This window comes from Macrotis lagotis, chromosome 5 (genome assembly GCF_037893015.1).
Source record: "Macrotis lagotis isolate mMagLag1 chromosome 5, bilby.v1.9.chrom.fasta, whole genome shotgun sequence".
NCBI lineage: Eukaryota > Metazoa > Chordata > Mammalia > Peramelemorphia > Peramelidae > Macrotis > Macrotis lagotis.
Genome location: NC_133662.1, coordinates 22508196 through 22574480, shown reverse-complemented (window position 1 = coordinate 22574480; position 66285 = coordinate 22508196). Strand labels below are relative to the sequence as shown.

The 66285-nt window shown below is 41.4% G+C and overlaps 2 protein-coding genes across 4 annotated transcripts; both read right to left on the bottom strand.

The window, feature by feature from the left end:
* Window positions 1-5557: 5557 nt before the first annotated feature.
* SLC29A1 (solute carrier family 29 member 1 (Augustine blood group)) lies at window positions 5558-42657 on the bottom strand. Of its 3 annotated transcripts, XM_074237061.1 has the most exons (16): window positions 35336-35353; window positions 31554-31629; window positions 28380-28497; window positions 26975-27055; window positions 24825-24906; window positions 22267-22463; window positions 21083-21222; window positions 19675-19809; window positions 19451-19548; window positions 18279-18357; window positions 15945-16013; window positions 11633-11733; window positions 11179-11287; window positions 10618-10703; window positions 9721-9923; window positions 5558-8492 (listed from the first exon to the last, which is right to left on the bottom strand). In XM_074237061.1, exons 4-16 carry the CDS (start codon window positions 27001-27003, stop codon window positions 8381-8383), a joined length of 1440 nt encoding a protein of 479 aa, XP_074093162.1. In that variant the 5' UTR covers window positions 27004-27055; window positions 28380-28497; window positions 31554-31629; window positions 35336-35353; the 3' UTR covers window positions 5558-8380. The 3 variants fall into 3 exon arrangements, with proteins under 3 accessions (XP_074093162.1, XP_074093163.1, XP_074093164.1); XM_074237062.1 differs by lacking the exons at window positions 31554-31629; window positions 35336-35353 and adding an exon at window positions 38958-39024; XM_074237063.1 differs by lacking the exons at window positions 15945-16013; window positions 31554-31629; window positions 35336-35353 and adding an exon at window positions 42574-42657.
* On the bottom strand, window positions 39201-42662 carry MYMX (myomixer, myoblast fusion factor). The gene is made up of 2 exons (XM_074237064.1): window positions 42574-42662; window positions 39201-41926 (listed from the first exon to the last, which is right to left on the bottom strand). The coding sequence occupies exon 2, from the start codon at window positions 41898-41900 to the stop codon at window positions 41673-41675; it is 228 nt and encodes a 75-aa protein (XP_074093165.1). The 5' UTR covers window positions 41901-41926; window positions 42574-42662; the 3' UTR covers window positions 39201-41672.
* Window positions 42663-66285: the final 23623 nt, after the last annotated feature.

The following is a 66285-nucleotide window of genomic DNA, read 5'->3' as shown; positions in this document are numbered from 1 at the left end:
ACTTAGATTACGAAGGAAAAGTTAATGAAAAATTCCCCTACACACACCTTTGAGTTCACAGATCCCCCAAAATCTATGGATTCAGAGGATTTCCATTCACTTTCCTTGGAAAAGTCAATCACTCTAGGCCTCAGTTTCTTCATCTGAAAAATAAGGGCATTAGGGGGTGGGGTGCCTAAATGGCTTAAGATCCCTTCCCAAACTCTAAATCTAGGAGTACCTCCAAGTTCTTTGGTCGGGTCTCTGGTTTTTCCTTTCCCTCTTCCATTCCAAGGTTTTCAGAGATAAGAAGAGATAATTCTATTTTTCCTCTTTCTGAGTCATCCCAGAGGAGCTCTGGAAGCTTCTCAGAGCTCTCTCAATGCCAGCCAGAACCAGGCAGAATCAGAGGGATAGTTGTTTAAGGTGGGGACAGGATGTAATTCCAGAACAGAGTAAGAGTATTGGACTCTATTCATTGTTTGGGGGTCATCTGTGCCTCTTATCTACTCCTCTCCATAATTTGGGCAGAGCACTATGAAGGGGAAAAACAAAGGCCAGGCCACCTGTCAGAAGATATTTGCTGTTCAGTTGAGTCTGACTCTTCATGATTTCAGTAGTTTTCTTGGCAAAGATACTAGAATGGTTTGCCATTCCCTTCTCCAGCTCATTTCCTCCTCATGAGGGCATTGAAGCAGAGTTGTGACTTATTCAGGGTCACACAGCTAGGTAATATCTAAGGCCAGATGTGAAGTCCTGAGCCCAGGCCCAGGGCTCTCTGCTGCCTCAAATAACTGCCATTACATGTATTCCTTACTAATTTGTTATCCAGCTTAACTTCTAGAACAGCACAGAGTAGATGTTTAATAAATTTTTATTGGTTGACATAACTGAAAATGCCATTTGAATCCTGATTTCACCTCTGCAGCATCTCTTGGCTCCTCCTGGGCCTTTCTCTCCTGTCTGACACTGCCACCAGCCTGATGCCGGTCCCTCATCATTTCACTCCTGAAACACTGCACTAGTCAGCAGGTAGGTCTAACTGCTAGATCTCCCCCCACACTTCCTATCCATCTTCCATTCAGGGATTTTCCTAAAGTCATCCCTTTATTCAGCAAACTTCAGTGGCTCCTTATCTACCCTAAGAAAACAAAATCTTTTGCATTTGAAGCCTTCTGTTCCCTACACCCCACTCCATCCACCTTCCATCCAGTGTCACTGGCTTCTTTACTACCAGACAAGTCAGCCAACTCTCAGCTCTGGCACTCTGACTGTTGCCCATGTCTGGAATGCTGCCCCTCCTCATGTCTACTTTCTGCCTTCCCCGAAGTCCCATCTAAAGTCCTATCTTTCCACAAAGACTTACTTTGTCCCTCTTAATTCTAGAGCCTTCCCTTTATTAAATAGCTCTTATCCTGTATTTAACTTCTTTAGGAATATTTGGATACTTGTTGTCTTCCCCCATCAGGGGGGCAAGATCTGCTTTTGTATACCCCAAGCTTAACACTTAGTAGGTGTTTAATTATAATGTAATGTTTTGCAGTCTACACATGCATAACCTGTATCAAATGACTTGCCTTCTCTATGAAGGGGGAAATGAGGAAAGGTGTGAGAGCATTAGAAACTCAATCATAAAACACGAAGGTTAAAAATGATTTTTACATATAATTGGGCAAAAATAAAATATTAAAAAATTAAATGCTTATTAACTGTGACTAACCCAGAAAAGATGTTGATTCCTTTTGAAAAGATGGCAACTCTGAGTTCACCCAGTGAACAAGAGTAAAATAGATCACTTTTCAGGCAAGCACTTCCTAATGTGCTAACACTCCCTAATGAATAAACAGATTAAGATGAAAACATTCCTGGTGCTCAAAGTATAATCTCTCCATTTACTGAAGTCTAATGGATCCACAGCCAAGAGCTCCCTCCCTTTTGCCCATATTTAGAAAACACAGGTCAGTGAATGAATAGTCCTCCAGGCTCCCACTATGCATGAGACAAAGCTCATCTCCACCTTTCACCCAACTAGTTCCTGGTATGCATCATGTTTAGTCCTAAGGATATTACTTATTTACGGGTCTAGATGGACCAATCACATTTGAGCTGGTGTTATTTTGTTACAGAATCCTGGCTCTAGGATTTCCTATCTGGCCAACCTTAGGCAAGTCACCATCTCCCTGGGCTTTGATTTCTTTCATCTCTACTATGACCAGTAGAGCCCCTTCTGGCTCTATCCTTGTGGTCCTATGATGCCCTAGATAGGAGTTCTTTACTTGGAGTCTGGGTACTTACTTTCTTTAATTTTTGCATGGCAATGGAGTTGTGACTTGCCCAAGGTCACACAGCTAAGTAAATATTAAGTGTCTGAGTTCATATTTGAACTCAGGTCATCTTGACTCCAGGTCTGGTGTTCTATCCACTGTACCACCTACCTGCCCCTGAATACTTACTTTCTCCAGGAAGAAAGCTTTTGATAAAATATTTCAATATAATTGATTTCCTTTATAATCTGTGTAATTTTTTTTATTAATTTGAAAGCAATACTGAGAAGGGTTCCTTCCACTGGCTTCAGACTTCCAAAAGGGTCCAGGATATAAAAAAGATTAAAAGCCCCTATTCTATTAAGACTGGAAGCTCTTTTGGGAGGGGGAGCTAGGTGGCGCAGTGGATAGAACACTGACCCTGGATTTCAGGAGTACCTGAGTTCGAATCCGACCTCAGACACTTAATAATAATTACCTAGCTGTGTGGCCTTGAGCATGCCCCTATTTGGCTTGTAAAAAAACCCAACCAAACAAACAAAAAGCTCTTTGAAGGAAGACTTTCAATTTTCATGAGTTACAGACTATATGTATCATCCTTGTTGAGTTGTTTTTCAAGTGTGTCCAACTCTTTGTGACCCTATTTAAGGTTTTCTTGGCAAAGCCCCCAGAGGAGCTTGCAATTTTCTTCTCCAGCTCATTTTACAGATGAGGAAACTGAGGCAACTAGGGTGAAGTGACTTGTTTAGGGCCACACCGAGTGTCTAAGGCTAGATTTGAACTCAAAAAGACTTCAGTCCAAATGGTCTATTTGCTAATCTTAACATATAATGCATGCATCTCCCATGTTGAAATAATTCCCATTTGACCTCTGCATTTTAGAGTTCCCCTGTTTTCTTTCAAAAGTTGGATCAGAAGTCAAACTTCTATATGAAGCTTTTGCTGATTTCCTTAGCAGTTAGAATTCCTACTGAACATACAATGTATTGTCTGCCCATAGAATAAGCTCCTTGAGTATAACTATTTCATATTTGTCAATCCTCAGTATATAATGAAGTGCCAAGATCATAATTGGAAACTTAATAACCTCTTGCTTATGTGATTTCTATCATTTAAAAAGTTAAGCATCTATTTGAAGCACCAAACTTTCATGCCACTAAAATAAATTCATTTTATTCAAAAAAAAAAATGAATCTTCCTGTCTTTAGCCTGGCATAGTATCAGCAAATAGCTGGAACTTAATGTTGAGTTTGTGAATCAATTCAGTTTTCAATAAAAATTGAGTCTCATCACATCCTTTAAAACTCAAGATGATGAGTTAAGTGTCTGAGGTTGGATTTGAACTCAGATCTTCCCATCTACTGCAATATCTGGTTGCCTCATATCACAGATATGATCTAATGTATGATACATAACATAAAAACACAGGTCTCCAGTCAGAAAGGTTCTAGGTGACCCTGGATAAATTATTTAACCACTGTTTGTCTCTGTTTCCTTAAAAATGGGGGTGACAGCACCTACCTCCCAAAGGTTATTGTCAAAGGATAGTCAAATGTGATCATTGTAAATTCTGTGTCAGGCCCATATTAAATGTTACATAAATATTAACTATTATTATTATTAGGTATTATTAACTCTTAAGATATTGGCATGGTGCCCTATGGGGTTATAAGCCACAACTGCAACTTGGTAGCCAAGAAATAACACTGAGAAGAATGTATAGCATTTCAGTTTTTATGAAATGAACCTTCCAATATGTTTTACATGATTGCATGTGTTTAACTAATATAAGACAGCTTGCTGTCTTGAAGAGGGGGAAGAAAATTTGGAACTCAAAATCTTTAAAAAAAAATGAATGTTGATGGCAGCTAGGTGGTGCAGTAGATAGAGCACTGGTCCTGGAGTCAGGAGGACCTGAGTTCAAATGCAGCCTCAGACACTTAATAATTGCCTAGCTGAGTGACTCAAACCCCATTGCCTTAAATAAATAAAATTTTAAAAAAAGAATGTTTAAAATTGTCTTTACATGTAATTGGAAAAAATGAAAAACATTTCATTCCTTCTAGAAAAAAAGAAATGAAAAATAAAAACTTTTCCAGATGAGGAAACAGAGGCTTGGAAGCCTTGACTTGAGAATTTATTGTTAGCCTAAAAGGTTAAACTATTCCAACCCAAATCCAGAGATCCCACTGCTGTGCATATAACCCAAGGAAGTTAAAGAAAGAAAAGTCCTACAGACCATTGCATTCATGGCAGCATGTTTTGAAGCAGCAAGAGCTAGGATGTCTCTCAGTTGAGCAAGGTTTAGTTTATAGATGGAATGGAATATTTATTAAATTTCTGTTAACATTATTAAGAATTCTGAGAAGCATTGAAAGTCTTGTGTGAACAGATGCAGGAAGAAGTTAGTAGAACCAGGAAAACATATTAACATTTACCAAAATGTAAATGTAAAAACACCCATCAATTGTAACTATGAAGATTAAGTCTGGCCCCAGAGATAAAAAACACAGTTGGGGGACAATGGAGATGAAAAATTGTATATACCATCAAACTGTTCATGTTTTGGGTTAGTTTTGCTGAAATATCTTTTATTCTTAAATCTCTTTTAAATTCTATGTTATAAGAAAGGATGGTCCTCAGGTAGAGAGGGAGGCAAGTATGGAGTCAGAAATGAATAATGAATGATGTAAAAGACAAAGATATTCAAAATTCAAGAAACGATTATCAAGAATTCTGAGAAACACAGGCACACAACTGAAGAGTGATGTAAGCATAACCCAAAAAACCCAACATACAGAATAACCACAATGAAAAAAGAGAACAGACAAAAACCTCAAACTGAATTGTAACTAAAACTAAGCATGGCTCCCAGAGAAGCATTGAGAAAACACATCTTCCCCTCACTGTCAAGGTAAGATAGTGTATGTGTAGAATATTGCATCTACCGTCAGATGTGTTTCAAGAATTGGCTATTTTTGATTAATTGCTCTTAATTTTTTCCTTTTAAAAATTTTCTGTTATAAGGGACAGCTTGATCAGCTAAATTTTCTTCTTTGTCATAAGAGATGGCGTGACCAGATGGGGGAATGAGGAATGTAATATTAAAGGCAAAAGACAGAAGAAAAAAATCAAAATTAAAAGAAAAAAAATTTGGCATTTTAGAACTGGAATAACAGTTCCTATCTTCTGTCTATCAAGACCAGATTTTTCTCAGTGCCACATTAACAGGGGTCCGGTGACCATGTCAAGAACCCACTAGGTTAGGATCCCAAGGGAATGAATACTTAAGCAGCAGAGAAGTTAGGATCTAGTGGCTATGTGGCTTTTTTTCTGGAAAGGACGGCAGTCAGATTTCTTCTCTGCTCCTTGAGTATCCAAATACCACTCCTCAAATCCCAGCTTCTTCCAAGAACTGGTAAAAAGAACTAGGTGATGGCTGGCTTCTTGAACCTTCTCCAGCTGGCTAGTCAGCTCCAGGGATCCAGGACCTCATAGCCCTCTGTCCTCTACTCATTTTACTTCTGATCCAAAGAGGATGTAAAATTTGTATGTAATTTCTCAGTAGGATGTCTGACTGGCGGGCCCATTCTGCACTCAGAAATGCAGACAAAGAAGAGAAAAGTGGGGTGTGAGCAGTCAAGTCCTATGCAAATGCGACGGAAGCCTTCAATTAGATAAATAAACCATCTGGCAGCTGTACTCAGCAGCACCGGGCAATAGGCACCATCTCTTTGAGTCACTCACTGAACTTTGAAATGAGGGCCAACAAAAATATTTCCTTGTCTTAGGTATTTTTCTCCCACTGAGTCTGTGGACCCTGTGTGTTTGTGTCTGCACAGTGTGTCTGCCCGGGAGCTTGCCCAAGGGCAGTGCTGCCTCCATCTCTCTGCCACTCACTCTGGGTGACACAGCAACTTTGAACAGGGTATGGAAACACTTCCCTCAACTTTGCCAAGACTTTTCTAATAAGTTGGGGGAAATTTCTTTCTGGGGAAGGGAAGGCCCAAGAGACCTGGGCTCCCAAAATTTGTCCACTGCCACTCCCCCATCACCCCAATCCCGGCTGGCTCCTCTCAGACCCTACCCTTCCAGGCACAAGCCTGCTGGGGTGTGAGGAAAGGGTCCAAGGCCGGCTGAGGGCGCCGAGCTGGCCAGCCCCCTCATTCTGGGGAGACACAGGCCCCCTTGTTCTCCGGGAAGTCCAGCAAGAGTGAGAGTCAGAAAGGGATGCCAGACTGCTGGAGGCTCGGGCCCAGCCCCTGACTCCTCTGGTGCAAGCATCTTAGGAGTGGAGCCAGGAGCTGGTGGGGGAGGTCTGGCTGGAGCTCCCTGGGGCACTGGGTGGGGGAATACAGTGGGGAAGGGTGGGGGGAAGGCAGAGGGTTTTTTAATAGAAATATATCAGTTGACAACATTTCTGACAGAAAAAAATATTCTAGACCTGAGGTTAATGGGAGTAAGAAATCATTAAAAAGGACAAAAATAGGTTCTATGTATTTTTTTTTTAAGAGGCAGACTAGCTTGGGAGGAGAGACCACTAGACTGAAAAGACCTGAATTCAAATCCCACTTCAGAATCTAACTGGTTGTGGGACCTTGGGCAAATCATTTCCATGTACCTCAAGTTTCTTCATCTGTAAAAGGAGAGGACTGGACTCAATGGTATTTAAGATTCCTTCTAGTTCTAGAGCTGTGATGTGAAATGGAGACTCATCATTTCAGAGAGAATCCTCTTTTTGAGCTCTACTGTGTGTAAAACTGCTACTTTTTTTTTTGGAGTTTAGGTTCAGGATAAAATATTTTCTTTTAAAAAGCATTGTTTAAAAAAAAGGGGCGGCTAGGTGGCACAGTGGATAGAGCACCAGCCCTGGATTCAGGAGTAGCTGAGTTCAAATCCGGCCTCAGACACTTAAAAAAAAAAAAGCATTGTTTGATGTTCAGTTATTTCAGATTCTTCATGATTCCATTTGTGATTTTTCTCAGCAAAGACACTAGAATAATTTGCCATTTCTTTCTCCAGCTCATTTTACAGATGAGGAAACTGAGGGAAACAGGCTAAGAGACTTGCTGAAGGTCACATAGCCAGTCAGTGTCTGAGGCCAAATTTGAATCTGATTCCAGGCCTGGCATCCTGCACCCTATGGTACTACTTAGCTGTCCTTAGAGATACTATGACCTTGATATCCCTCCAAGTATTCCTTAAGAGGAGAGCTTGATAACCTCAGTCCATCACTCCCCAGCTGTACCATTCTGGGAGAACTTCAGTTACAAGTCTAGGATGGGAGACTGACTCCTAGGCCACTGGGACTGAAAGAGTCATCTACTCCAACCCTGTCACTTAAAAGAAAAGAAGTCAGACTGTGGTGGGGGAATGGGGCCCTGAATTGTCTAGCCCTACAATTTATTCAGAGGCAGGACTGGAACCCAAGTCCCCGAGCTGTAAATCTAGAGCCAATATAACACTCTACCTTGCATTTTCTCTGTTCTCCCCTTGGTGCACTCCTATTGGCCCCCATCTCACATACATATAAAGGCAAAAAATTTCCATGGTCATCCAGAAACATGCTCTCTTCTCGGAGACAAGCAGGCAGCCCATCTAGTCCTCTTCCTTCTCCCACCCACCTCCCACAGAATGGAGTTGATGAGGAACAGAGCAAAAAAAAATCCTGAATGATTTATTTGATGCCTGTAAGAGGCACCTGGTTTCTGTCTTGAGTATAAAAAAGGCAATAAATGGCACTGTATATGAGACATTACATGGAAAGACTGGGGATAGGGAAAATGCAGGGGTTGGATAGATGGATAAGACCATTTGCCTCATCCAACCAGCCCCCACACCAAAAACAGACAAACAAGGGATAGACAGACACACACACACAGAGCTGCAGGGGATAAACACTGTTTTGCCCAGAGATGGGTTCCATCAGTCATTCAGTTAAAATACTGCAGGAAGCTACTGACCTTGGAGCACTGTCCTTTGGGACCCCTTCCCCAGGATAAGAGAGCTTTAGCTATGTAGCTCCCAGTGTCCAATGAAGGAGTTCTGTTCCTCTTTCCCCAGCACAGGGAGTGAGAAAACAGAGGTCAGAAGTGAACGAGGCAGGGTAGGGAAGGCTGCTGGAAGATTCTAAGTCGTCACAGTGTAGTCCGGATCAGGAAGGACAATAAGGCACCCAGGGCCAGGCCCAGGGAGAGGAAGAAAGCCATGACTGTACCTGCAGTCTCTGCCTCTGAAGGTTTCACTTTCCTGGGGAGAATTGAGGCAGAAGGCAAGGTTACCCCAAGACTACTGCCTCTGGCAATACCTCCTCCCCTCCCCCAGAGAAATGCTACACCCCCCCCCAGACTCCACAGCACCCATTTCTCAAATCTAGACTACTTCTTTCCATCTATCCTATTCAATCTCTTTCAAAGATAAGCAGTTCATCAATTTAGAATTGGAAAGGACCAATTATTTTAATCTTCCTTTTTCAGAAGAGGGAACTAAGGTCCAGAGAAAAAGTGACTTGTCCACTGGTTGCAATTTATAAAAGGTGAGTTTAGAACACAGATCTTTGGAATTCCAAATCCAGAATTCTTTTCAAAAATGTACTCTTTATGCTCTCTCCCAAATTCAGGGTAACTATGTCCCTGGCCCTTAGGGCATCTCTTCCCCAAGGAAATCCCCTTCTTTCCTTTAGCACACCCCCCTCCCCACTTGATCACTATCCAGGGCCCCTTGCTAGCTCTAATACTCATTTAGCCCATTAACCCACATTCTCTATGGACTCTGCTGTTATATGCTCCACCATTCTCCTCCACCTCCAGTTTCATTTCTCAGATCTGTGTCCTGAACAGGGTCTGTGACACCCTACTCACATGAAACTGCATCCTTCAGGGGTCCTACAGCAAAAAAACTACTCTCCCTAAAATTCCAAGCTGGAGGCTTCTTATTTCCTTCTTTAACAACCAGAACTGCTGAGGATGTAAGAAAATGCAGGCTAAGGATGCTAGTCCAATGCCAGATGCTGGATGGGTCAGTCTTCAGGGAAGGGCAGCCAGAAGATTTATGTAAGAATGGTGAGACAGGACAGAGATGGGCACTCCCCCTGGCTGAGGCTGAAGGCTGCCCAAACCTCTCTAACCAGTCGCCTCATTTCCCAGGTTCAGACTTTGTCCGTCCTTATCTCTTCTGCACCCTGACCTTGGCTCTAGGTACATCTAATCCTAGAGGGAGGAGGCTGCCTTCCTCCAATGAGGCTGAAGGTCTCAGGTGTATAGATCAGGTTCTTCTAACCCAGTAAAGGATTAGCTCTCCCTCCTCCTCATTCTGTTCCCCTCCCTCCTGTCCCATTTACACCAAACCCAGAACCTTGACCGAAAGGATGCAGAGGATGGCAACTTATGTCCAAAGGACAGGCATAAGTGCCCGGTTATCCTCCCTGCTGGTTTGTGCCCTGATCATGCCCTGCCTTCCCCATACCCTGCTCACTCACTTGGGGCCAAAGCACATGCAGAGGCTGGCGAGGTATCCATTGGAGAAGGCAAAGACCATCATGAAGACAATGTACCAGGCATCATGGTGGAAGATTACAGGCAGGTTCTTCCTTGGATGAACGTTGCACAACATGAACAATGGTATAAACACAATTCTGGACACCACCAAGGCAAGAAGCTGCCACTGGTTCTCCTTTTTTGGCTGTGGAGAAAGGGCCATCCAAAGGTCCTGAGTTGTCTCACTGCCTGCCCAGGTAGGAGAGTCTTCCGAAGAGAGGGTCTCTACACTTAGCACTCTTCATTCATTCATTCATCATCAATCAATCAATGAGCATTTATTAAGCTCCAAGATAAAACTTTTACTGTCTTCTAGGGGCTTACTTTCTATTGAAGCAAAAACAATATTTTCCCAATATGAGTCAATATGGAATAATTGGGGGAGTGAGGCACTAGCATCTGGGTGGTGGTAAAAATCAAGAAATCTAGACTGCAGGAGGTAGCAAGTGAGTTGAGCCTTGAAGGACACCAGGGATTCCAAACATCAGAGATGAGGCAGGGGAGTATCCCAGATACAAGGAGCAGTATGTGGACCCTGGCCCACTAACCACCCACAGACACAAAGTGATCACATGTGTGTATAGATCACACACACACACACACACACACACACACAGTATTCTATTCTAGGACAACACTAAGATGTAGTTCAGGAAGTTGGACCAGAAACCCCAAACCTTAGCTCCACCCCACCACACATTCCTGGGTTAGCCAGTTCCGAAGCAGGAGGGGGGCAGCTTAGATCCCCTTTGCATAAATAGCTACATGTTTTATTTACTGTTCCATTCTCAAAGTCCTGTGGGGCTCTGAGACATCCCTACCCCACAAGCCCTACTTACCCACATGCAAAGAGTAGTGAGGCTCCGGCCAGCCCAGTCAAAGACATTGAAAGTGAAGAAGCAGGCAACAGGAATGAAATACTTTGCTAGAAGTGAGATTTGAAAAAATGTCAAATTAGGGAAAACACAGGGTATATTTGAGACCCAAAGTGGGGAGAAGATTAAGAGGCAGGACCCAAGTTCTAGTACCAGCTCTGATCTCTATGTAACCTGGAACAAGTCACTGTTCTCTCCTAAGCTCATAGTTTCTCCATCTATATAATACACCCTTGGCTTTTTACCTTCAGGAGCTGAGATGAGAACTGAATAGAAAGATGGGAATGGGGGGCCAAGGGTTTGGGACACTCTCCTGCCCACAAGTCTTTGAGAAAGACACTAGAAGATTTCTCAGACTCCCTCCCCAACCCAGTTATCTATCATCTCAAAAGGAAAGGGGTCATAATCTCAGTATGCTAGTGAAGATCTTATCTTTTACTTCCCTCAGGGATTTCATTTTCCAGGTCCTCCCCCTCCAGTTCCATCCCCAATCCTTCCCTGCCCACCCTGCCCTCCAGCTCTCACTCCAGTCACTGGTCCCTGCAATGGTGGACTGGACCTCAGCGGTCACAGAAGGGAACACGCCGATGGTGATCATGAAGACAAGGCAGACAGACAATGCCAGAACCCAGATCTGGGAATCGGAAGAAAAGGGGATGGTTTCCTCCAGAGGGCACTGGAGCAGGGTGGGGGGAATGCATGTGGGGCTAGCAGTTCAGTCTCTTTTTTGGATGTGTGTTGGGCAAGGAAGAGGGAGGGATGGAAAGCTGAGTGATGAGTATAAGGGAGGAGAAAAAGAGGAATTACAATCTCTTCTCCTGGACCCAGCCACCAATAGTATAAAATTCAAAAATTTGGGAATATCATAGAAGATGGGGGAAGAGAATAGAAAAAAAAGGGTCAAGGCCAAGGGGGGTAATGGGGATGGGGAAGACAGGATATGGAGGCAGAAGACACAGATTTTCTAATCCCTAGGTACCTGTTTGAGGATAGCTATGATGGAAGACTTCTCATAATTGGATGTCTGTGTGCTAGCCTTTGACATCCCTCCTTCTTCTCCACTCTTGGTGGAGTTATCTCCTGGGAAGTAGACAAAATAAATGCATCAGAAGATAGTAAACCTGATCTCTTTATAAAGCATTATATGATCATAGATTTAGAGCTGGAAAGGAATTCTGAGATCAACCATCCCTCATCCTAACCCTCCATTTTATAAATGAGGAAACTGAAACCCATAGCTCCAATTTTACCATCCTCATGGTTCTCAGGAGGTAGAATTTGAACCCAGACCATCTGACTTCTGGGTAAGAGCTCTTTGTACTGTCTAGCAGCATCTCATCACAAGTCAAATGTAATTCCCAAATCCTGCCTCTACTCTGAACCATCAGCAAGATCTCAGGTCATTGGGTGGAGAGAGCCTGAGATGGTCCTCACAAGGGACCCACAAGGCAGTCCTTATACAGTCCTACTTGATACAGCCTCCATGAAGAACTAGAATCTCAGAGCTACCACTCATCACTTGGGTCATTAAAATGACCTTTTGCTTCTTCTAGGTTTCCTATTTCACTCCATTTAGAGATATTTCCTTATAGAAATATTTTTTCTTACGGAAATATACCACTTTTAACGTGTTGTATCTTAGAGAGGGAGTTCACTGTAGTGAAGAGATAGCATGCTTAGGTCCAAAAGTTTGGATCAAGTTCCCCCTATGGGCTCTGACTATTGATTAATCACTTAACCTCTAAGTTAGTCCTCAAGATCATACACTGCAATGTGGTTATTGATCTTCATCAGTTTTCACACTAAGGAATTTCTATATTACAATGACATGAGATCACATGTCTAGGCCTCCTATCTTCAAACCTCCACATGCATACTAAGAGCTTACCATAGTTTACTATGGCTTACTTCATCACAACCAAAATTATTCCCTTTCAATGACCTCTATAATTCAGTCTTGAGCTTCCTTCCTACTCAACCTCCTCTTATTCTTCCTCCCCCCATCAAGATGACCTCTACTCTAGACAGAAGTCTCCTCAGTAACCTAAAAACATACCACACTCCTATTCTTGTGTGGGAAAGTGGAAAGAGAATGGGATTTTGGAGCTATGGTCATTGGCCTTAGAATAACCAAAACCTGAGTTTCAGATAATTACTAGTTTTGTCATCCCAGGCAAGGTCTTTAACTTCTCTGGGACTCAGATTCCTCATCTGTAAACTGTAAAAAGGGGTTTCCACTTTTCACCTCCTATATTCCTTCAAACTCAAAATCTTTGATCTTAATCAGTATGATTATGATAAAACAATAAAAATGTAATATTATCAAAGCATAACTGTAATAATAAATGCTTATTGATTGATAATACTAAAAAGTGCATAATACCCAAACCAAATCAATAAACATTCATTAAGCACTTACTGTGGTACTATACTAAGCATTAGAATTATAAAGAAAGACAAAAAAAAACCCAATTCCTGCCCTTGAGGAGCTCCCAATCTAAGGGGAGAGTCAATATACAAGCAACTATTTAAAAATAAGCTATAGAAAGGATAAATTGGAGATAATCACAGAGAAAAGGCTCTAAGAGGTGACTAAAGAAATGTAGGAAAGGTTTCTTGTTCGAATTTTAGTTGAGACTTGAAGTAGCCAGAAGGCCAAGATCAGAAGAACAACTCCAGACTCAATGTATAGCCAATGAAAATGTACAGTTGGAAGAGGAAGAGGGAGATGGGAACACCAAGACAGCCAAGAATCTACCCTGCCATAATCAAGTTCACAGTCTAACAGCTAGAAAAAAAGAGGTGATGGTTCCAATGTATTCTGTTCTGGCCAGGCCACCTCCAGTGTGTTAAGTTAGCTCTGGGATGCTCTATTTTGAGAAACAGAGACAAGCTGGAGAAAATCCAGGAGAGGATGGTTGAAAGGAAAGGAGAAAATACTTTATGAGGATCAGTCGACAGAAGATAAAACTGAGAGGGGATAGAGGATAGCTAGCTCCAACGATGTAGAGTTAAGCTTGATCTGTTTGAATTCGAAGGGCAGAAACAATTCCAGTTGTTTGAAAATGGAATGGGAGGTTCAGGACCTTTTGTTGGATGAGGACTTCTTAGGTCATCTAGTGCTCACTTTTCATTCAGATGTGAAAATTAACTGGAGAATGTAAGGAGTGGTGTGGAGAAAATTCTTGGATGGAGATTACTGGACTAACTGCCAACTGAGATCTCTTCTAGTTCTTGGGCTTCTTATTTTTGTGAACTTGGGCAAGTCCCTTCTCCTCTCTGAGCTTCTGATTTCCCCCAGAAGTAAATCGAAGACAGTAACACTACCCAAGAGGAAGTGTGGCTTAGAGCAGAGGTATCAAACTTGCAGGACCTCATCAAAATTCCTGAGTGAGCCAGAACTAGATGAAAATGTAATTGATAATGTTTAACAAAATAAACTGAAAAAAACAATACAATGTGGGTAATGTTAATTTGTGATTTTCTAAGGCAATGATCAGGTTTCTATTTGAGTTGACTGCATTGGCTTAGTAGATAAAAGTCAACCTTGAAGTCAAGAAGACCTGGATTAAAGTCCTACTTGCACCTGACCCATGATGACTATGCTGTCCACCAGCAAGTTCCTTTAATCTCTTCATGCCTCAAGGTGGATTGATTAATAGAGTACATAAAGAGGCTGGAAATTGCCACTTTCTTTAAGCCTAGACCATATGCTGCGGAGATGAGAATTTTAACAAATTTTTTTACTTCTGCAGACACTAGCACCAGACCCACCTAACTACTAGGTCCTAACCAACAATGACCAGGCTAATTTTCAAGACTTCATATATGTCAGTCCCAAATTTGTTCATTCTAATACCTGAGTGCTCTCAGTCCTGGTGGGATTGTCCTGAGTGTATCCCATAAGCACACCTTGCTGGTCCCAGGTCCTTCTGCTGCTTTCCCCATTCCTAGTGGTGGTGATGGGGGGGGGGGGGGCAGCTCTCATATTTTTGCATTTCTAAGACAATTTTCAAAGCAAGAATGGATCTACTTTTGGTAGAGGAAATTCTGCAATCATAGGTCTGGTTCAAAAAAAATACTACTGACTTTTCACTCTGGTGGTGAGGAAGTAAGCCCTCTGACCTTTGAAATGCAACACAAGGGGCAGCTCACATTCCTGCCCCTCCCTCTAATTCCTGCTTCTTTGGCCATTTTGGGCCACCTGCACAGCTCCAACTTCACCATCCTCATGGTTCTTATCAAGGAGAGCTTTGACAAAGTGATGCCAAGAAGACATTGGGGTTCTGATGGGCTGTTTCTCATTAAGATCCTAAAGAAAGATATGATACCCTTTCCCCAAGATGGCACTGAAGGCAAAGAAAGAAGCAGTTGTCCCTTCCAAGACAGAAGCCAAGTCCAAGGCCTTGAAGGCCAAGAAGGAAGTGTTGAAGGGAGTCCATAGCTACAAAAAGAAGATCCGAACCTCCCCCACCTTCTGGAGACCCAAGACACAAAGAATTCGAAGGCAGCCAAAATTCCCTTGGAAAAGTGCCCCTCAGAGAAACAAGCTTGATCACTATGCCATCATTAAGTTCCCCTTGACCACTGAGTCTGCTATGAAAAAGATTGAGGATAATTACGCCCTAGTCTTCATTGTGGATGTCAAAGCCAACAAGCACCAAATCAAGCAGGCAGTAAAGAAGCTGTATGATTTCAATCTGACCTGATGGAGAGAAGAAGGCCTAAGTTTGACTTGCTCCAGACTATGATGCTTTAGACGTTGCCTAAGTTAGAATAATTTAAACTATCCAGCTGCCCTGCTTCTTCACCCACAATAAAAGTTTTCCAGGAAAAAAATGTAAGAAGGATATGATGGTACATGCAATAGAGTAAAGAAGCCCATCCTGGATCTAGGGAGGTTTCAGCAGGGCAGCAGCTACACTTCCTTTCATCTTCTTGGTTCCTGACTATATTTAGTAATGGGGTCCACATTGGGCCAATGGGAACTTTCATAATATATTTCAGGAACTGGGCGACTTCTACTTGGACCTCATTCACTCCCTGTTTTATAGGGACCCCATGTACCATAGCAGTTGAGCAAGTCCTATTTGGGGAAAGCTGCCATTGGCCAATTCTTCCTACACAACCAAGGCATCATCTACAGGGACCTGAAGCTGAATAATATGATCCTGGACACAGATGGACACATCAAGATCATGGACGTTTTCTTCTGCATGCGCAAGAACATCTCGACAACCTGAATCTTCTATGGGACCTTGAACTATATTCCTCCTAAGATTAGCGCCTACCAGTCTGATGGGAAGTCGGTGAACTGGTGGTCCTTTGGAGTTCTGCTAGAGGAGATGCTGGTGGGATGGCTTCCATTTGATGAAGAGAATGAAGAAAAAGCTGTTTCAAGTCATCATGAAACTGATGGTCATCTCCCCAAAGACATTGTCCCAGGAGGCAGAAGCAATGTACAAGGGATTCCTCACTAAACACCCAGAGAATGGTATGGGTTCTGGACCCAATAGAGAGCTGTCATCCATGCTTATGGTTTATTCTATTGGACTGATTAACAGAGTAAACAAGGAGGCTGGAAATTGCCCCTCTCTTTGAGGCAATACAATGTACTGAAGAGGTCAGAATTTTGACAAATTCTTTACTTCTGCAGACACTAGCACTGGGCCCACCTGACCACTGGGTCCTGGCCAACAATGACCAGGCTGATTTCCAGGACTTCATCTATGTCAACCCCAACTTTGTATATTCATAATACCCAAGTGCTCGCCAGTACTAGTGGAACTGTCATGGTCCTGTCCCAAGAGCACATCTTGCTGGACCAGAGTCCTTCTGCTTCTTCCCCCCATTCCTAGTGGCTTTTTTGTGGGGGGGGGGGGGCAGTTCTCAGATTTTTGTATTCTCTTTCTCCTTTCTTTCCCCACCTAGAATTTACATCTGGAATCCAACCTCATTCTAGTTTTTCTCATCCTAATTCTAGTTCCCCACCAATATTCTAATATCCTTATCCTCATTCTAGCTTCCCTCTATTCCTTAATTCTGTTCCATCTTCATTGTCCTGAGCCTAGAGGTTTCCTTCAATCTGAGATCCTGTGAGAGACTGTGCTCCTGAGACCTAGGGGCCCAGTTTCCAGATCTTTCCTACCCCCTCCTGGTGTTTCCCACCAGCTAGTGTTCTAGGGCTTCCCCTCTCTCCCTGATGCCATTTGTGACTCAAGTGTCAGCTTTCATGGAGCCTTGGATTCATCTCTCTGGGTCCTTAAGACCTCTTTTATTCACAATTCCCTCATCTGTCTACTTATCCTTATCCTCCAGGGTAGGGAAATAAAGTTGAGATTTGATGCTGAAAAATAAATAAAAGGCTACTTAAGTGATACCTAACATTATAATTTCTGCTTCTCCTCTTTTAGTCTCTTTATGCCCTCTTTCCCAATTTTTCAGGTCTAACCTATTCCCAGTTTGGCCTTAGAAGACAATACTACCACAAACATCTTGTTAGGGGTCCCATTATTATTATTTTTTGAAGTCCTATCTTACAGAAAGAACCCTGCTAAGGAAGTGTCAACGAAATGCAAAGGTTAGCTAACACAAGATTCCTGCCTCATAAAGGGGACATTCTGGCACAGGGGTGTGTCATGGACACAAGGCACTATCATACAGAATATTACAGGTTGAGTCCACATGTCAGAGGGCTCAAAAAATAAAATGCTGATTTTGGGAATGAGGATGGTTCTCTGGTCAAAGGAGATTTTTGGAAAAGGCATTTGAGTTAAATCTTATATGATGGGGGCGGCTAGGTGGTGTAGTGGATAAAGCACCAGCCCTGGAGTCAGGAGTACCTGGGTTCAAATCCGTCTCAGATACTTAATAATTACCTAGCTGTGTGGCCTTGGGCAAGCCACTTAACCCCGTTTGCCTTACAAAAAAAAAACCTAAAAAAAAATCAATCTTATACAATGGACCCAAGCTCACACAGGTTGCTGCCTTTTCAGAAGACTTCTTGTATGGGCAGTCAAAATTGCAATTTTCAACATGCAATTGTTTTAACTTTATTACTTTGCATCTATTAAATTTGCTTCCCCAAGTAGAATAGAGATTTCTCAAGGGCAAAGATAACACCTTTTTTTCCCTACTCATAGCTCAGAGACCTTGTGTAGTTGTATGTGTGTGTGTGTGTGTAGCTCTTGTCTTTAGGACTGGGTTTCCCTCTCTTGCCCAGGTTGTAGGTACAACAGCCATTCTCAGTCTTGACCTAACTGTGGTTCATTTATTTCACTGGTCTAATTTGCTCTTCTTTGAGCAGACTGATGCAACCCTCACTACCACACTGTATACTCTCTAAGGGCACACCATATTGGTACAGTATTTATGGCAGACACCAGGCTGGCATTTGCCCTACTGCAGCTCAGTACTCAGGCTCAAACAATCCACCAACCCCAGTTTCCTTTGGAGCAGAGAACACAGCCATGTGTGGCCATGCTCAGGCATTTTATATTTCTTCTGAATCACCTATCCTAGAGACCATATTGTTTTCTGTATCCTTCACAGCACTTAGCACATCAAAGATCCTCTTTTCCTCCTTTGAGTATGTATTCCCTCCCACTCCTCTGGGGCCCAGGTACCTCTTCGAATCAAATCCATTTTGGTTTCTCTCCCCCCAAGAGCCTCCATTTTCACCTGCTGATAATACTGGTAGAATTTCTGGAAGAGAAAGAGACACCTCAGATTGAGATTCTTCTCCCAATTTCTAACTCTCCTTTTAGAATCACAGATCTAGAACTTAATTTAACCCAATTCCCTTATTTTATGTTTTCAGGGGGAGAAGGAAATAAGATTGTATTTACATGTAAGAGCATTGAGAAATAGAACTACATGGCGACTGTTTGCCCTTTCTGCCCCTTCCAAAATCTTGAGGAGCTGGGGAGTGATAATACACAGGGGAGGGAAACATCACCCTAAGTGCCTTTGAACCCTAGGGGCAAAAGAGGAAGGAAGACAAGAAAACTATCTTTTTGTAGAAAAAAATTTTGGGAACATATGTCTACTGGCAAACGCCTCCTTTGAGGGGAAGGACATAGTGCAGACATGTCAAAACTCATGGCCCAAACCAGAAGAAAATGTAATTGGAAAAAATTGTAACAAAATAAAAAACATGGAAAATAATTTGTGGCTTTTCAAGTCAATAATATGTAATTGGAAAAGATCTTCTCCTTCTATTTAAGTTTCTCCTTACTGGCTTAGAAGCAGAAGAGGTTTCCTATGAAAAGGGGAGAAGTGTGTGTGTGTGTGTGTGTGTGTATTGTTGTGTTTTGGGGGAAGGTGCAGTTCTTGAAAGAAAGACAGAAGGGCCTAGGCAGCTCTAACCCCCACATGTTTTAGGTAGCATTGGGTCTGAAGTCAGGAAAATCTGAGTTTAAATCCAGTCTCAGATCTTATTGGTTCTGTGACCCTGAGCAAGTAACTTAACCTTTTGCCTCAGTTTGCTCATCTGTAAAATAGGGATAATAATAATAATGCCTACCTCCAAGGATTTCTGTGAAGATAATATTAGTAAAGTTCATTACAAATCTTAATATATATCTACAAGTTAGCTGTTTATTTTTATTGCTATTGTTATGACTTTTACCATAACTACTACTACTGATGCCAGAGAGAAATGCTTTATTCAAGTGACAGAGCTAGTATTTCAAATCCAGGTGGCCAGATTCCAAACCCGGCTCCTTTTCTACTGTATCACACTCTCTCTATTGTTCAGGAGCCCCCCCAGAAGACAGACTTCCTCCTTGTATCTTACCAGGCGAGGCAGGACCAAGTAGCATAAGATGGAAAGGACAATGACCACACAGGCAGTTATAAAGTATCCAAAAGCACTTTCTTCCAGTCTTGAACCACCTAAGGAAGCCAAAGAAAAGGAAATTATTTCACCAAAGAGGTAAAAAGTGATCTCTTCAGGGCCACCATCCCCTGGGACCATTTCTCCTACCCTTTACCCCAAAGTAGTTATAAAGAAAAACTCACTGGCAATGGCGCAGATCATGGCAAGAGCCGTGAAGATCCCAGCCAGGCCTTGGCCACTCATGATGGGAGCTGTGTAGCTGGCAGGCAGGATGGCAGCCAGGCCAAACAGGCTGCCCTGGAGAATGGCTCCAAATGCTAAAGAACACAGGACACAGGAGAGGGGAAGGGGGTGGAAAGAAGGCAATCCGATGAGATGAGAATTAGTAAGATTGTCAATTTCTTGAAAGCATTTCTTTTTCCAGCAGTTAGTATAGTGCCAGACCTCTAGTGGCAGCTTAATAAATATTTAATGAATTTAATTGAAGATTAGAAAGGGGATCAGAAGAAAGCAAGTGAGTCCTAGAAGGGCAGTAACAAAAGGCAGTTTTCCAATCCAGGAATATTCTCTGAAGGAGGGAATCCAAAGGCAAATATTGCTTCACCTCCCACCAGGCTTCACTCCTCCAACGATCATGCCCTAGAAACAGGCATCCTGCCCTTCCTACTGGACTTTTTCGACTAGCTTTTAAGCATAGACTTCCCTTATAGAATGTAAACTCCTTGCTGAAAAAGACTGTCTTTTTTTTTTTTTTTTAACCAAATATTTGTATTCTTAGCACTTAGACCAATACATAAGAAGCATTGAATAAATGATTGTTGACTGTTTCTTCCAGATTAGGAGACCCTGACTCAAATAATTGGGAAAATGAATTGATAAGTAGGGAGAGTAGCTAGGTAAGGGAGTAGCCCTGGAGTCAGTTCAAATCAACCTTCAGACACTTACCACTTGTGTAGTAAAGTCACTTAACCCTATTTCTTTATCTATAAAGCTGGATAAGAAAAATGGCAAAATCACTCTAGCTATCTTTGCCAAGAGAGAGTCAGACATGACTGAAAGTACTCAACAACAACAAACAGTAAGGAGTAAGTAAAAAATGATTGGTCAAGACAATTCTTTCCCCAGGGTTCACTCTGCAAAAGGAAATGAGTGCTGTGGAATTCAGCCCTTGGGATTCTAGTGAGCTTTTGCCTCATCTTGACTGGAACCAAATTTCCATAACTACTCCTTACCCAACTCTATACGGTGCCATCTCCACTCAACCCTTTCCAATTCCTCTTTTGCCTTATCTTCTTCTCCCATTGGAAAGTAAGTTCCTTGAGGACAAGTACTGTTTTCTTTATAGTATTGGTAATTTCCAGGGCTTAGCACAACTGCTTTCCCAGGTTTTAGCACCCATAGGCCCTTAATAATGTTCTACCTTATCTATCTCTGTATGGATTAATAAATGAAGAGATGGGGAAGAGATATTAACCAAGGATGCAGGGAGGAAAATCCAAGCTGAGAAAGTCCCCATTGGCTCTCCATCAGTATCCCTGAGATTCCCCAACCAGATCTCTTTTTCCCCTGAAACTTGCCCTTAGAACTCACAGTTGATGAAAACAATCTTGATCATGGTGAGAATAAAGAAGGTCATGGGATCAAGGTTCACTTTCACCAGAATGGCTGTCAAAGCAAACATCAGCAAGATGGCCAACAGACTCCCTAAGATCCTCAGGGCCTGAGGGATCCTAGAGAAGGAAGAGGAGGAAAGAGCATGAGTCAAATATATACTCCCTCTCCCCAAAGTTGGGACAGGAGAATCAGACCTACAGACTCACAAAGGAGAGGGGAGGGCATGGATCAGGGAAGAGAGGGAATGAAAAGAATTTAGAACAAGATAGGTAGGAAAGATATGGGGGAGAGAGTGGACAAGGATAAGATAAGAGCTCAGAGGATTTCAAGCTAGAAGGACCCTTTAGAGATCACTAGCCCAAAAATACTTTTATGCAGATCCTTTCCCCCATACTAAATTTCCCTTTTTACATCATAGGGTTTTAGTAAGGATGAAATAATGTAGGTAAATCATTTTGTAAATCTTGAACGGTTATACCATTAGAAATGATTACTATTTATTTCAATTCCCTCATTTATCTTTAAAAAATATTATAGATAGACTAGAGGTATGGCACTCCCCACAATCTGGAAAATCTGTGTAAATTTTTTTGGCCTTCCCTTTGTAGCAGAGAAGAAGCCTGAATTATTATGGTATTAAAAGATAAAATATGTTGATATTAATGACAGCCAAGTGGTACAGTGGAGTCAGAAGGATAGGAGTTTGAATCTAGCTTCAGACACTTGACTCTTACTAGCTGTGTGACCTTGGGCAAGTCACTTAACCATGACTGCCTCACATCCAGGGCCATTTTCAGTGGTCCAGATTCATTATGGCCACTAGACCCAATTCACATGCTTGTCATGGCATCATCTTCCTGATGTCATGGTCTTCTTTGAAAATAAAGTACAAATGAAAACAACACATTGATATTATTCAATACTATACATGTATTTTGCACATTTCTGAGTTTTTAAACTTTTTCTGTTATCTTCTGCTGGCCTTTGTACATCCTCTGCAGTTTCTGCAAAACTTCCAAAAAATTCCTATTTAATTTCTTTTGTGGACCTGCTACTTGATGTGGATGAGCTTGGGGAGGTCATCACCCTTTCTACTACCGAAGGAAGGAATTAGGGCAATAGGGAAAGGAAATGAGTCTTGGCAGGAAGGGTTCAATTACCTTTGATGCAGGAAAGAGTTTAGACAGGTGAAGAGTAGTAAGGGAAGCATGGCACATAAGGTCATGACATTGTTGAAAATGGATTCTAGGAAACTGGGCTTCAGTTGGGGTGATGATGTGGTATCAAGGAGGTCCCTGTTTTCCTCTGGCAAGGCACCTGAGTTATTCTGGGGTGGGCCCAGGCGGCTTTTGAAGTACTGAGGAAAGAGGTAGACAGTGAGAAACACTCAACAGGCACTCAACAGATCCACTAGCAAATCTAAGTTCTCAGCAAATTCACAACAGACTACATACAGAAGCTAATGAGAATTCAGTTTTCTTGTAGTAGACAATATTGAGACTTGCAATAACAAGGAAAAATAAAATGCCACTGTGTTCACTAAGTTTTAAAAAGAAGTCATCTTGGTACCAAGGCCATTTTGGATGGCCCAGATGACTCTCCATTAACCTACATATGGGTGTAGGTGTAGAGATAATAATCCATTCAGGTCTTCTTGGTTCTTGTCCCTGCCTTCCCAGAAATCTTAGATGATCCACCCAACATGAAGGGTAGGCCTTCCTCTTGGCCAACTTGGAGGTGTGGTTCATTTCTTTCATTAGAGTATCTAGAGTCATACTGGACTTTGGGCAAGGAGCCTACATAAGCAGAGTAGCAACAATTGACACCTGGGTTTTCTTCCCCCCCCCCCCCATGAAAAACATTTATATGTTAGTTATTTTGCCAAAAAAATTAAAAAGGCAAGAAAAAAAAGAAACAAGCTTAATAAATCTAGCCATCTAGATAGATATTGAGGTGAGGGAGCAAGGAGCTGAGTCAGAAAATATGGGTTCCAGTGTTACCTCTGACACATTAGGCCATATCACCCTGAGGCAAGTCACCTCTCCTCTGAGTGCCCAAGCAGCTCTTCAGACTCTGATTATAAAGGAGTTACTGGATCTGCAGGGGTGGAGGAGGATTCCTATAACCAATGAATCCCAGGTCCAGATTAAAAAAAATAGCACAATACAGAAGCTATGTGACTCTGAGTCTTCTTTTCTAATCTCTCCTCCATGGGCAGTGACAAGGCCCAATTGTATTTTTATTTGTTACAGAAGAACAGAAAATTGAAGTTAATCAAACTCTCAGGTGAGGTGATTTGTCCCAGGTCACACATGGCAAAAGTATCAGAAATCTTCCTGACTTCAAAATCAGTGTTCCATATACTACGACACACAACTTCATCTCTGGCCATAGCTAATGTAGCTGGTGATGAGTCTCCTGGTAGGGAGGTAGCCAGGTCATTGGAAAACAAGTCTAATCAGTCTCCCAGATTGAACACAAATCAGCTTTTTTCATATCAACAGAGCATGTCAGAGCTGCAAGAACCTAGAAGTCACGACAACAACAACATGAGATTTCCCATAAATGTACTTCCCCATTCACAGAACTATGACACTTGGAAGACACCTTAAAGAGACCACGTAGGTCAGGGCCTCTGTGCTTTTTGTGGGTTCTAGATCCCCTTGGCAATCTGATAAATACTATCCCATCTTCTCAGGATTATTTTTTAGATGCATAAAATAAAATATATAGGATTACAAAGGAAAACAATTATACTGAAACACAGTCATCAAAAATATATATCTATATCATTTATATATATATATAGATAGATAGATAGATAGATAGATAGACAGATTTAATTTAAAATATATAGAACTTGATCTACAAAGGATTTTAAAGGACTTGAGATGGAAAATACCATCTGTATTCAGAGAAGGAACTATGGAGTCTGATTGTAGACCAGAACATACTAAATTAAATTTTTGAAATATGTTTTAATTATGCTTTTTCCCCTCTCATGATTTTCTTCCTTATTGTTCTGATTTTTACATCATAATTAATATGCAAATGTTTAACATTGTTATATAAGTATAACCTATATTAGATTACTCAATGTCAAGGGGAGGGAGAAAAATATAGGACTCAAGACCTTAGCAAAAAACGATTTTTGAAAACTACCTTTGCATGTAGTTGGAAAAATAAATTATTAGGAAAAAAGAATCTCTGATCTAAGGGGTAGCTAGGTGGCACAGTGGGTAGAGCATTGATCCTGTAATCAATAAGACACAAATTCAATGACCTCAAGACACTTACTAGCTGATAACCCTGGGCAAGTCACTTAACCCAGATTGCCCCCTCCACCAAAAAAATCTCTTATTTTACTCTAGTCCACTAATTTTCAGGGGAGGAAACTAAGTAAGGCTCTGAGATGCAGTAAACTACATTGGAGTTTTGCTATCTGAATCAAGACTAGAAATCAAGTTGCCACATTCCCATGTCCAGGGCATTCTCCACTATCCCTCCTTTCAGGAGGGACATGTCACCTAATCCCATCCTCAAATTATACCCTCTGGCACTTTCTCCAAGTGAATTTCTTTACAGTGACTTCACGTGGTGTTCCTGGAGAAGCCCCTCCCCCCTTTGCCAAGTGGTCCACCCCCTTCCCCTGGGGAAGGCACCTACCCTCTGCCCCTTGCCTAGTGGTCTACCGTCTTCTCCCTCCCCCAAGTCTCACCATGGTGGCAGTCATAAAGAAATTCCATGGCAGCAAGGTGCCCAGTCCCAGCATGAAGAAGATGAGCCATACTGCCTTGTACCTGAAGGAAGAGAGAGGAAAGGCTTATGGGATAGATGAGTGGGATGCCCAGCTTCCTCCTTCACTAAAAGATCACCCGGGAGCCTTACCACTAATCCCCTCCAATCCACTGTGAACACTCTTCACTCTTCACTTGGTCTTTGTTTCTTCCTCAGGGCCTCCCCCCCAAGGAACAGGGTAGCCAGAAGAGTCTTTCCTGGCCCCCATGGCTAGGGATCAAGATTAAAGAGACAGACCAACTCTGTCCTGCCCCCATGGACATGGATAAAGATAAAGATAAAGAGGGAATTCTTCCTGGCTCCTGTGGAGGGGATAAAGATAATGTTTGAAAAAGTTCTTGGAGATGGTCTCAGACACTTAATAATTACCTAGCTGTGTGGCCTTGGGCAAGCCACTTAACCCCATTGCCTTGCAAAAAAAAAAAAACCCTAAAAAAAAAGAAAAAAAAAAGAAAAAGTTCTTGGAGAGTTTTTATGAGGAGTCCCGTGGGAATATGGATAACTATCTCCGGTGCTTCCAGAAGGAAAGGTGTTACATTAAAAAGGTGCCCTGCCTATATGACATGTGTCTCTCTGCTGCTCTGACTCTACCTACTTAGTAACAGGGAGACCATCTCTTAGGCCCAGGGAAAAACCAGTTTTTTTCCAAGGGGATGGACACAGGGCTGGCATTACATCTGAGCCTTGGTTCCCAGCTCCCATTGGTCCATAGGGACCTTTTTAAAGGCTGGGAACTCTAGTTCAATCCCATACAGTTACACAGAGAAAGAGGGGGAAAAGAGTAGGAAAACAAAATATACAGTAAATAACCCTCCTTCCCCTTTCAGCTGGAAATGATTATTCTGCTCCTTTTTGGGAAAAAGGAATGTCTAAGGTTCCCTACAAAAGATGTAAAATCAGGAAAACCAAGCTCCCTGGTGCTTCTGCCTGATCCTTCCAGGAAAGGGTGGGTGGGAGAAATGAACTCAGGAGGGCAGGCTGTGTGGGTATGTGTTTGCTGCCTGTTCCAGACAGAACTGGCTCTGTTGGTCACACTGCCTAGGGTGGGACCATGGTATCAGGCAACAGGATGTCACCCAGGTTAAACATGTTTAATAGGGTTTTCCTAGTTTGTAGGGGAAAGGAGGAAGGAGCTGATCCATATTAAGACTGTAATACTCCCTACTACCCACCCCCACATCAACCACTGTCTGGGACAGACTGAACCACAGGGGTTGGGTTGGGATCATGGAGAACCCCAAGGGAAAAAAGTCTTGAGTTGTTTCCCCCAACCAAGAGGCAGGGAAGCTGGGCTTGGAAGCCAAGAGGGCCCAGGAGAATAATGGGGTGAGAGAATGATAGGGATGGCATGGATGACAGAAGAAAGATGAATCTCCCAAAGAGTGAACAGAGAATGATTAGAGATGATGCCTGGGGCACTGGGACAGCTTCTGAGGACAGGGATGTAAATTGGGTGAGAGAAAGAGATTAGGACAAGAAGACCAAAAGTGTAGGAAGATTAGAGATGAGACAGGAAGGCTCTAAGAGAGGGTGATAAGAAAATGAGGGGGCAGAGAATAAGATAGGAAAGGGGGGGGAAGGAGGGGGAGACTCAAGAGTGGGGTTATCCAAGGAAGAGGTCCCAGAGAGAAAAGAAGGGTGGTGGTGGTAGCAGTGACAAAGTTTTCCAGATGTGTTGGCAAAGGAGAAACAGGAGCTGCCAAACATCCTTCCCCATCGAGAGGCTAGAAGCCAAGGCCAGCTAGCTGAGGGGAGCCAGAAACAGGGTGGAAATGGTGACGGAATGGGGAGAGGCTCAGGCCATCCTACAGGGCTGCCTCCAACCGAGGCAAGCAAGAACCCACAGCTCAGTTATGGATTTCCTCCTTATTCTCGGGTCTGGGTCTGACTCACAGGTGTCCAGCAGGAAGGGCTAGTAGACAGAGGGAGCCCCTGAGACTTCCAGCACCACCCCTTCCCACAGCTCCACAGGCAAAGACCCTCCCCCACCCAGTCCTCTAGGCTTCCCCTCCCTGCCCCCATTTTCTACCCCTTCCACAAACCTTCCTGACTGTTAGGACTAGTCCATACCTGTCCTGTGGCTTGTGACCAGTTGTCATGGCAGTGTTGCCCCTGGGTCCACGTGGTTTCCAGTTCTGTCAGTCTGGGGGTCTGGAAGGGAAAGGGTCAGAGTTTGATATAAGTACCCCTCTCTTCCCACTCCAGACTCTTCTTTCTTCTATAGTGACCAAGCACTAGGCTAACCCTGAACCACTAATTTTGTCCTTGACTGACTCCCTCCCCATCTCCCAGAGGGACCCCAGCATGCCCTGGCCTACTCCCCTTCAAAAAAGAACCCTGTCCCCAAAACAGCCACCAAAGGAAATACCCCCTCCTCCCCAAGCTGTAGCAATACCTGGTTCCCCGCCACTGCCACCGCTATTTTTATCCAGTTCTGGAGCAGTCTGTAGCCGGGAAACAGGAGGGGAGGAAGCAGAAGGGAGGGGGTAATTGGAAGGGAAAAGAGAGAAGAGGAGACTGAAAGAGCAGCAAGAGACCAGGGAAGGTTGGGGGGGGATGGAGGTGGTGGGGAAGGAAGTAAAATAGAGAAGAGAGAGGCAGGGATAGATAGGAGAGAGAAGAAAGGGTCAGAGGGAGGGTGCAGAACAGACCGAGGAGGAGAAGCTAAAGGACAAAGAAGGGCAAGAAGACAACAGCCACATAATTCTCCTCTCCGAGGGACTTGGCCCCATCCCTACAGATCCGTTCTCCTGGAGCTGGGGGTGGGGAGGGAGGAGGGTCTGCAGTTTACTCCTAGCAGAAGCTTCTAGGACCCCCCCCCTTCTCCATTCAGTTCCTCTCTCAAGGTCAGTGACTTCCCTGCCTTATGTTCTGTCACTGATCTCTCCCCATTCCCCACCCCATGCCCCAGTCTTAGGGTTTGCTTGCTCCTATTAGATTTTCTCCCAAATCCACATGAATTTCATAAATACCTTGATTCCAATCTAGACCCCCAAAGACCCACTCAATTCTGCTGTCCTCCCCTCAGAAAGCCTTTCATGAAAAGCAGCCTTTCCCCACCCCCACCTGTCCCCTGTTGCTCTCAGTTCCTTTGTGAGTCAGTCCCCCCCCTTCTCCCCTTCCTCTTTCTCCCAGAGCTTTAAGAGGTGAAGGGGAAGGAGAAGAGCAGGGGGGAGGGGAGTCTCACAGCTTTCTAGATCCTAAAAGGTCCCTCTCTCTGCCTGAGAGCTGGTCTTCCCCTTCCCCCACTTTGGAATGGACCAGGGATGAACAGGTGGCAGGCTGGGGGGGGGGGGCGGGCGTGCATGGACCCATTAAGGGTTGCTGGGGAACAAGGAAAGCACACATGCTTGGCCATGCGTGCAGAGGCCTGCCCCATGCACGAGGTCATGTGGCAAGGTCTGGATCAGGTTGTCCCAAAGAAGAAGAATCCTACCCCCCCCCCGCCCCCCTCAGTCACAAGGAGCTCACACACCTGAGGTCGGAGCCCAGGATCCTGCAGCTTGTTGTCCCTCCTGGATGAGTCTCTAGCAGGAGGTGTCGGTGTCCAAAGGACGGCAGTTCTCCCCTGGGCCAGTGCAGAATCACTTAGCCTAATATGGGAAAGGGAAGAAGAAAACAAGTTACCCAGGCCCCTTTCTTGGAAGACTAGGTGTGCAGAAGAGATAAATAAGCCTGGTTCTGGCTTGCCTCAGGAGAGATAAAGGACAACAGCTTCAAGGAAAAAAGGTGGATTAAAGAAACAAAAGCTGAACATTTTCTAGTTCCCCCTTTTAAGGGTTACCCTTTGTCAGTCAGTAATTATTTTTATTAAGCATCAATATTCTCCAGAAAAAGTACACTTATCCTCAAGGATCTCATCATCTATTGATTGCATGAGGGTGCAATGTGTCCTGGATTTGGAATGAAATGATCTAAATTTGAATCCCATCTCTGGCAGTTTTGAACTGTAAAATCGCACCTAAGTCACTTAAAATCTGAATCACAGATAACCCCCTACTCCCTAACTCCACTGGCTCCCTATTACCTTTAGCAGTTGTTGTGGTTCAATTATTCAGTTGTGTCTGACTCTTTGTGACCCTGTGGGCCATAATGTCCATAGAGTTTTCTTGGTAAAGATACTATGTAGTAGTTTGTCATTTCCTTCTCTAGCAGATTAAATTAAACAGGTTAAGTGACTTGCCCAGGTCACAAGGCTAGCTAGTGTCTGAGGTTGGATTGGAATTTGGGTCTTCCCGAGTTCAGGCCCAGCGTTCAAGAATCAAATATAAATTCCTCTCTAGTTCTTCATAACCTGGTCCCTCCCTACCTTTCCAGAATTCCTGCACACTACCACACTACTTGCTTGTATACACTCTGGGTCAGACAAACTGAGTTCTTTCTGACTCTCACACAAAATCTTCATCTCTTGCCTCCTTAGGGCCTTTGCACTAGCTCTCTCCCAGTGTGAACTCCTTCCTTACCTCTTGGAATCTCAGATTTCCTCTGAAATTTATCTTGAGCATCAACTTCCGTGAAACCTTCCCCCATCTCCCTGGCTACTCATGACTCCATCCCCTTCCAAATTATCTTGTAAGTCATTTGTACAAGTTCTTTCCCTCTTCTCTCCACCCTTAGAGGAGTTTATTGCTGTCCTTTGTACTTGAAGAGGACCAAAATAGCACCACTATGTCAGGGCCCAGGTATGGCTGTGGCTGATCAGACTGTGTGAGCTTGGAAGGCTCTACCACAGGTGGGGCATAAGAAGAAGTCTGTAGGAATATTTGCGATGGAGATGTCTCTAAATTTGTTCATCTCGCTTTTGAGTTACTGCAATTCTATTTTGCTCACAGAGCAACTTCTACAATCTCTGAAGAACTTTGATATTAATTGTGAGACATGGAGACACTAGCACAGGAACCCCAAGAATACTTTTTACATATGAGGAAGCTGAGGCAAACAGGGTGAAATGACTTGTCCAGGGTCACACAGCTAGCGTCTGAAATCAGATGGGAAGATGGGGCTTCCGGATTCCAAGCCAAACAATCTACCCATTGTATCATCTACCTGCCCCATTACCCTATTTTAGGATCTAGAAAAACCAGAGAGTGCCCAGAGGAGAGATGGTGAAAGGCCTTCAGTTCATGCCACAGTTTATATAGAGTACCTGGGACATAAACAAGATCACTGATTGACTGAGCAGTAAAATGAAGATAATATTCGTACCACCTCTCAAACAGGGCCTGCTGCTTTGTAAACTCAAGTACTCTAAAAATGTGAATTGTTGCTTGACTTCTTCCCCAGACCTCCTGCTAATTTCCCCTAACCATCCCCCATACATCCTGGCCAGTCAGCTTCCTCATCCATAAGATTCAATTCCATAAGTATTTCATAAATACAGTTTACAAGGGGATCGCCATCAGTGTGGTGTCATGCCAGATATGGATTGACTGAAGGAAATAGGCCATCAGTGTGGGTCATGCCAGATATGGATTGACTGAAGGAAATAGGCAAGACCCAGGGGCTCTCATTTGGAAGATGCAATGGAACCTGCTGTGTACCCTCAACATAGCTTTAAACTGTTTTCTTCATTCATGGGGGAGGGGGTAGCCCTTTATCCTTTTTGTTGCCTGGCATCTAAATGGCACAGTGGATAAAGCACCAGCCCTGGAGTCAGGAGTTCAATTCCAACCTCAGACAATTACTAGCTGTGTGACCCTAAATAAATCACATTTAAGTTTCATTGACTTAATATATACAGTAACTTTGAAGAATGAAATTTAAAAAAAACTTTGCTACTTTTTTAATCTTATTAAATAGGCAATCCTCACACTTGAAAAAAATCGGAAATAGATTTATCCTTCCTGACCCCATTGGTCAAAACAAGGAGCAAAGATTACAAAGTTTTGGGTTTTTTTTAAGGTTTTTGCAAGGCAAATGGAGTTAAGTGGCTTGCCTAAGGCCACACAACTAGGTCATTAGTAAATGTCTGAGGTTGGATTTGAACTCAGGTACTCCTGACTCCAGGGCCAGTGTTGGATCCACTGAGCCTGAGCCACCTAGCAGCCCCTAATGATTACAAAGTTTTAAAGAAACATATATAGGTCTGGAATAAGGAAAAATTTCAGAGCTGTCTACTAGTGAAATGGGAAGTGACTGGCTGGCCCTTCCCCAGAGGTCTCAAAACTAAAGCAGAATAGCCATTTGTTGAGGATGTTGAGGAAATTTTAGAGGGGGATTCTTGCTCAGGTCTAGGGTGGACTAAATGTCCCCCATCCATGGAATGCTAGCATCCCTCCCCTTCACCTTTGAGGTTCCTTCCAAATCTGAGATTGCACAAATCTGGGGTTTTAACCCTCTCAGAATGTAAGATATAACTGTTGTTCAGCCGTGTGTGACTCTTCAAGACTCCATTGGGGGGGGAGGCGGCTAGGTGGCACTGGCCTTGGAGTCAGGAATACCTGGGTTCAAATCTGATCTCAGACACTTAATAATGACCTAGCCGTGTGGCCTTGGGCAAGCCACTTAACCCCATTGCCTTGAAAAATCTAAAAAATAAAAGACCCCATTTGGAGTTTTCTTGGCAGTGATACTGGAGTGGTTTACCATCTCCTTCTCCAGCTCATTTTACAGATGAGGAAATTTAGGTATACAGGATTAAGTGACCTACCCAAAATCATATAGTAAACAAGCACGAGAGGGCAGATTAGTTATCTGAGTCTTCCAGATTCCACCCCAGTGCTTTCCTAGAAGGTACAAAGGAAATGAATATTTACATTAGCACAAGACTAGGATTACCATTCCCTAGGGAAATCACCATTATCATTTGCAAGTCTCATGCAAATAATCATTTCTTTCAGAGATTTGATGAAATAACAAATATAAAGCATTTTTCAAAGGGTAAATCCCTACTTAAATGTCAGCTATCATTATGAAAAAAATGATGAGGCAACAAACACCCTCTTCACCTCCTACCTGGATTATAGTCTGTTAGCTGGTTTTCCTGCCTGAAGTCCCTTCCTAAATTCCAACCCATCCTCCGAGGAGTAGCCAAAGGAATCCTTAATTGCAGATATGAACAAATCACCTCCCTACTTAATAAACTCCAGTGGTTCCCTATTATCTCCTGTATCAAATTTTAAAAATGCTACATTTGGCATTTAAAGAATTTTACAACCTGATGGGTATCTGGCCACTGGACCCAGATGGCTCTGGAGGAGAAAGTGAGGCTGGAGACTTAGCACAACACCCCCTCCCTCAAATCTAATTCACCTCCCATTTGTCATGGTCTTCTTCAAGAATGAAGGACAAAGAACAACAATATTCTGTGATACAATGATCCTGGCCTCCTGGCTACTCATCCACAAGCTACCACTCAGACTCTGAGGGGTTTGTTTTTTTTTTTTTTTTGCTAATTGGCCCCTTAAAACTCTCCTTCCTCATGTCTGCTGGCTGGCAAGAGCATCAGTTCGAAGGCCTGCAAGGTCCCCCTAAGTGCTGATACCTTCTCTGTGAGATGATTTCCAATCTAAACTGTAAATAGGGGCAGCTAGGTGGTGCACTGGATAGAGCACTGGGCCCTGGAGTCAGGAGTACCTGGATTCAAATCTGGTCTCCCAACACTTAATAATCACCTAGCTGTGTGGCCTTGGGCAAACCAATTACTGCCATTTGCCTTGCAAAACAACAACAACAACAACAACAACTACAAACAAACCCTAAATGGACTGGGCTGTGTAGTCTAGGGGTTTCGGTATAATTATTTGCAATGTCCCCCTCCCCCACCCCCAACCCCCTGAAGGGCAGGGGTAGGGCAGTTTTTGCCTTCCTTTACATTTTTAGCACCTTAGTACTGGCACCAAATGCTTTAATCTAAGATGTAAGATTTAAGAAATTCAATGAAATTTATGGGACTACCCCTTCAAACCAATGTTCCTGGTCTGGCAGCTAGGGGGGTGCACTGGGCTTGGGGACTGGGATACCAGGGTTCTAATTTGGTCTCAGCTGTATGACCCTGTTCAAGTCACTTCAGCTCTGCCTCACTTTCCTTATCTGTAAAATGGGGAAAATATATCCTAGGGTTGTTGTATCAAATGATATAATTATTGTAAAATACTTAGCCTGATGTATATTAAGGTCTGTCAATACTGGCTTTTATGATTATGATTATTCCAACTCTATAATGTTCATGCACCTCTTACCAGACTACAGAAGGACAAGACTGGACAAACCAGCTCAGATGGGGGGGGGCAGCTGCTCTGAAGACCCAGGTTTAGATGTCATATTTTTCCCATCACATGACAGAGGAAGAATCACTTGCCCATCTTGGTTCCACCTAAGGCAAGGTCAATTAAGAACTTCTGTGCCCCACCCACAAAAACAGAAAGAAGGGGGGGGAGGTTTACTAGCAGAGTTGAATCACATTTTGGGAGGGAGCATGGAAGGGAACAAGTGATATATTAGAATTAACACCACCCCCACCTCCTTTCCTCTCCCATATTACAAATACCTAAAAAATCTGCTCTTCCCAGGCCTTCACTCCATCCCTTGGCTCTGACTTCCCCTACCTTTTCCTCCTTGCTTTTTTCCAAGCTTCAGGAGCTGTTTGTACCAGCCTGGCGGGGGTGGGAAAGACCAGAGGATAGCAAGAACAGAGGAGATGCTGCAGCAGCATCTGGGCTTCCTCAGCCCAAAACTTGTCAGAAAGGAGATGTCACACTGAGTCCATGCCACTATCCCCACCTTCCCTGTTGTTAAATCCAACAATTCCCTGTGACCCTACAAACTTCCCTATATGACATGAGGCAGGTGGGGTGATGAGGAGAGGCACCATCTTCCAAATCCAGCAGAAGCCAAGGAAGCCTCAGCTCTTTCACAAATCATAGTGGGATATCTGCTCACATGTCTAGATGAATGGAAACATTGAGACAGGCCTGAGTTTCCTATCCAGGAAGTGGACAGAGGTAGTGCAGCTTATGTAGGAAATGTTAACTGAGAAATTAGGTGAGAGTGGTAAAAACAAGGATTAGGTCTGAGAAAAGAAGGGAAAATAGGCTAGCCTCTAGACTGTGGTAAGGTTATCTTAAAGGGAGAGACAGGCAAGCCAAGGGGTTGGGCTGTACTCTGCCCAGGTCCCTTACATCTAGAGTACCAAGCTCAGGTCTAGGTGATAGTTTAAGAAAGTCACTGATAACAAGAGGGTTTCAAGGAGAAAACAATCAGGGGGCAGCTAGGTGGGACAATAGATAAAGCACCGGCCCTGGAGTCAGGAGTACCTGGGTTCAAATCCGGTCTCAGACACTTAATAATTCCCTAGCTGTGTGGCCTTGGGCAAACCACTTAACCCCATTTGCCTTACAAAAAAAAAACAATCAGCACTTTGAAGGGCATCGGGAGTTGGAGATATAAGATAATTAGGCAGAGGCACAAGAATATCTAGCCTAGATAATGACATAGTATCATAAAGACTTGGCTGCACTTGGAGAAGATGAAAGGCTGCCCTACACAACAAAGCATGGACTACATCAGCAAAGGGTGGGGTGGGGTGGGAAGTTTAGTAATAAAAGTGAGGTTTGATTAAGGAAAAAACTTGCCGCTAATCCGTTATGCCTAAAAGGACTGGACTGTCGAGGCTAGGGGCAATGAGTTCCCCCTTATGGAGGTCTTCAGGCAAAAGCTGTCTGATTTTTGTTCAAGTCTGTGCCCCAGCTCTGAGGCTGTCATTGGGGGAACCCTTCGCAAGAACTTGGGGTGGGGGTAGAACCCTCTAAGTGGGAGACGGCTGCAGACTCAGGAAACAGAAGTTTCCAGAACAGATGCAGTGGTATTAAGAAGCGGGAGGAGAGGGGCTGCCCTGCGTGGCAAGGGAGGGGGGCCCGGGGAAGCGGGGCGAGTCAGCAGATGGCACAGGAGGTGCAGAGGAGGGATGAGCAGAGACGCGCGACCAGCCCATCGCGGAGCCCAGCTCCTTCCCCACGGGTCCGCGCTCTTCTGGACAAGCGAGGATGGGCAACCCAGACGGGCTCAAGAGCGAGACTTGGGACCCTCTAGTCACTCTGGTCAACCCACCAAGCCGTTAGCCCCACCCTCCCCGGGGCAGGCACCCCACCCGGGGCAGGGCACCCCGAGGCCCCCGTCCGCTCCCCATCCCTTCCTCCGCGGCCACGTGCTCGGCCACTCTCCCGGTCCGGTCCCCCAAGGGACCGCGGGCAGCCCGCGGGAAACACCCGGGGGCACTCCGCCCCAGGGCCTGGAAGTTCCCGCGCTGTCCCCTAAGAGCGCGCGAACCCCGAAGTCCCCGGGGGGAGGCCAGGTCCGGGGGACCTCCGGCGAAGCCCGCGCACCCCGGCAGGGCGCGGTGGCAATGGCCAGCGGCAGAGGGGTGCGGCGGCCGCGGGCCGGCGGGGCCGGCCGGGGTCCCCCCGCTCCCCGCAGACTCTAGGAGGACCGCACCTGCTCGGGTCCGGGTCCCGGGCGCTCAGCTCCACTTCGGCACGATTCCCGCGTCTCCTCCCGCAGCCCAGGCCCCCTTCAAAGCCACCCTTCCCCGGTCCCGCCCACGAACCCAGCAACACCGCCCCAACCCGCCAACCCTCTCTATCCCCGCCTTCTCCTCTCCCCCGAGTCCAACCCCTCCTCCTTTTCTTCAAATACCCTCTTCCCGCAGCCCAGGAAGCCGTCCTCCCCCTTCTCCCGCCCCCTCCCCGCCTCATGGCACCCTTCACCACCTCTCCAGAACCCTGCCGTCTCACTCCCCCCACTCAACTTCACTGTAGATTATTCTTTCCACATCCTTCATTTATTTGCCCTTCTCACGAAAATATCCTGTCTCTATCTTCTTGGGGACCCCCCTCAGCTGGTATGCCTCCTCATGGGCATACCCCTTCTCTTGGTATACTTGCCCACGATCACCCCATCCCGAGCCACGGAACCTCCCAGCCAGAGTGCCCCCTTCTCCTCCCCAACTCTAAAACCCTAAATACTATCTTAACTCTGACAGTAATTTTAATTTCAAGAAGGAAAAATCAAAGCTAGGTCGACAGCCTTGAGAGAGGGACTCTGCCTTTTTCTTTTTGCAACGCTTATCATAGTTTTTGGCACATAGAAGGTGTTTAAACTTCACCACTTAACTTTTAGGACTTTACCCCCTCTGCTACCTCCCTCATCCCGAAGTCACCCTTATTCTCCAGATTCAACCCCCTTTTATGTCCACGGACACTAATCTCTTCCCTTGTATACTGCCTTCCTTTCCAAGTCCCTGTCTTCTCTCCAGTTTTTTTTTTCCTCTCCCATGATTCTCTTGGACCTTCAAAGTTGAACTCCCTTATTTATATTTTCCATAACTTTCCTTTCCTGAGCATATCGTCTTGGTTCTCTCTTCATATAGGATGGGTATCTCCCTCCACCATGTCCAGTTCCTTTTGTTTACATTCTTTCTTCCACATTTTTTATGTGTTGGAGAAGGTCATAGTGTTCAGTTCACTGCAGGCACACTTACACTTTAGTTAGATCCCATCAGTAAGTACATCTAACCCATCTATATCTGCCCTGGGCTCATGTCTTTCCTTAGATCCCATCAGCATGCCCACTCTTTCTATATCTGCCCTGGACTCGCACTTTATCCTTAGTTAGATTCCCATCTGCATATCAAGCCCATCTACATCTAACTCTAAGAAGAAATGAGGCACAATGGGAATGAGGATGAAAACAATGTCTTTTGGAGGTGACACCCCCAAAATGAATCTCGGTGTCTATTTTCAGCAGTTCCTAGAAAATCCAAGGCTCTTGCAGTCTCATTGGTAGTGAGTTATCAATTTAGTGGATTTAGACAGCAGACAATTGGGGCAGGATTGGGAGTAATTCTAGAATGGGAGTTTCTGAGAAGATTCCCAACTTCTTGGCAAAAACTCAAGCTAATAAAGTATGGAGTCAGGAAGACTTGGTCAGAGAAACCTGAGTTCAAATCTTGTCTTTAGCATTAATTAGGAACTGCTGGTGAACCTTGGTCAACAAACCTTTCAGCCTCACTTTCTGTATCTGATAAAGAGGACCATAAATGTACCTTAGTGGGTTGGTGGGGGAAATCAAATAAGATGTGTGTGAATTAATTGCCTTGCAAACCTTAAAACACTATATAAATTAGGGCTATTATTCTTATTATAGAGATGGAAGGCTGTAGGAAACCTCTAGAACTCACTTCACTACCATCTCCCCTGCTGCCTCTGCCCAAATGCCCTGCCCTTTAGGAAGGCAAAATAAGATTAATGAACAATTAATAATAATTACAACCAAGAATTCCTCAGAGACAGTCAGACTGAGCTGGAGAAATAAGCTCATTTTCCCCAACCCAATCCCTTTCCGCCCAACATAGATCGAAAAAAAGGAAGGGGGGGACCCTGGGTAGCCTCTTAAAGCTAGGATTTTGTCCCAAATGTTTTCTCTCAAATATATATATATATATATATATATATATGTATATACCCAGATTCCAGGTTACACACCAAACTTATACAGATATACATTCATAAATACCCCAGATTGTAATATATTGTCAAAATCACCTTGATCTTGACCTCAAAGGTCAACTGCTCTGGTCTCAGCCTGGGTAGGAAGCCACAGGGGAGAGAACAGTCTTTTCTTCCTAGGGCACACAAGGTCCAGAAACCTTCCTAAGATCTCTGGTGCAAAAAGGTGTGGCCAGTGATCACTGGTTTATGTCTAAAGGAGGCCTGGCGTGGGAAGGAGAGGGAAGTGGTCACTGTCTTGGGTCAGACTGGAGGAGGTTTATTCTTTTGTAAACCAAACCCATGCCCTCCCTCCTCACTCCTATTCCATTCCCCTAGGATTGGGTGGTTGGCAACAGCCTTGGCTGTTATTGTTGGAGGGCCACCCATCATCCCACCCAACCTGGACACTAGCCCAGCTCTACTACCTAGGCACCCAGCCAGCAATGCCTTCCAGCTTTCATTGCCTCCCCAGGAAACTGGCCTCCTGCAGAGGTGGTTTTTGGACACAGGTGCCCTCTGGTGGGCATCCCTGGGAGGCTCCAGGTTGTTTCCCAAGTGGAAAATCTGTTGCTACGCTAGCCTGTGGCACCATGCCTAAGAATCATATGTATTTGGACCCCACAGGATGCTTCTAAATACCTGAACTGAATACTGCTCATGCCATTATCCCACTATAGGTTCACTCCTAGGGGCTTAGCCGTAAGCTCTCTGGAGATTGAAGGCAGGGAAGAATATTTACTAACCAGAGGGCTTTGAGCAAATTACTTGGTATTTCTTGAAGAAGGGCAGGGGCTGGGGGTTATAGATTATCTTCAAGAACCTTTATCCCTAAAGCCTTTGATCTCCAACCCTGATAAGACTCAGATTATCACCAAATCTTGCTTTGTCCTCCCAGGTAGTCTTTCACCTAGATAATCAATACTCCTTGCTTTGTAGTTAACCAGGTTACCACAGTTTGAAAATAGATGGCTTAAGTTTCTCTGTTTGTTCCTGTATGTCAGAGGCTCTTTGTGTGTTTGTATAGTTGCACACCGCAGGCAGTTTTTTTCCTATGAAGAATGTGTTTATTCTGTTTGTATTAAGGGCACAGAGCCTGTTGAATATTCTGGAGTGTTCGTGAGATATCCATATGTTGTGAGTCCAAAGGGTCTGGGGGAGGCCATTCTATTACTTTCCTATTATCCATCTCACTTCCTTCCTCCTCCTCCTCCTCCTCCTCCTCCTCCTCCTCAGCCCTCCTATCTCTAGGCGTGCCAACCCCACCCTTCTCCATTTCTCAGTCCTCTGACCACCCCACTCCCACTCCACTCCTGTGTTCAGCATCTCTGGAGAAGGGGAGGGGGTTGATACCCCGATACCCCTTTGACTTCCTCCCCCTGACTCCAACTCTGCATTAGACGAGATCAGTACCCCTCGAAGTGCCACGGCCCTCCCCTCCTCTTCCGAAAGAACAAAACGGACTCCCCTGACTCCTTGGCCCCAATTTCCCCATGGTCATCATTCCTCTTGCCCTGCCCCCCGTCTCTTCCAGGATGTCTTTTCTCATGTATTCCAGACGCCCTGGTTACCTGGCTCCGCATTCCCCGGATACCCACTCCTTTTGCTCCCCCAGATCCGTGCATTTCCATCTCCACCTCCTTTCCTGTCAACTGCTGTGCTTTCCTGGGCTCCCGTTGGTGCCCAGCGGCGTGAGCCCGCCCGGCCCCCAGACAACACCTCCGGCCCCGCCTCCAGCGGCTGGGATTGGGGGGCTGCGGCCAGGAGGGAACCTTTCCTTTTCACTCCCTCTTTCCAGATTCCTGGCAGCCAGGACCACTGCAGAACCAGGAGGGGGGGGGGCGGGGTTGGGATGGGTTGGGAAGGGATAGGGATGCCATGAGTCAGAACAGGTCTGAACCACCTGGATCCCCAGGCAGATAATTCTCATTCACACCCCAAAACCTCCTGGGCCTGTTGTGTATTGGAAGAGAGCAGGAAGCTGGAAGGAAGACTGAAGCCAGCAGGGTCCAGGCTGACCTTGAGGGGCAGGGAAAGTGGTCAATCTAGCAGTGGAAGTAGTACTGCCAGTTAAATTTTGGCACCCCAATCATAGGAATTGCATTTATAGGATTAGGGTCCAGAGCAGGGTTCAAACTAAGAGGCTATGTGAGGTTCTCTGGTTATAAGAATGGTTATCCTAGTAAAAAGTGTTGGGAATGGGTAGGAGGAGATGAACCAAACCAAGGAAAAATCATAAAGAGAATTGCTACTGCACTAGAGTGAGGCTGGCAGTCTTCATGTACAGTTCATGGCCTGGAGTGCCAATACAGCTGGGAACATAGATGAAGTGCTTCCTTGAGGAAAAGTTATGCCCTGGGAGGGATGTGGCTACAGAAGAGAGAGTAAGGAACATTGATCTCCTTTAGTTTGTATCTGCCACACAAAGTAGATTGAGACTCTCTGCACCCAGATGACTTTCTGGAGCAAGGTTTTCTGAAGTTTAGATTAAGCAAATTATTTAAATTTGGAAATCAAGCTTGTTTTGACTTCTTGATATTCCTTGCATGAAATACCTTCCCTTACCAACCCCAGAGAGACTAATATCCTATATCAGAGTTTTATCTTAAGACTCCAGTGTCTATTCCTAGAAACGTTAGTTTCCCCTTCCTCCTCTTAAATCCTTGAGATTAGAGTGCTTCCTTCCAGGCTCCAAAGTCCTTGACTCACCCTAGCCTGGCTTCTCCACATTGCCTTTTCACTGGTTGTCTCCCATGCTTGAAATGATTTCCCTTCTCACCTCCACTTCTTAACTTTGTTTGAGACTCAGCTCAAAGGCCTTCCCTCTAAGATTATCTAATATTTATAATGCATATATATTTTTGTGTGTACATAGTTGTTTGCATATTTTCCCCCCTCCTGCCATTAGAGTGTGAAATCTTTGGGGGTAAAGTTCGTGTTTTTTTTTATCTTTCTCTGTATTCCCAAAGCTTATCACAGAATGCTGTGTGTAATACCATGTGTAAACCCTTAATAAATGTTTGTTGACTAATTTTTGCTATTTACTTTTCTTATTTTTAGGAAAGGAAATTCTGGCCTCTCTTTCTCCTTGTAAAAATCCTCTGTCTTCCAAATCTTACCCCAAGTCTGGGCTATTTTCCAATCTAACAAACCTCAGAGATTTCTGAGTTTCCCAGGAGTTGATGTTCAGTGAGTCACTTGGACTATATATCTCCTAATCCCTATAGATTCATTGGAAAGTTCCCCCCATTCCCCCAACTTTACTTTTGATCTCTGCTCAAGGGCTTTCACTAGTTCACTCTCCTCTGAGCAAAAAATTTAGGTGAAGGATTAAGGCAATGATCTCCCAGTCAGGTAGCTGAACCCTCAGTCAGGGGCAAAAGTTTCATGGAGAAGCAGAAAGAGTAAGGTTTAGACACAATAAAAACTGCTGGCAAGGATGGCTGTGGATAAAGAGTATGGAAGCATCCCCTGCTGTGCCATTTGTCTCTGCAAGGTTAAGAGATTGTTATGCTTGGATATGGGGGAAAAGATAAAGCCAGTTTCCCAGCATTCTAATTCCAGACACCCCGCCCCCCACTATACTTTTTGAACCTGAGCAAGGGATAATACCCTCTTGGAACTTTGATTTCTCCCTGTGGACAAGAGAGAATTTTCCTTCAACCAGGTATAAAAGGAGTATATCTAGGAAAAAAAGACAGATGTGAAAGAAAGCTTGAGAAGGAAGAGGCATGGAAGATGCAAGATTAATTATCTTTTTTTCATTTTCCACTGGATAGATAAGGCAGCACTCAGAACTAGACAGATGTTATTAGGCCCAGGCAACCTCAGCCCAAACAGTATACCTGTACCAGGGGATTTGGGGAAAGGAATTATCTGAAAACAAAGGTCCAGGTTAGGAAAGCTACCAAACAGACACCTCTCATCTAGATGCTGTCTCCCCTTCTCAACAATCAATTAGGCTAAATAAAGCAGGGTTACCCTGTTCTTGGTGATATTTTGGAGGAGTTGAGTAAGTAAGTAAGCTGAGTAAGATTTGGGTTTAATGTTTTCTGGCCAGGGGGAAACTGGAGTCTGGAAGAATAGTCAGTGGTGCTGGGAGTCTTCCTTCACACCTTCCCCACCCCTCCCTCACCTCAAAAAAGAGACATTCCAAGATTCCAGGGTTCCATTCCTGGAAAGATCTCTTTCTTCTCCTCCCTTCTCCTCCTCTTCTTCCTCTGAAGCCCAATGGTAGAAGAGGCTTCCCTTGGGGCTTTGCAGTCTTCGCTGCTCCCACCCCAAATCTAGCCTCCTTTGCTCTCTACTCCAGTTCTCCCGGCATCAGGTTGGTGCCGGAGGCTGAGAGCATAGAGAAGACAGCCCAAGAGAGCTTGACGAGTCTCTTGAGAGCCCAGGCGTTGGACCAGGCGGCGAAGCAGGGGCACCAGATGCTTCCGAGCCAGGCGGGCAGTAGGCAGCAGCAGGCGGGACAGCAGAGTTCTTATAAGCAGTGGGAGCAATGGAACAGGCATGGTAGCAGGCCCAGATGGAAACAGTACTGTGGAGTGGGAAAGGGTAGGACAGCCACTACAGAGATATCTACCAAGACCATTCCTCGCAGGTCTTACCTCCTATTATGGCTCAATTTCTAATGCCTTCTCCATTTTACAAGGAAAAAAAAAGAATGAGTTTGGATTTGGTGTGGGGCAAAGAGCTTGTCTTCCCACCCATATACCCTTTGCCCCTTCTGGTAATGTCCCATTGGCTGCCAATTCTTATTTTGACTTTTATACTTTCGAAACATTTTCCTTCACTTCCCTTCTTTAGTTGTTCTTGGGAGAAATGACAAGCAATTTTCTCCCCATTGTATAGAGAAGAAAACTTGAGTCCTAAAGACCCACTAACTTTCCTGGGATCAGGAAATATAAGACGAGAACAAAACCCTAGTGTTTTTCTGTCTTCTCAACACAAGATTCCTTCTACTAAACCCTCCTTAATATCAACTAGCTCTTTCATCCTTCTTCAAACACATTTTAGTTCTCTCTCTACTTCCTCTTCTCTTGTTGAACCACATTTTCTGTGCATTGGGTTTCTAAACAGAAGACCCTTTCATGACTACCCCTTGGTTTTGGTCCTTTCCCTCCCCAATCACTAGGCATTGACCCTCTCCCACCCTTTCCCCAGCAAGTCAGGGTGGCCTCTCACCTGTTTAGTAGTGGTATTGATGGGGTCAAAAGGTATGTATTCAATATTCTTTCCTCTACACCAAGTTGAGTTGTATTTCACCAAGTTCATCTATTTCTTCCCCTGTTTTTCCTCTGAAAAATGATGAAGGGTCTTCTATCCAGTACTTGTTGCTCTCAGCTCTCTCCTAGGCAGAAAATAATTTCTATTTAGAGATAAATGAAGAATGAATGAATGAATGAATGAATAGGCAATCACCAACTAGCCTTGCCCCACCTACAACAGCTGGGAAAAACTTGATAGGGAGGGATTTCATGGAGGGGAGACAGCTGGGGGGGAGTGGGCAGTAGTAGGAGGCACAACTGAGGTGGCAGCTGGCATTGTGAGAGGAGGTGATCCAACTGACCTAGGATGGACACCATTCTTCAGTTCAGGAGTAGAGGATATTCTGTCTTTGCTCATCTACTGTTTTTTTCACTTCCTTCCAGCCTGCCTGGCTCTTAGAAAGAAGGCCAGGAAGAAAACCCTGGGATTGAAGTAGAGGCTAAGTGTTAATATTTTCTTAAATTCCTTAAGGGATCTAGATAGGACAATCATCATTTTTCGGAAGAATGACAGGAGGAGAAATATGAACTTCATGAACTATAGCTCAACTTAGTGTAATGGAAAAGAACCCTAAATATTTACTCTCTGATCCCATCAATACTACTACTAGTCTCCATACTATGGGGTCAAATGTTTAACCCAAATGTTTAAAACCACACTTCTGGAGTGGTTTCTCATTAATTAGGGAGTGGATGAAAAAGTTGTAAATAAGATAAATGTAATGGAACTTTATGATGAATATGAATTCAAGGAAAGAAGAACCTGTATGAACTGGTACAGAGTGAAGTAAGCAGAAACAGGGAATCAATCCACTTCAAGATCACAATAGCACTTTGATCAAGGCAGTAATCAATGCCAATTTTAGAGGACTGATGGTGAAGCATGCCTGGTGTTCCCACAGAGAGCTAGTAGAAGGTAATTATAGAATAAGACATTCCTTGTCAGATATGGCCAATATCTTGAGTTGTTTTGTTTAACTGCCCTTCTTTATATCAAAGGAGGGTTAAATTGGTAGTGGCAGGATCTTCAATGGAAAATGCTAAATTAAAAAAAAATATATTTTATTTTTCCCAACTACATCAAGACAAATTTTTAGCATTCATTTTTCAAAATTTTGAGTTCCAATTTTTTCTCCATTTCTTCCTCCCCTTTTCCTAAAACTGCTGGCAATTTAATGTAGATTATACATGTATAATAGTTACTGTTGTGAAAGAACAAACAGATCAAAAGAAAAAAACACAGAAAATAAAGCAAGAAAAAATATGCTTTGCTTTGCTTTGCATTCAGAGTTCATCAGTTCTTTATCTGGATGAGCATAGCATTTTCCTTTATGAGTCATTTATATTTGTACTGCTAAGAAGAGCTAGGTTATCATAATGTTACTGATCATGTGTACAATGTTTTCCTGGTTTTGCTCAACTTTACATCGGTTTGTACAAGATTTTCCAAGTCTTTCATTTCCTATTGCACAGTAGTATTCCATTACATTCATTTATCACAGATTGTTCAATCATTCCCCACTTGATGAACATCATCTTAATGTTCAATATTTTGCCACCACAAAAAGGGCTGCCATAAATATTTTTGCTCATGTAGGTCCTTTGCCTTTTTTTCTTATGATCGCTTTGGAATACAGACTTCAGAGTGGTATTACTAGATCAAAGGATATGCAATTTGCATATATATGCAAATATATATAATGCCCTCTGGGTATAGTTGCAAATTGTTCTCCAGAATGGTTGAATCAGTTCACAACTCCACCAAAAGTACATTAGTGTCCCAATTTTCTTTTTTTTTTCTTTTTTTTTTTTTTTAGGTTTTGGCAAGGCAAATGGGGTTAAGTGGCTTGCCCAAGGCCACACAGCTAGGTAATTATTAAGTGTCTCAGACTGGATTTGAACCCAGGTATTCCTGACTCCAGGGCCAGTGCTTTATCCACTGCACCACCTAGCTGCCCGTGTCCCAATTTTCTAACGTCCTTTCTAACAATTATCATTTTCCTTTTTTGTCATTTTAAACAATCTGATAGGTGTAAGATGGTACCTCAGAGTTGTTTTAATTTGCATTTCTCTAATCAAAAGTAATTCAGAACATTTCTTCATATACCTATAGTTTTGATTTCTTCATCTGAACATTGTCTATTCATGTCCTTTGACCATTTGCCATTTTTATAAATTTGACTCAATTCTCTGTATATTTAAGAAATGACGTCTTTATCAGAGATACTTACCATAAAGATTATTTCCTAGATTCCTGCTTTCCTTCTAATCTTGGTTGCATTGGTTTTGTATTTTAAAAGTTTTTTAATTTAATATAAGCAAAATGATCTCTTTTGCGATTCTTAATGCTCTCTATCTCGTTTGGTCAGGAACCTGTGACTCACTTAACTTCTTTAAGAATTTGGATGCTATTCCACTTGTGCATATATATTTAGTATCAGTATTACATCATGGTTTATGGTACCTTTTTAGCAGGATGTAGTTTCTTTCCTTAACTTTTAATTAGGTCTATTTTTGCTTTTGCTTTATCTGAAATAAGGATTGCTACCCCTGTTTATTTGTTTGTTTTTTTTACTTCAGATGAAGCATTATATACTCTCCTCTGGGCCCTTACCTTTACTCTGTATCTCTCTGCCTCAAGTGTGTTTCTTGTAAACAATATATTGTAGAATTCTGGTCTTTGATTCACTTTGCTATCCATTTTATGGCATTTTTTTTAGGTAGGTTATTTTGCAAGGAAACTGGGGGTTAAGTGGCTTGCCCAAGGCCACACAGCTAGGTAATTATTAAGTGTCTGAGACCAGATTTGAACCCAGGTACTCCTGACTCTAGGGCCAGTGCTTTATCCACTGCACCCCCTAGTCGCCCACTATGGTATTGTTCATCTCATTCACATTCATAGTTATGATTACTAATTGTATATTTTCCTCTATCCTATTTTTCCTCTTGTTCTCTCTCTCTCTCTCTCTCTCTCTCCCTTTCCCTTCTCAATTTGCTTCTGTCAACCAGCTCTCCCAATCTGTCCTCCATTCTGAAAGTCTTTCCCCCTTTACTTCATTTTCTCCACTCCTACTTTCCAATAGATTTCTATAGGATTCCTCTAGATAGATTTCTATATTCAACTGATAGTGTATTTTATTCCCTCTTTGGGTCAATACTGATAAGAGTAAGGTTTAAATGATGCCCATCACCCACCTTTTCTTCTTTCCCTCCACTATAAGTTTTTTCTCATCTCTTCATGTGAAACAATTTATTTCATTATCTCTCTCCCTTCCTTCAGGGCCTAGTGTCTTGTTCATTGTCATCCTTTAATTATTTCTTATGTCATTTCCTCAAATTCACCTTTTACTCATACCTCTGTCTATGTTTGTTGCTTTTAGTTTTACAACTTACAATTAAGACAATTTTTAAGAATTATAAATGTAGGAATGTAAACAGTTCAACTCCACTGAATCCCTTATGTTTTCTTTTCCCTTTTTACCATTTTTAGGTTTCTCTTGGGTCTTGTTATTGGAGATCAGTTCTGATCTTCTTAGGAAAGCTTGAAAATCACCTATTTCACTGAATGACTATTTTTTTCCTTGAAGTATTATGTTTAATTTCATCAGGTGAATCTTGGTTGTAGTCTTAGCTCCTTTGCTTTCCAGAATATTGTATCCCATGACCTTTGATCCTTTAATGTTGAAGCTGCGAAGTCCTGTGTAATACTGTTAGTGGCTTCTCAATATTTGAATTGTTTCTTTCTGGCTACTTGTAGTATTTTTTTCCCCTTGACTTAATGTTTCAGAAATTTGACTATAATGTTCTTTGGAGTTTTTATTTGGAGTGATCGATGGATGCTTTCAATGCCTATTTTGCCCTCTGGTTCCAGGATATCAGAGTATATTTCCTTGATAATTTCTTGAAAGATTCTGCCCAGATCCTCCTTTTGATTATGGCTTTCAGGTAGTCCTATTCTGGCATTGTCTCTTCTGGATCTATTTTCTAGGTCAGTTGTTTTTTTCCAATGAGATATTTTACATTTTCTTCCAGTTTTTTCACTGTTTTGAATTTGTTTGATGGATTTTTTTTTTTTGGCAAGGCAATGGGGTTAAGCGGCTTACCCAAGGCCACAGAGCTAGGTAATTATTAAGTGTCTGAGGCTGGATTTGAACTCAGGTACTCCTGACTCCAGGGCCGGTGCTCTATCCACTGCAACACCTAGCCACCCCTTGTTTGATTGATTCTTGATGTCTCATAGAGTGATTAGCTTCCATTTACCCAATTCTAACTTTTAAGCAGTTGTTTTCCTCAGGTTTTGTGCTTGCTTCCTTTTTCATTTGGCCAATTTTACTTTTTAAGTAGTTGTTTTCTTTTTATAAACTATTGACTCTTTCCTGATGATTCTCTTATGTTACTCTTACTTCTTTTCCCATTTTTCTTTCCCATAAAACCTTTGTTATATGACTTTTTTCTTTCCCATATAACCTCTGTTCGATGACTTTTAAGCTCTTTTTTGAGCTCTTCCCTGACTTTTCTAGGCTTGAGACCACTTACCATTTTTCTTTGGGATTTTGCCCACAGGGTTTTGACTTTGTTGTCCTCTTCTGCATTTGTGTCTTGATCTTCATTGACCACGCTAACTTTGTATGATCAGTTTGTTGTTGTTGTTGTTCATCTTTTTTGACCTTTTTCATTTCTTTTAAATTTGAGATCTGCTCCTGGTGTAGAAAGGTCATGGTCTTAGCTTCTTATGCCAGGGACTGTAGATCCTAGCTGTTTACCTGGTGTTGCACTGATGATGTCTTGAGGTCCATGGTATGGTAGCACCCTCATGCCAGGTACTGTGCTAAGGGGATGGGTGGGGGGGATGCCTGGCACTGCTGAGGTGATAGGAATCTGGCAGTTTGCCTGGTGCTGAGCCAGGGTCCTAGTAGTAATGTTAGGCATGTGCTGAGGCTGATGGGGGGTGTTTCTGGGTATCCCTAGGGATTCACTGAACCCTTTGGAGACTGTTTCCCTGGGGCTATGCTGAAGCAAGTGGGGGTTCTTGGAGCTGAGGCATATGGGTGGGGGGAGTCCTGGTTTGGGATTTTGCCTCTCTACTGGGGGAGGGGCTTAGAATCTCCTCCTGATTGACTGAGATGGGATTTGTTGCTAACTTGCTGGGATTCTTCCTATCCCAGATTGTGCTGCCCTTTGTTCCCTGAGTGAGACAGACCTTTTTGAGCGATCTTCCAAATTTCTTGGATCATCCTGTCTTTTTTACTGTTCCAGGATTTGTTTTAGGGCATTATTTTGTAGTTGTTTGAAATATGGGAGAGTTACGACAGTTTATTGCTTACTCTAGCATCTTGGTTCCTGGAAGTTTAGATTCTAAGTAGACAAATAAAAACAGAGGCAAAGTGAAATGAGCAGAACCAGGAGAATGTTGTACATAGTAACAACAATATTATTTGTTGAAGAATTATGAAAGACTTAGATCTACTCAGCAATACAAGAATCCAACTCACTTCCAAAGGACTTATTGTGAAAAAAGTTGTCTGCCTCCAGAGAAAGAATTGATAGTCTGAATGCAGGTTGAATATACTTTTTAAACTTTTTTACATTTTTTTTCTTTTTACAGTCTATGTATGTTTTCTTTCCTAACTTGACTAATATGGCTTAGAACTTGTTCAGTCATGGAAGATACTAACGTCATCCATAGAATTCTGGACCATCATCAATTATCTTGACTTTCATCTTGCTACTGTCCTGACTCTGGAAGAGAAAGTGATGCTGACAACTTTGTGTGATTCTGCTTCATCATTCAAGTTATCATTCATAATGTCATCAGTCCTCTTTAAAAATGAAGGGCAATGGGGTGGCTAGGTGGCGCAGTGGATAAAGCACCAGCCCTGGAGTCAGGAGTACCTGGGTTCAAATCCAGTCTCAGACACTTAATAATTACCTAGCTGTGTGGCCTTGGGCAAGCCACTTAACCCCATTTGCTTTGCAAAAAAAAAAACCTAAAAAAAAATGAAGGGCAAACAACATGAAATGGAAATATTTTTCATGACTGTACATATATAATCTATATTGCTTGCCTTCTCAAGGAAGGAGAGGGGGAGGGAGAAAGCAAGGAGCAAAGTTGCAACTCAAAATTTTAAAAACCAAATGTAAAAATTTGTTTTTAATTGAAACTGAAATGGAAAAATAAACCTAAGGGATAAAAGAAGATAAATAAAAGAAAAAATAGAGAATTGAATAAGTTTCTGTAAAAGCTAAAAAAAGGGACTTCAATAAAACATTTTAGAGTGAAGAAATTTAGATGCTAGTCATAGTTTTCCATAATTTTGTATCGATATATATATATATATATATATATATATATATACATTTCCCCCTCTGTGTGAGTGTGTTTTACTAGAAATTGATATACATTGAAGAAACCATAGATGTGGAAGAAAAATATTGGCTCTTGAGTCACACTGATTGTACGATCTTGAACAAGTCACTTAGCTCAAAGTATTTAGGGATCATGCTTCCCTCCCTGCCAAACATACATTTTTTTTTTATAGTTGAGGATACTTGAGAAGTCTAGTGATTACTATTGGTGTAGTGGATAGAACTCTGGATTTTAAGTCTGAAATACTGAGACATTTTCTAGTTGTGTTTTACTGGGCTTTTTAGTCACTAGCAATCTCTTGATCTCCTATTCATTGTCTGTAAATTCAGAGGATTGGAAGGCTTTGTCTGAGGTCCTTGCCAGTTCTTATACACCTATGATTTGCTAGAAATCCCTGGGCTTTAATCCAGAAAATGCAGTTTATTATCCTGGACAAGTTATTTCTTTTCTATGGGCATTAATTTCCTAGCCTAAAGATATTTCCATATCCCACTCAGAAAGGGTTGGTTTGCCTAGACAAGCACAGAAAGAGTACAATCCTGTCAGCAGCCCTTTCGAAGGCCCTTCCCAATGGTAACATCTAATAAGCTGGTGATTTGCATGTCCTTTACCTAGGGATAAGGCACACAGTGTCCCCACATATGGATTTAGGGCCCCTCCTAAGAGAGTGCTGAGCCTAGGGCAAGTTACACAATGTTCTTCCCTCTCATTTTTAATTAGGTGAGATCAGGTTAAACTGAATATTAAACATCCTTGAAGAAAAACTGGAGTCTCACCAGGACAGCCTACAGGTTGAAAGAAAGAATCAGAAGTGCAGCAAACCATTCAGTCCACAATCACTTATTAATTGCCTATTATGAGTTCAGCAGAGAGGGTTATATTGAGTAAGGAAAATAAAGTAACAACATAGGGGTAGCTAGATGGTGAAGTAGATACCGTGGGATCTTCCTGAGTTCAAATCTGGCTTCAGATTCTTCTTAGTGTAACCCCAGGCAAATCACTTGATCCTGTTTCCTCAGTGTCCTCATCTGTAAAATGAACTAGAGAAGGAAATGACAACTCACTCTGGTATCTTTGCCCAAACTGGACATGACTGAAATGATCCAAATCATAACACAGAATATGATAACTATATTATTAATATAGAAAGAAAACCCTGCAAAAAATTGGAAACTGAGGGGATGTCCATCAATTAAGGAATGACTAAACAAAAAAAAATGTGGCATATTTATGTTCTGTAGGAAATTATCAAGAATAACCTGGAAAGACTTATATGAACTGATGCTGAATAAAATGAGCAGAATCAGGAGAACATTATATACATTGACAGCTACAATGTGTGATGATTAACTATTATAGACATAGCTCTCCTCAGTTATGATAATTGTAAAGACTTGTGATGGAATATATCATCCACATTCAGAGAAAGAACCATGGCATCTGAAGGTAGGCCACAACATACTGTTTTCCATTTAAAAAATGTGTTTTATGCCTTATTTTTTCCCTTTCATGATTTTTTCCCCTTTTACTCTGATTCTTCTTACATAACATGACTATTATAGAAATACATTTATAACCCATGTGACCCAACTATAACGCCATCAAGGGGATGGAGGGAGAAGGAAAAATGTGGAACTCAAAATCTTATGGAAAAAACTGAATGTTGAAAACTATTTTTGCATGTAGTTCGAAAAATAAATACATAGGGGCAGCTAGGTGGATAGAGCACCAGCCCTGGAGTCAGGAGGATCTGAGTTCAAATGTGACCTCAGACACTTAATAATTACTTAGCAAGTCACTTAACCCCATTGCCTTGCAAAATAAGTAAATACATAAATTTATATATAAAATTATTTTTTGACACAAAGAATAGATTAAATCACTCTTTTTGGATTTTTAACTGAGATGGAATTTGAAGCATTGACTAAATGAAGCATTGACAAGCAGATGATACTTTTTTCTCAAAAATCTAAAATTTGAATATAAATTCTTTTGTCTTGCAAAAAGCCAGCCACAATGATCTATTTTTAATTTCTCTCTAATACTTATCAATTTTATATTATATCATAACCACAACATAATTACTTACCTAAATTTATATTTAACCTGTGTATATTACAGTTTGTTATATTGTTTAAATTGTAAATCAAGTTTTATTTTGGCCATTGAACTAGTTCTGACAATTTTGCAGGACAGCTTGGAAACGAATAAATAAATGAATGAAGTTAAAAAAAGAGAGAGACCCCTGAAAGATCCTAGAATGAGGGAAGTCACTTTGACCAAGTGTGTCAGTGAAATAGAGCAGGAAACATTGAGCTGGATCATTTTTAGCACCATCTGGGAACATTCTCATACCCAATCAGCTGATTCCTTTAGGCACTGCCCAACTGAAAGACCAAGAAAAGATGTGGGTGGGCTATTCCCATGCCCTTCAGCAGATTCCTATATATGCTTCAGATAATAAGTTTTAGAAGTGGGAGGGAACTTCACCCTCTCCTTTAATAGAACAAACTGTGTGATTATAGTAAAGTAGTCACTTAAATTCTTTCCAGTTTTCTCATCTGAGAAGTGGGACTAATAATAGTACCTGCCTTACCAAGGATCAGAGAAGATAATATACATAAAAATGCAAATTTATATATAAATATAAATTGCAAATCTTAAAGTGCTTTTTAAATATCAGCTACTATTTCAACTCAGGAAAAATAGTATTTACTATGAATATGCATATATATGAACATGGATGAACTCTGGCCCCACTTTCTGAGTGCCAGCATTTTATATTTCACGCCTCCCTCAGACCTCTCTAATATTATTTTTTAAATTTAATTAATTTACTTATTTAATTTGAATTTTATAATTTTCTCCCTGATCTCACTTCCCTCTCCCCACCCCCCTCAGAAGGCAGTCTGTTAGTCTTTACTTTGTTTCCATGCTATACATTGACTTTCTAATACTCTTTTTTTTAGGTGTTTTTTTTTTTGCAAGGCAAATGGGGTTAAGTGGCTTGCCCAAGGCCACACAGCTAGGTAATTATTAAGTGTCTGAGATCAGATTTGAACCCAGGTACTCCTGACTCCAGGGCCGGTGCTTTATCCGCTGCGCCACCTAGCGGCCCCTCTAATTTATTATTTTTTTTTTGCAAGGCAATGGGGTTAAGTGACTTGCCCAGGGTCACACTATGTGTGTAAGCTATGTAAGTCTGAAGCTGGATTTGGACTCAGGGACTCCAAGGCTGGTTCTCTTTCCTTGCACCATTTAGTTGCCCCAGGACTCTGACTTCTCAGGGCCTTCTTGCTAGACTGGCTGCAACATTTGGTTAGGATTCCTCTAACTTGAATTCCTAGAATGAAGAACTGAAAAAAGACAACTGAAACAGACCAAAGTCCCAAGCCCATTTCTCAGGATTTATGTATGAAGAAGGCAAGGTGAAACTCAGGCCATGCCCTGGCTCTGCTTTGTGGTGTCACCTATTTTGAGTGAGCCAGGGCTTCATTCTTAGACACCATGAGAAAGGGGAACAAAGACTGTTCCAATAGTTTTAAAGTTGCAGCCAGTTTCTGACTACGTAGCTAATGGAAAAGGCCAGCTCCAAGCAGGTAATAGAATGTCCACCGGGTATATGGGATGTTCAAGGAGGATGATCACCTCTGGTGTGAGGGTTTGCCAAGCCCTTTTGGGGACTGTTCATCCACCTTTGATGTCCACCTGGTATTCCACTCTCACTTGTGACTCCAAAAAGCTGAGACACTTCCCAGTAAATTATCTTGGCAGATGGGTTAAACTAGTTTGAGGGTAACTGGTGGGTCTCAAACCCATCAGTGAATTAGGGGGAGTGTCTAACCCAAGTGTGTGAAGACTGCCCTTCATAGAATGGACAGATGAAGGTAATTTGTTCCTATGGTCATGAAGAAGGTTGAAGCAGGCACTGTGGAACAGTTGGAGCTTGATGAGACATTAAAGATGCTTCATCCAGAGTCATCCCTCTTGACTTTTGTCTTATCACTGGATTTTGATGACTCTGGAAGAAAGAGTCAGGTTGATGATTTTGTGCAACTCTGCCTCACTTAAATCTAATTCACTTACAATTCTAAATATCATTGGTTTTCTTCAAAAATTTAGTATGAAAACAACATTTTTGAATACCAAATCCTTATTAGAGAAATTTGACACAAGGATTTTTTTCCCCATTTAACTCTTTCCTTTCTTATCTTATGTGACTTAATTTTATTTATGCAGGAACTTTTTTGTTTCATATAATCAAATATTTCTATTCTTTATTTGGTTAACAATACTTCATTAACCGTAACTTGTGAGAGATATTTAGTCTACTTCCCTACTAATTTTTTAATGGTATGATCTCTGATATTAAAATCACATATTCATTTAGAATGAGTTGTGGAATATATAATGGAAGATGCTATACTAAGCCTAATTTCTTCCAGACATTTTCAGTTTTCCCAATTTTTTTTCCTTTTTAATCAAAACGGAGCTATTTCATAAGTAAATTCTTATTTTCCAGTTTATCACTGGGTCATTGAGTTCAACTTTCTTTCTGCTTCTCCCTTGTCTAGTCTTTTTCTTTGATCTGTTTCTCTAATTTTTTAACCAATACAAGATGGTTTTGATGAATGCTTCTTTGTAATATAGTTTGAAGTCTAGAAGTATTCTCTCATTTTCTCTACCTTCTTTCTTCATTATTTCCTTCTTTTTATTTTTTCCAAATGAAATCTGTTATTGTTTTTTCAAGCTCTGTAAAGTTTCCCTTTTATAATTTGATTGGTATGGCATTGAAACTATAAATTAACTCTAGTGCAGTAGTTTTGTAATTTTTATTATATTGGCTCAGCCCAACCATGAGTACTGAATATTCCGACAGTTACAGAAGTTATTCTGTTCTGTATTGTTCATTTATTATGGAACATTTTATAATTTTTTTTAATTTTTAAAATTTTTTTAGTTTTTGCAAGGCAAATGTGGTTAAGTAGCTTGCCCAAGGTCACACAGCTAGGTAATTATCAAGTGTCTGAGGCCGAATTTGAACTCGGGTACTCCTGACTCAAACATTTTATGATTTAATCTAAATGGGTATTTGTGTGCTTTGGTAAATTGATTCCCAACTATTTTATGCATTTTGTAGTTATTTTGAATGTTATTTTTTCTATTATTGGCCCATGGATTTTTGTTAATATTATATTGAAATACTGTTGATTTTTGATAAAGAACTTTTTTTTTGGTTTGTGCAAGGCAATTGGGTTAAATGACTTGCCTAAAGTCATGCAGCTAGGCAATTATTAAGTGTCTGAGGCCAGATTTGAACTCAGGTACTCCTGACTCCAGCAACCTGTGCTCTATCCATTGTGCCACCTACCCACCCTAAAATACTTTTGATTTTTGAAGGTTTCTTTTATAACCTTGGACTTTGCTGAAGCTATTGTCTCTATTAATATATTTGATGATTTCCTAGGATTTTCTAAGTAAATCATCATGTCATCCCCAAATAGATATAGTTTTTATCTCCCGTTATCTATCTTTATACTTTAATTTTTTCTTTTGTCTTATTGTTATTACTAGCCATGGTATATTAATTGGATTTAAGTGAGAAGGTGTTGTACTAAGTCACCAGTCTCACTTTCTCCTCCAGAGCTATCTGAATCCAGTGACCAGATATGAAGCAGGTTGACTGGAGATGGCTCTGGTGGATGTGAGGCAATGAGGGTTAAGTGACTTCCCCAAGATGACACAGCTAGTAGGAGTGGAGTGTGTGAGGATGGATTCAAACTCCAGTCTTCTTGACTCCAAAGTCAGTGATCTATCCACTGTACCTTCTAGCTGCTCCTTTCCATTACTATATTAAGTAATAGTAGGGAGAGTAGCCATTGTTGTTTTACTCTTGTATTTACTTGAAAAGTTTCTGGTATCTCCATTGCATTGATTTTAGATACTTTTTAAACTGTTTTTTTTAAAGTCCCAATTTTAAGTCATTCTTTCTTTCTTTCCTTCTTGTTCTTCCTTCCTTCCTTCCTTTCTTTGCATAAATGAGTGTTGTACATTGTCAAAGGTTTTTTATGTGTCTGTTATGGAAATCATTTTTTTACATGATTAATTGTATTGATTATTTTTCTAATATTGAATCATCCTGGAATCCCATATAAATTCAACTTGTTTTTGCTGAATGATTTCTTTGGATGAATTGCTATAGCCTGTTTGATAACTTTTGTTTAAAATTTTTGAATAACTATTCATTAATGATATTATCTACATTATTTTGAAAAATCTTTTATTGATTGAATTTTGTTTTTATACCAGTCATTTCCACTCCCTCTCAATTTAGTTTTCCCTTATAACAAAGAAAAAACTATTAAACAAAAACACCCGATGCTAAGAGAGCATCTTAAAAACACATACAATATTTTGTCCTAGAAGTCCTCTGTATCTCCCTACTTCTTGTGAGAAAGTATGTTTCATTATCTCTTCTTCAGTATCTTCAGTGTTTTTTCTATTGCTCAAAGTTCAGCTTGCTCTTAATCTTGTTCACATTGTTTTAGTGTGCGTATATTTGTGTTTATATATATTAGTGTGTTTGTATATACATAGTATATATATAATATTTTATATGTATGTTAGTGCATAAATTACCAGAGTACATAATAAATTAGTGTGTATATATTAATTCTTTTGATTCTCCTTATTTCTATATAAATTCATTCAAATATCCCACATTTTTCTACATTTCTCATATTTATTATTTCTTCCCACACAGTATATTATACTATTGCATTTATTCTTATTCCCTGGGCATCTCCCCATGGCCCATACATTTTATTGCTTCAGGATTTCAGGACAAAGAACTTTAAAGGAAATTTAAAAAGTTCTTTCTATTTCCAGCAACGGAAATCTCCTGCTGCTCTTTTTGCTATTCTTACCCCAGTAGTGGAAGAATTAAGGGAAGGAGCTATATGTCAAAGACCTCCTCTCAGGGGTCAGGAGCCAGGGGCCTTTGTCATCAATTGGGACTGAGGACTTTCTATGAGAAAAGAGTTTGTCTTCTTTTTATTTCATCAGCTGATTTGATTCTCAAAAGCTGCTGGTGCTAGGAGCCCCTGAACCTTTCTCTGCTAGGCAGTAGAGACTCCCACAATATTTTGCATCTCTGATTCAAGCCAGGATACTAGTCCAGGTCCTAGCCCATCCCTCTCATTTTAGAGTTGAGGCACAATCCGGTCTCAGACACTTAATAATTACCTAGCTGTGTGGCCTTGGGCAAGCCACTTAACCCCCACTGCCTAGCAAAAACTGAAAAAAAAAGAATTGCTAGAGTTGAGGCACAGGGAGTTTAAGGGTCAGAGGCAGGACTTACTAGTGCCTTTCCACTATAACAAGATGTTTCTTGGGATTCCAACTCCAACATTTTATTATTATTAAAAGATGGTACTCAGAAAGAATACAGAGACCCACATCTAGATGGACACAGCAGAAATGTTGAGAGGACTGTGAAGGGGGGGGGATTATAAGGGAAGAAAGGGTAAGGTTAGAGATCCAAGTTTTGCCTAGGACTAATTTATCCTTAATGTAAACAAGGGGAGGCTCTAGGGGGGATTCTTAACTGATGGTTTAAGATTTTGGGAGACCTATGGGCTTAGATTAAAAATAAATCTTTATTTCTATTCATATTTAACTAAAACTTATCATGGACTTCAGTTATTCAGAAGAGACCTACAAGCTTCACCAGATTGCCAAAGGATTTCAGGATACTTTGAAAGGCTAAGTACTCCAGCCCTAAGGGATCTAAGATTATTAATGGAAAGAAAGGAAACAGGAAAAACAGAGGGAGGGAGGGCAGACAAGAGGTCAGTGTCCAGGAGCTATGTAAGGAGAATGTCCTGGGTAAGGGAGGCTGAAGCCAGGTAGACTAATTTATAGACCCAGACCAATTTATAGAATAATCAAAACACTATAAAGATAAATAACTTTGGGGCGGCTAGGTGGCACCATGGATAAAGCACCAGCCCTGGAGTCAGGAATATCTGGGTTCAAATTCCGTCTCAGACACTTAGCCACTTAATTCCATTTGCCTTGGAAAAAAACTAAAAAAAAAAGATAAATAACTTTGAGAGACTTAAGAAGGGTGATCAAAGAAAATGACCAATGATGATTTACAGGGGCCTGATGAGGAAGCATATGACTCATGTCCTGACCAAGAAAGATGGACTCAAGAATGAGACAAACATTTTTGGATATGACTTGTGTGTAGGTTTGTTTTACTTAACTAAGGGTTTTCTTCCCTCCTTCCCCCCTCCCCCTCCCCCCCAATGAATTTTTGTTCAATGGAAAAGTAAAATTTGTTGTGGTATATAAATGTAATGGGATACTATTGTCCTATCCAGCCAGACCCAGTCACTGCAACCAGAGGGAGTCAACTGACTGTTAGCATACCTTAACCAAAACCTTCACCCAACTCTCCTTGCTTCCCCATTTCCACCAAGATAACAACTGGCCCTTGGCAATTCTGCTGCAATGGTTTTTCCTTCTCAAATTTTCAGCTTAGAGATTGACAGATTTAATATAGGGTCTCCTCACTTTTCCCTCTGAGTGTGTTTGTGTGTAGGTGCATGCTGATGAGTTGAGCTCTGGCTGGCAGTGGGCGACAGGCTCAGTCAGTGCTGGTAAATAACTAACCTGAATGGAGCCAGTCTCCTCTCCTGTGAGTAATCTGATTCCTGTTTTCTTGGGCTGGCAGCCCACTTATGTGGTTTCCTTTTATAACAATGATTACTTTAGTTCCACATACACCAGCCCCCCCATTAAGTTTTCATTGAATTTTACTTTTTCCTTTTATAAAAAATTATTTAATATTTACTTTTTCTTAATTACATGTAATTTTTTAAAATATTTCTTTCTTAAAAAGAAATATCTCCTTTAATGAAAAGGTAAGCAATTTGATATAGGTTATACATGTGCAATCATGCAAAACAAATTTCCATGTTAGTCACGTTGAAAAAGAAAACAGACCAAAAAAAAAAACCCCAAGAAAAATAAAACTAAAAAGAAAAATATGTTTTAATCTGAATTCAGACTTCATCAGTTCTTTCTCTGGATAGTATTTTCTTTCATGAGTATTAGATCATTCTATAGCTTAGAATAGTTAAATCATTTACAATTGATTATTGTATAATATTATTATTATGTATAACATTCTCCTGGTTCTGCTTTTCACTTTGTATCAGTTCATGTAAGTCTTTTTCAGTTTTTTCTGAGAGCATCCTGCTTATCATTTCTTATAGTACAATAATATCCCATTCCAATCATATACCACAATAAATTTTACTTTTTTTTTTTTTAGCTTTTGCAAGGCAAATGGGGTAAAGTGGCTTGCCCAGGGCCACATAGCTAGGTAATTATTAAATGTCTGAGGCCAGATTTGAACTCAGGTACACCTGACTCCAGAGCTGGTGCTCTATCCACTGCACCACCTAGCTGCCCCTACTTTTTCAATCAATGAAAATCTGTTTTCCTCTCCTTCCCATCTCAGCCCCATGGAGGGGGCAGGGGTGACCCTTAGTTAAGTGAAACAAATTTATACAGTGGCCATATCCAAAAATATATGTCTTATTTTGTACCATGAGTCCATCACTTCTTTCTTAGGAGGTGATTATATGCTTCCTCATTTGGTCCCTGTAAATTATGGTTAGTTATGAAGTTTTTTTAAATTTAAATTTAAATTTTCTAATTACAAGTAAAGGTAGTTTTCAACATTCATCCTTTCGCAAGTTTATGAGTTCCATATGGTTCTACCATATCCCTCTCCTCCCCCCCCCCTTCATGGTGTCAAACAATCTGGTAAAAGTTGTACACGTATGATGATGTTTAGCATATTTCCATTTAGTCATATTAGGAAAGAAAAATTAGAACTAAGGGGGAAAAACATAAGAAAGAAAACGAATAAAATAAATTTTAAAAGATGAACTTTTAAATGCTTTGCTCTGCATTCAGACTCCATAGTTGTTTGTTTTTTTCTAGGTGGATATCATTTTCCATTAACAGTTCTCTCAAGATTGTCCTTGATCACTGAACTGCTGAGAGAAACTGTTTCCATCATAGTTGATCATCTCACAATGTTGCTGTTAGTGTGTACAATTTTGTCCTGGTTCTGCTCACTTCACTAAGTATCAGTTTATGCAAGTCATTCTAGGCTTCTCTAAAGTCTAGTCACTCTGTTATTTAAGTTCTGATATTCCTCAAAGTTATTTATCTTTACAGTGTTGGGGTTGTTTAAATTTTTCTCCTGGATCTTTTTGCTTCTCTCTGTACCAGTTCATAATGTCTTTCCAGGTTTCTCTGAAACTCTCCCTCTTTATGCTTTCTTATGATACAGTAATAATTCATTACTTCTACATACCCGAATTTGCTCATTCACTATGATGTTGCTTCTTTGTTTTTCATTAGGAACAACTCTGAGATAACTGGGAAGGTGGAAAACTGAATTTGAAGTCAGAGATTCTCATTTTTCCTTTCTAGACTCTTAACTGGAAAAAATTTATTATCTTAAAGGTCCCTTGGATTTTTGGCCTATAGTCCAAAATTTAAGAGGAGAAGAGAAGTACAGTGGAAATTATAGTCACTAGAGTAAAGGGACCTAGGTTTAAATTCTACCTCTGATGCTCATTCCATAAATGATCTTGGGCAAGATCACAATCTTCCTGGGTTTTCATTTTCTCACCTTTTTGTTAAAAAAAAAAGGGGCAGGGGATTGTGCTAGAAGGCTTCAAGATTCTTTTTGGTTGGTTCTGTGATTTTCCCCTTTTCCCAGGGCCAATTCTTGAAATGACTATAAAATTGTTGGCTAAATTCCAAATTCCTCTCCTCTGAGTTTGGTGATTAGAGTTCAACCAGCTGATAAGTTGGACAGTGGTAGTTTTTGGTTCTATTCCAGAACTGACCACAGAAATTCTGGAGTTTTAGGCTAGAGAGAACAGAATCAAGGAGGAGAGATGACTACTTCTGTCCTTCCACTCATCCATCCCCTACTCTGATACAAATCAATTCATATTTCTTAAGCACTTGTGTACAGAGTACTAAGGGTTAGTGATAGAGAGGGTTAGTGATGGAGATATAAGAAGGATGTCCCAGCTCCACTGGGGTGGGCAGTTGTGGCACAATGGATAGAGTGCTGAGCCTGAAGTTAGGAAGACTCATCTCCATGAGTTCAAATCCAGCCCCAGACACTAGCTATGTGATTCTGGGAAAGATACTTCACTCTGTTTACCTCAGTTTCCTTATCCGTCAAAAGACCCGGAGATGGAAATGTCAAACCACTTCAGTATTTTTGCCAAGAATACCCCAAACAGGGTCACCAAGAGTCAAATACAACTGAAAACAAAACAATAAACAAATAAGAATAATAACATTGAAAATATCCATTAAAAGTAGGTGATTGGGGTGGCTAGGTGGTGCAGTGGATAAAGCACTGACCCTGGAGTCAGTATTACCTGGGTTCAAATCGGGTCTCAGACACTTAATAATTACCTAGCTGTGTGGCCTTGGGCAAGCCACTTAACCCCATTTGCCTTGCAAAAACAAACAAACAAAAAAAAAAGTAGGTGATTGTTGCCTCATTTTTTGGCAGCTAAATTCTGTGGTAGGGAAACAAGGGACCATTTTGAAATAAGGTTGTTCTTAACTCTTCACCAAAGCTGGAAACAGTTGTCACTAGGACATCAGTGAAATATGCCCTATCTTAGCATGTCCCATTAAGAGCCAAGAATTTATTTGAAATTAAAAGTACATCTTAAGGAAATGAAGTGTAATATAATTTGAAACTATAATAGCCTTATAAGGAAGAGCATTATAACTGATAGTCTTGTGAGTGGAGTGTGTTTAAGTTTTCATACGTAGATATGTATATTATCTAATAGGTTTCTACCGTAGTGATCTGCTTCCTTTGTAATTTGTAGTCCTAAAGACTTTTTTAAAAACTAAAAGCCAGGGGTGGCTAGGTGGTATAGTGGATAAAGCACCGGCCTTGGAGTCAGGAGTATCTGGGTTCAAATCCGGTCTCAGACACTTAACAATTACCTAGCTGTGTGGCCTTGGGCAAGTCACTTAACCACATTGCCTTGCAAAAAAAACCTAAAAACAAAACAAAAAAAAATAAAGGCCATCCTTAAACTTAAAAAAACATATCCATTAAAAATAAAATATCCATTCAGTAAACCCAATGATTTTAAACTATTTCTAAATGATCTTCCATTACTAAACATTGATTAGCCCTTTTTGTTGTTCAATCATTTTCAGTTGGACCTGACTTTTCATGATCTCATGATCCCATTTGGGATTTTCTTGGGAAAAATCACTTGGAAAAAAACCATTGGAATGGTTTGCCATTTCTTTCTCCAGCTCATTTTACAGATTAGGAAACTGAGTCAAATAGGATTAAGTGACTTGCCCAAAGTCACACAGCTAGTCAGTATCTGAGGCCATGAATAGATGAATTCTATCCATTGTGCCATCTAGCTACTATAGGTGAACTTTACATCTAGATACAGGTGTAGTCATCTTAATAATTGGTGTGGTATTTCAGCTAGGGAAATGAGGCATTTCATTGTAGAATGAAAGGAGCTGCTTTTTAAATGCAGTTAGCAATCACTCTAAAGAATGATTTTTCATTTGGAAGACAATGTGGTATAGTTGGAAAGGACAACAGATTTGGAATCTGAGGTCCTGGGTTTGAATTCTGGCTTTGCCACTTAACTACTTGTACAATGTTGGGCAAGTCATTTAACCAATGTTTACCTCAGTTTACTCATCTGCAAAATAAAAATAACAATAGTATCTACTTCTCAGGGTTGTTGTGAGGATAAAATGAGATAATATTTGTAAAGTGTTTTACAAAGCTATATAAATATGTCAATATTTACATTATGTAAATGTTAACTATTACACACACACACACACACACACACACACACACACACACACAAACACAGTAGAAGGAATTGATGAAGTTTAACCTGATAAATGGAGACTGAGGAGAGGTGTCAAGACAAGGTAGCTGACTTCAAGTGGAAGAAGAATTCGGCTTAAAGAAAGACAAATATCATATTTCCCCATGTATAAAGTGCATTTTAATTTTGGGGCCTGAAATTTGAAAAAGATTGTATTACATAAAGTTATTGAACTCAAGTTTTATTCATCATGCAATTCAAGGACCTTCTGCTTGTAACTTTCAGGCATCTTTTGGGCAAGTCTGGTGCGTGGACACATGCTTAGTTCAATCTGTTTCATGAACCTGAAGCACCAACCATATCCTCCTTTGAAATCAATCACTTCTTTTTCATCGGCAGTTCTTCTGATCTCATGCTGAACCATCTTTGTGGACATAAGAATTCCATTTTCCCTTTGCCCTTCAATCCATATCTTCAATTCTCTCTCTAAATCAGGTCATTTTGCTGACCTGCCTCTCATGGCCTTCTTCTGCCGTGTCATTTTCAGTAGGGTTTCTTCTTCTCATAGCCAGTCTTAGATTGTATTCTCAGTTGAAGAATCATACTGACATTCAATAGCACAATTTCCATTCACTTTTGCAAACTTTGAACTTGAATTCAGCACTGTACAAAAATATTTCCTGAGCCATTTCTGGGCAGAATATGGCAAAACATAACCTAATATACTTGTAACAAATGTGAAACAATGAGTACAAAGACAACAAGCACAAAAAAAGTGGGAAAGGCAAGTAAAAAAAATCTATAACCACTGAATAAGATGCTCCCAGTTTTTAGACCCCAAATTTTTTGCAAAAGTGTGTGTCTTACACATGGGGAAATATGGTATACTGTCAAAGTTGGAGTTAGAAAGACAAGAGTTCAAATTCCAACTGAGACATTTATTATTGGGAGATCCTGAACAAATCCCTTAATTTTTTCTGAACTCTGAGGGGGTTAGAAAAGGTCACTTCTAAGATCACTTCCCAGGTGAAATCTAGGATCCTATGGTTTGTTTGTTTGATCCCAGAAGACAGAACCAGGAAAAGTGGAGGAAATATCATAGATGTAAATTTGTTTGAATGTCAGAAAAAGAAGTTCTCAACATTGGAAACTATGTATACAAAAGTGGAATGCACAACTATGGCTAGCCAAAGAGAAGTTGGATGTGCACATGTTGAACCATTTTTTTTCCTGAGGTAATGGGGTTAAGTGCATATTGAGTCAAATAATGAGGATTCCTTTTGAATAGGGTTGAAATAGATATGAAAATGAAAGTCATCAACAAGGTTTAATTTTTTTATGATCTTTAACTTAAAGAACTTTTATATTTTTAAAAATCTTATTTTTCCAATTACATATTATGAAAGTTTTCCCATATTCATTTTAAACATTTCTTTTTTTTTTTTTTGCAAGGCAAACGGGGTTAAGTGGCTTGCCCAAGGCCACACAGCTAGGTAATTAGTAAGTGTCTGAGACCAGATTTGAACCCAGGTACTCCTGACTCCAGGGACGGCACTTTATTCACTGTGCCACCTAGCCAACCCATTCCCATATTCATTTACTTGCATGTTTATAAGTTACACATTTTTCTATCACCCTCCTTTCCCAGTCCTTCCCTCAGCAGTGAACAATCTAGTAAAAGTTGTCCATATACAATTATGTTTAACATGTTTCTATATGTCATTGTGTGTAGGGAAAAGGAAAGAAAACCATGGGGTAGAAGGGAAAAACGTAAGAGAAGTTTTTTAAAAAGTGAACATAGTATACATTCAGATTCTGTGGGTGAGGTTTTGTTTTTATTTATATGCTTTTGTTTTCCTCTGAATGAGGATGGCTTGTCCATAGCAGTCTCCCAGATCTCTGTCCTAGATCTCTGAACTGCTGAGAGGAGCTGCATCATCCATCATAGCTGATCAGTTCATAAAGTTGTTAATGTGTACAATGTTCTCTTGGTTCTGCTCCTTTCAAATGAAGTTTAATTTTAAAAGCAATCTATTTAACTTAATTGTTTGGAATTTATTTAGTTATTTGGTATAAATTTCTGGCAGGATATCATATAGTTATGAGTATTTTAGAGATCATTTAGACCAATCCTTTAATTTTACAGACGAAGGAGCAAAGGCCCAGAAAGAGGAATTATGCTCAGGTCTCTGTAGTCAGGGCAGAATCAAGAGATGAGCCCAGATCTTTAGTTTAAAAGCTTTTTCTTTCCAGTTGAATTCTGCCTCTCAGCATTTGATTAGCTAGACACACTCAGTGATTCTCTGAAATATAATTTTAATGTATTTTTAATGCCTTTTGGTTTTGAAAATAAATTTTATCGACATCTTTTGTTTTTATATTACCTACATTTCCCAAAGTATTCCCCACCCTTTCCCCTCCCAAGGATAACTATTCCTTTATTACACAATAGAATATGAGGGAAAAATAGTTCATTAAAATTAATATATGAAAAAAGTCTAACAATACATGCAATATCCTATATCTAACTAGGAGGTTCTACCAACAAGCAGAGGAAAGTGCTTTCTCATATTTTTTCTTTGTGACCAAGTTTAGTCATTTTTAATTTGGAGCATTTGGTTTTAATGGTTTTGTTCTTTCAATTTATGTTGTCATAGTAATTGTGTATATTTTTTCTTATTTCAATATGCATTAATTCATGTCTTCCTATGCTTCTCTATAATCTTAATCATTGTTTCTTATAGGACAGTAATATTCCATTCCATTCATGTATCACAACTTGTTTAGCTAGTCTTCAGCTGATAGACATCTGTTTTGTTACCATTTTCCCCCTTAATACCAATTATACATATTTTGGTATGTATATGACCTTTCTTTTTGTCATTGACTTCCTTGGAGAATTACTAGATATCAAATTTTTGAGTCAATGCATATAAACAGAGGAGAAAAATTTGTCCAATAATATTATAAAACAAACAACTTGGAAAGATTTAAGAACTCTGATCAAAACGCAAACCACAGTTCCAGAGGTGTCATGATAAAAATACTACCCATGTCCAGTTAGAGAGGTAAAAGACTCAGAGTCCCATATTTGGGAAAGGGGGGCATATGTCTAATATGGGGATTTGTTTTCCTTTAATTATATATATTTATAGAGCAGCTATGGAGTGCAATGGATAGAGCACTGGACTTGAAATCAAGAGGATGAGTCTTTACAATCTGGGCTTAGATTACCCACTTCCTGGGTAACCCTGGGAAACTCATTTAACCCTATTTGCTTCAGTTTCCTCATCTGTAAAATGATTCTGGAGGAAGAAATGGCAAAGTGTTCTTTGCCAAGAAATCTCATAAGAGGTCATAGTCAGTCACAATTGAACAGCAAATACATATTTTTTTCTTGTTTTCTCAATAGGTGGGAAAGGAAGAGGAGAAAGAAAATTCAAAACTGAAAATAAAATAAAATATTTTTAAAGGGTATAGACATTTTAATTATTTTCTTAGGACAGTTCCAAATTGCTTTCCTGAATGATAGGACAGATCCATCAGCAAGTCATTCTTTTTTTTTTTTATTTTTCAAGGCACTGGGGTTAAGTGGCTTGCCCAAGGCCACACAGCTAGGTAATTACTAAGTGTCTGAGGATTTGAACCAAGGTACTCCTGACTCCAAGGCCAGTGCTCTATCCACTGCACCACCTAGCTGCCCTCAAGTCATTCTTTAATGTGCCTGCCACTGACTATTCTAATCCTTTGTCATCTTTCCCAGTTTCTCAGTATTTTTATATTTCTCCCTATATTCTCTGACACACCCAATCCCACTCTAGCATAGAGCCTTCCTTTGTAAAAAGAATGGGGGAGAAAGAACTGCAGAGGGGAACAATGCATTTGAAGTCAGAAGACAGGTAGAATTCCCATTTCTGCAAGTTACTTCCTTTGTGTTTTTTGTGTAGGATAAAATACTTTATTTTCCTGGGCCTCAATTTGCCCATCTGATGGTGCTGTCCTTTGTTCTCAGAGAAGATCATGACATCAGAGGTAATGCCATGAAAAGCACATGAATTGGATTTGAGTGAGGAGTTGCTATACTAAATTACCAGCCTCACTTTCTCCTCCAGAACCATATAGATATGAATGAGGATGGCAAATTGGTTTCCTAATGCCTTCAGACTTCTGGTTGACCTTTTTATGCAATTCTGGGGTAAAATAGCCCTGGATGCAGGGCAGTCAAGGTTAAGTGACTTGTCGGGTGTCACACAGGTGTTTGAGGCTGGATATGAACTCCTTTCTTCCTGACTCCAAGGTCAGTGCTCTATCCACTTCA

Bases quoted from the DNA above. Each gene is read 5' to 3' on its own strand.
- SLC29A1 (XM_074237062.1), bottom strand. From the start codon at position 27,003: ATGACAACTGGTCACAAGCCACAGGACAG. The intron at 21,223-22,266 runs GTAATTGAACCC...TTCCTTCTCTAG, and splicing joins AACTCTTTCCTGCATCAAAG to GATCCCTCAGGCCCTGAGGA. The intron at 19,549-19,674 runs GTGAGTTTTTCT...TGGCTTCCTTAG, and splicing joins CATGATCTGCGCCATTGCCA to GTGGTTCAAGACTGGAAGAA.
- MYMX (XM_074237064.1), bottom strand. From the start codon at position 41,900: ATGCCTGTTCCATTGCTCCCACTGCTTATAAGAACTCTGCTGTCCCGC.